General features: G+C 53.7%; 4 protein-coding genes and 1 non-coding gene across 5 annotated transcripts; 3 read left to right on the top strand and 2 right to left on the bottom strand.

Annotated features, from left to right (window-relative positions):
• The first annotated feature begins 18,345 nt into the window (after positions 1-18,345).
• LOC120852317 (beta-lactoglobulin-2-like) lies at positions 18,346-22,576 on the top strand. Its single transcript, XM_040225734.1, is given in 7 exon segments — positions 18,346-18,441; positions 18,952-19,026; positions 19,029-19,117; positions 19,683-19,756; positions 21,397-21,510; positions 22,307-22,411; positions 22,560-22,576. Coding segments are annotated over 7 exon segments (570 nt in total).
• Positions 22,577-37,020: 14,444 nt separating this feature from the next.
• On the top strand, positions 37,021-41,091 carry LOC120852318 (beta-lactoglobulin-1/B). Its single transcript, XM_040225735.1, has 6 exons — positions 37,021-37,116; positions 37,783-37,922; positions 38,780-38,853; positions 39,967-40,077; positions 40,756-40,860; positions 41,075-41,091. The coding sequence occupies exons 1-6, from the start codon at positions 37,021-37,023 to the stop codon at positions 41,089-41,091; spliced, it is 543 nt and encodes a 180-aa protein (XP_040081669.1).
• Positions 41,092-50,434: 9,343 nt separating this feature from the next.
• TRNAS-GGA lies at positions 50,435-50,506 on the bottom strand. Its single transcript has one exon. It is a non-coding gene; the product is annotated as a tRNA-Ser (tRNA).
• Positions 50,507-52,103: 1,597 nt separating this feature from the next.
• On the bottom strand, positions 52,104-54,888 carry GLT6D1 (glycosyltransferase 6 domain containing 1). Its single transcript, XM_040225736.1, has 3 exons — positions 54,770-54,888; positions 53,427-53,564; positions 52,104-52,773 (listed from the first exon to the last, which is right to left on the bottom strand). Exons 1-3 carry the CDS (start codon positions 54,886-54,888, stop codon positions 52,104-52,106), a joined length of 927 nt encoding a protein of 308 aa, XP_040081670.1.
• A 9,370-nt stretch (positions 54,889-64,258) lies between these two features.
• LCN9 (lipocalin 9) lies at positions 64,259-66,514 on the top strand. Its single transcript, XM_040225737.1, has 6 exons — positions 64,259-64,354; positions 64,489-64,625; positions 64,912-64,985; positions 65,199-65,393; positions 65,533-65,634; positions 66,486-66,514. The coding sequence occupies exons 1-6, from the start codon at positions 64,259-64,261 to the stop codon at positions 66,512-66,514; spliced, it is 633 nt and encodes a 210-aa protein (XP_040081671.1).
• Positions 66,515-69,344: the final 2,830 nt, after the last annotated feature.

The following is a 69,344-nucleotide window of genomic DNA, read 5'->3' on the forward strand; positions in this document are numbered from 1 at the left end:
CCGAGGCCCTGAGGGTCCTCGTGTCGCCCGCAGGGTGGAGGAACAGCATCTCTACGGACTTCCTGCCGGGGAAGGGGTACGTGGTCCTGCACTCCCAGGGCAGGATGGACGGGACTTACTTCCACATGGCCATGCTCATCGGAGCGCCAGCGCTTTCTGAGGTCCAGGGGTCTGGCTCGGGGGGTCCTGGTCCCCGACTGAGCGGAGCTTGCCTGCGGGAGAGGGATTTGCAAGCTCTCTCGACAGCTCTTGTCCACCATCTTATGTAACCATTCCCGTTGTCTGGCGCCCACGTCCAACTCAGGCACCCACCTCTTCCGTGGCCCTCTGCCCCGTCCTTCCTCAGTCGGCCTCTGGTCTGGTCATGCCCTGGATCAGGGGGTTCCAAACGTGACCCCCGGGGGCCCTGGGCGATGCTGGGAGATGTCTGTGGTTGCCGTGACCAGGGAGGGAGGTGGTCCAGGCACCTGGTGGGTGGATGCTGTTCCTCACTGTGCACGGGACGAACGGGGTCGGGAAGCCCCGCCCTCGACCTTGGCATGGCAGTGACCCCGGCCCAGCCGCATCCCCATTGTGCAGCTGCGACGCTCTGACAACCAGCTTGCCCGTTTCTCCCAAGGATCTCTGAGCGTCCAGACCGTCCCTCTGTGCACTGCCCCCGTCACGCCTGTCCTTCCAGCACCCCCGATGTGCCCAGCAGGGACAGTCCTTGCCATGTCCTCAGCCTCTGAGCCCACCAGGTCCCAGCGCAGCCAGGCCAGGCTGGGCAGCAAGACCCAGGGAGAGGACGCCGTCTGGGTGCCTCCCGTGACTCAGACCATAGGGCCTCAGCGGCCCCCAGCCCCTGATGTCCCCTCAGCATCCCCACTTCAGACCTGGCCTCCTCGGGACATCTGGGTGGGGAAGGCCCCATCCGTGGGCACCCCAGGGAGAGCGGGTCGGAGTCCTGAGGAGATGTGGCCTGCCTGCTCGGCTGCCCAGACCCACGTCCACCCGTCCCCTGCAGGCCGCTCCCCGGAGGAGAGCCCAGAGGCCCTGAGAACCTTCGAGGAGTTTGTGGAGAGCAAAGGGCTAAACAAGACAGGAATGGTCAGCCCCTCGCATGTGGGTAAGAGTTGGAGCCCCCCCCCCTTTTCCCTCCTGGCTGGGGCCAGAGGCTCGGCCCCGGGGGTGCCCGAGGGCGTGCGTGCCCCGTCAGGCCCGCAGGCAGACGTCCACGGGGCCTCATCTGCTCCTGCAGCTGCCTGTGTTGGAGGAGCACTTAGGACCGGAGCCCACAGGACGTCACCGAGCGCTGCCCGCTCCGGCCCGGGGAGCCACCCGGTCTTCCTGCAGCCAACGCTGCCCCCAGCAGGGGCGGACGCACCCGTTTCTAACCGACGGGCAGGGAGACAGGGACGGTGACACCGTGGTCTTTCCCCTGTAAACCCCAGGGCCCCTCACACCCCCCACCCCAGTTCCCACAGGACAGATCTTGTGTGATTCCACCCACGTGAGGCCCCGCGGAGACTGGACTAGACGGTGGGGCCAGTCACTGGCATGGGGCTGAGTGCTTCATGGGGATTTAGGGTCACTTTGGGAAGATGAGAAAGTTCTGGAGATGACAGTGGTTAGAGACTGCCCAGCAATGGGAATGTGCTGATACCCCTGCGCTGAGCACTGAAGCATGGTTAAGATGGCAACATTTATGTTACTTATGTTTTCCTATAAATTTTTTTTCATATTGCATTGATAATTGCTCTGGAGAAAACTGACATTTTTACACCGGTTTCCTTATGCCAAGTCTCAGGCTCCGTCTTCCTTTTGAGTTGCTGCACGCATGCTCAGTCGTGTCTGACTCTTTACGACCCCCTGGCCTGTAGCCTACCAGACTCCTCTGTCCACGGAATCTTCCAGGACTGGAGTGGGATGTCATTTCCTACTCCAGGGGATCTTCCCAACCCAGGGATCAAACCCACATCTCTTGGGTCTCCTGCACTGGCAAGCACGTTCTTCACCACTAACGCCACCTGGGAAGCCGAGGGTGGCTCCCTGCTCCACCTGGGAAGCCAGGTTGCTAGGCGTTCCCCAAAAGGCTTTGAAAGCTCTCCTGGAAAAGTCCCTGCACTTGCCTATTATGCGCTGCAAGGGTTTTATTATTTTGCTCATATTCCAATGGACTCTTTACCTGCTTTAGGGCTTATAGCTGCTCGTCGCTTACATATGTATGAAAGACACTGTTTCCTAAACTACTTTTATTTGTGTTCTTTTTTCACTCTAGAAATTTATTTGTTTATTTTTCAGTAACTCGGTGTTTGTCTTCTTATGAGTCACCGGATGTCTATCATCCATAGTTGACCTCTAGGTGGTTTTCTCGGGCTTTCTAGACACACAAGCACGTCACCTGCCTGTGGCGGTCGGTTTACTTTCCTCTTCCCAGTTTTTATACTTCTGTTTGTCCCGCTTATCTAATTGCATTAACAACTGGGCTGGTACAATATTAGATAGTGATGGTTTCCATGACAGACTCTTGTTGTTCCTGAAATTTAGGAAATCTGTCTGTATAGGTCACCACATGCGCAGATTGAAAGAAAACTCTATGAGTATTTCATTAGATGCGGAAAAGCATTTGATAAAAAGCTCCACACAACCAGAGTACCAAACCCTTCTGGCAAACTGCAAACAGAACGTCTCCTCAACCTCATGAAGTTTGTTTCTCAGAAACTTGAGTTCATACCACACTTAACTCTGAAACAGTAGATGTGTTCCCACAATTTGGCAATGAGTCTAGAACACCCGTTTCATCTCTGTGGGCTCCATCGTGCTAGTGATTGCTGTCAATGCATTAAGACAAGGAAAAATGAGAGATTTATAGAGACAAGATCAGGTGAGCGTGAAGGGGTAACTACCATTTCTGTGATTTTCTACTTAGAGAAACAGAATGTCAGCCGGGAATCCCTGAACCTAGTGCAAAGTGTTGCCCAGATGGTGGTTGTCCATGATAAAATATTGCCGCCTTGTCAGTAAACAAAGAATGTTGCAGCCATTGAGCCATCATATTACAGCTGCTGGAGGGTGAGCCCTGAGAGAACTCAGGATGGAGGCAGGATGCCCCCCATCTAGCAGTCAGCCACCCTCCCATGGGGCACCCTGAGGAGACTCAGGATGAAAAGGTCAGGACAAGGGCCCCAAATAGGTACACATCAAAAGAATGATTTCAGTGAGCCCAGACTTTGCATCTGCCCATACATAGAAAAGCGCTAAATTCCTTAACTTGATATATCTGGTTTCATTTAGTTTACAGTAATTGTTTGATGTTCCCACTATCTGGTATTCATTATAAAAAAAACTCCTAAATATCCTGGCTCTTCCCCCTCCTTGCTTCTTTGGAATATTTTCTCAGGGTTATCTGAGATGCTGCCTCCTGGGATTAAGTCTTTAGTTTTGTCTGTGAAATAAAGTGCAACTCAGCTTCTTAGTTGTGCTTTTCCCCACCCCCCCCCCGGTTGACATGGTATAGGGGGTTTCTTTTCCAAAACACCAAAATCCAGCTGGATATTTGACAGAAGAACGATGTGAAGTCTACATTAGCAAAAGTAGCAAAGCAGCAAGGAGTAAACCTTAGAGCAAATGTGCAAGACTACGCACACTCTTCACGCCTGTGAGGGAATCTACACAACCTGAGCTACAGGACCCTGGCTGCCACCACAGCAACACCGGTCCCCAAATAAATATACAAGTTTGCCCCAAACACAGGACAATCCCATGGTTTTTTAATGAAAAGTAGCAAGGCATTTTAATATTTGTATGGAAGGATAAATGCATAAGAATGACCAGTCTCTTCTGATAAAGGGAACAGTGAGGGCCGATCAGGTACCAACCTGACGGAGATCTGGTGATGGCAGGTGATGCTATTGGGCATGCTGGGCACGGAGGAGTCCAGGCACAGACGGGTGTGCAGGTGGGGATTTGCTCTGTGATTCTGTTGATAAACCAAGGCAGAGAGGGAAGTGTTTTTCAGTGTATACACACACACACACACACACACACACACACACCGGCACAGGCAACAAAGCATCAGTATTTAGAAGGCATGCATCGGAAATACACATAAATCGCTTTGCCTGGACAGGCTAGCTTGCTGTGGTGAACCGTCCTCGGCTCTCAGAGGTTCATGACAACACGAGTTACGTTTCTCAACTTACAAGATGCAGAAAAAGCAGGACAACACAGTCTCTCGATTAGGACACAGTGGGTCATGAAGGGCTAGTGCTCACAGGACAAACAGGGAACAAGACCCAGGAATATCTGGGGAGAGAGCAGAGCTCACAGAGGCTTCGGATGATGGGGAGGAGCAGTGCCCGAGAGGCCCGGGGATGGATGGGACCCAGGCCCCTGGTGAAGACACAAACGTGTTAAAAGTAAGAATAAATGTGCATTTCTGGTTGAAAAATAAGGGAGGCGATTTCCCTCCCTTCCCTGATCTCCGAGCATTTACCCCCATCTGTCTCTGGGGGGAGTGGGCGTCTCGCTCCAACCTGAAAACCATCTCCCATCCTTGATGTGAGAAGCTTGGTCGTCCTCCACAAAGGCAGTTTGCTAACATGGTCGTTCCCAGGTGAACATGTGACGGGGGCTGCCCGGCCCTCTTGCAGGGGACAAGGTGCCAGGGTGGGTCCCCTGGGGGTGAGAGGCCATGGCTGCAGGGACGCGCTCTGCAGCGGTGGTTTGGCCAGAAGCGGGAACAGCTTGGGAACTTGGAAAACACAAGGTAAGAAGCTTCCGGGCCCTGCGACTGCAGCCTCTCGGCCAGTACTTCCCAGAGATCACACATGGATGATTCCAGGGTTTTTCACTTTGCAAAAACTATGGAAACTCTCGAGCGTGCAGGGAGAGGATGGTGGGGTGAGCCCTTTGGACCCAGCACTCAGCTTTGACAGTGACCAGCACCCCACAACCCTGGCGCTCCTTCCCGCGGGGCCAGACCCAGCCAGCCCTCGCTATCTGACAACTGTAGGAAAGCGCATCTCTCTATGTGGGATCTAAAAAAACATTGCAAATGAACTTCTCGAAAAGACAGAAACAGACTCACAGACTTTGAATACAAACTTACGGTTACCAAAGGGGAAAAGGGGGGGGATAAACTAGGAGTCTGGGATTAGCATACACAAGTTACTGTAGATAGAATAAATAGACAGCAAGGACCCACTCGGTAGCACAGGGAACTATATACACTCAATATTCTGTAATACCCTGTATGGGAAAAGGATCTGACAAAGAATAACTATCTGTATAACTGAATCACTTTGCTGTACACCTGAAGCTAACACAACATTGTAAATCAACTGTGAAAGTGTCAGTCCCTCAGTCGTGTCCAGCTCTCTGTGATCCCATAGACTATAGTTCACCAGGCTCCTCTGTCCACAGAATTCTCCAGGCAAGAATACTGGAGTGGGGAGCCATCCCTTTCTCCAGGGGATCTTCCCCACCCAGGGAACCAACCCAGGTCTCTTGCATTGGCAGGTGGATTCTTTAATCTCTGAGCCACCAGGGAAGTGCCCCCGAAATCAACTATACTTCAATACAATCAAAAATTAAATTAGGAAAAGAAGTATAAGATGTGCCTTTCATGGATGTCACCCCAAGCAGAGCTGTGTGCCATGATCACACTTAACTGACATTCACAACAATTTCTTTCCATTCTTACGATTTCTTTTTATTCTTACATTAAACCGATGAGATAAATTGTCTATTTGTAAGGCCTCCTCAGATAGCCATTTTGTTTTTTTGCATTTCTTTTTCTTGGGGGTAGTCTTGCTCCCTGTCTCCTGTACAATGTCACAAACCTCTGTCCATAGTTCATCAGGCACTCTGTCTATCAGATCTAGGCCCTTAGATCTATTTCTCACTTCCACTGTAGAATCATAAGGGATTTGATTTAGTTCATATCTGAATGGTCTAGTGGTTTTCTCCACTTTCTTCCATTTCAGTCTGAATTTGGTAATAAGGAGTTCATGATCTGAGCCACAGTCAGCTCCTGGTCTTGTTTTTGCTGACTGTATAGAGCTTCTCCATCTTTGGCTGCAAAGAATATAATCAATCTGATTTTGGTGTTGACCATCTGGTGATGTCCATGCGTAGAGTCTTCTCTTGTGTTGTTGGAAGAGGGTGTTTGCTATGACCAGTGCGTTCTCTTGGCAAAACTCTATTAGCCTTTGCCTTGCTTCATTCCGTATTCCGAGGCCAAATTTGCCTTTTATTCCAGGTGTTTCTTGACTTCCTACTTTTGCATTCCAGTCCTCTATAATGAAAAGGATTACATACATGAATCTTTTTTTGGTGTTAGTTCTAAAAGGTCTTGTAAGTCTTCATAGAACTGTTCAACTTCAGCTTCTTCAGCGCTACTGGTCAGGGCATAGACTTGGATTACCGTGATATTGAATGGTTTGCCTTGGAAACAAATAGAGATTATTTCTGTTGTTTTTGAGATTGCCTCCAAGTACTGCATTTTGGACTCTTTTGTTGACTATGAGGGCTACTCCATTTTTTTTTAAGGGATTCCTGCCCGCAGTAGTAGATAAAATGGTCATCTGAGTTAAATGCATCCATTCCAGTCCATTTTAGTTCGCTGATTCCTAGAATGTCGACGTTCACCCTTGCCATCTCCTGTTTGACCACTTCCAATTTGCCTTGATTCATGGACCTAACCTTCCAGGTTCCTGTGCAATATTGCTGTTTACAGCATCGAACCTTGCTTCTATCACCAGTCACATCCACAACTGGGTATTGTTTTTGCTTTGGCTCCATCCCTTCATTCTTTCTGAAGTTATTTCTCCACTGATCTCCAGTAGCATATTGGGCACCTACTGACCTGGGGAGTTCATCTTTCAGTGTCCTATCTTTTTGCCTCTTCATACTGTTCATGGGGTTCTCAAGGCAAGAATGTGTAAGTGGTTTGCCATTCCCTTCTCCAGTGACCACATTCTGTCAGACCTCTCCACCATGACCCGTTTGTCTTGGGTGGCCCTACATGGCATGGCTTAGTTTCATTGAGTTAAACCAGGCTGTGGTCCATGTGATCAGATTGGCTAATTTTCCATGAGTGTGGTTTCAGTCTGTCTGCCCTCTGATGGCCTCTCTCAGTGCCTACTGTCTTACTCGATGTGGGAGTTGGACTATAAAGAAAGCTGAGTGCTGAAGAATTGATGCTTCTGAACTGTGGTGTTGGAGAAGACTCTTGAGAGTCCCTTGGACTACAAGGAGATCCAACCCGTCCATCCTAAGGGAGATCAGTCCTGGGTGTTCATTGGAAGGACTGATGTTGAAGCTGAAACTCCAATACTTTGGCCACCTGATGCGAAGAGCTGACTCATTAGAAAAGACCCTGATGCTGGGAAAGATTGAGGGTGGGAGGAGAAGAGGACGACAGAGGATGAGATGGCTGGATGGCATCACTGACTCAGTCAACATGAATTTGGGTAAACTCCAGGAGCTGGTGATGGACAGGGAGGCCTGGCGTGCTGCGGTCCATGGGGTTGCAAAGAGTCGGACACGACTGAGCAACTGGACTGAACTGATCATCCCCAACTGTTATATACAAGAGAAAATCAAGATGCAGAAATATATATATATGTAATCTTGAGGACTTCCCTGCCGGCCCTGTGGTTAAGACTCTACCTTCCAGTGCAGGGGACACGGGTTCAGTCCCTGGTCAGAGAACTAGATCCCACATGCCACATGGCCAAAAAAATAATAATGCTTAAAAAAAATTTAAGCAAAAAGGAAATATGTATATATATAGTCTGAGGATCACAGAGATACTAAGTGATGTAGCTATGAGGTTAACATGAGGCTGCGGGACGGTTCTTCATAACCCCTCTCCAGTCCACATTCTTGCCTTGCACGCGAATGTGGCAGGCCAGTCCTTGCCAATTGGATCTCGGTGGACCCCGGGGGAACACCATTCTTGAGGGATTCTCCAAGTGATTCCCAGGAGCCCTAAAGGGTGAGAACCACTCCCTAAACAAGGGGGAATGCCAAGATGGACTCACATTTGTTTCAGAGAAAAGAATTGGGTCACATTTGCATTGGAGACTTCCCTCTGGCAACTGAATGCGCGATGGCGAGGGGAGGGGTGTTCAGTCATCTTGCCCATAAACACTTACTGGTGGGTCTAGAATGAGGGAAATGCTGTGGGGAACACAACAGGAAAGGTGGATTTAAGAGATTATTTTGGGGGTGAAGATGTCAAGACCACGTGGCCACAACACACTGACCCCAGGTTTTCCTGCTGCCAAACGCACAGAGCTCTGGGGCACAGAGGTGACGGGCTTCGGGGAGAGAACCAAGGTCAGGATGTCGTGTCCAAGAGGCTGACCCCGGAAATGCTCCTGGCGCTGGTGACCAGCCTGGACCCACAGCCAGAACCCCCTACCCCAATCTGGGGCCTACCAGGAACCATCCAGGCCCAGGACACAAGGGGCCTTCCTGCTCGGCCTGGGATGGAAGAAGGCCTCCTATTGTCCTGGTGGAGGAAACTGCCTGAGGGCCTGAGGATGGGCCAGGGGGGATTCGGGGAACTGTGTGGCCGGGGCCGGCCCGGGCTGGCTGGCCGGCCCGCCCCCTGTATAAGGCCCCGAGCCCGCTGTCTCAGCCCTCCTCTCCCTCCGGAGCTCGGCTGCAGCCATGAAGCACCTCTGCTTGCTCTGGGCCTGGCCCTCACCTGTGGCACCCAGACCTTCGTCATCACCCAGACCATGAAGGGCCTGAGGCTGAGGGTGGCCGGGGGGAGCGAGCTGCAGGGGAGCTGGGCCTCAGAGGCCTGAAGGCACACCCACGGAAGACATGATGTGAGGAAACCCTCTTCAGGGTGCACACGGCTTGTTCCCCAAGACCCAGACGGTCCTAAGCGAGGCTCATGACGTGGACTTTAAATCCACCTGGGTTAACAGAGAAGCGTTACTTCAGGTGCAGGAAATTCCACAGCTCAGTGTCCACTAGAGAGCAGAGGGTCATCCTATGTCACCGTCCCCTTCTTCAGTTAGACCCGGCCTGGCCTGGCAGGGGTGGGACAGAGAGCCCACTGTGCAGCGGGGACCTCCTTTCTGCCCTCTCCAGACCAGGTGGCAGGGACGTGGCACTCCGAGGCTGTGGCAGCCAGCAACATCTCCCTCCTGGAGGCTGAGAGCACGCCCGCCCCCGCTGCTGTGTACATGGATGAGCTGAGGCCCATCCCGAGGGACTGGAGATCCTGGAGATCCTCCTGCAGAAACGATGGGCACCCCTCCCACCCCCAACAAATCACCCTCTCCCCAGGCTTCGGGCCTGCAAGGGCGGGGTTCCTGGCTGGACCCAGTTCCATTGTGGGCGGGACCAGGGCCCCAGGGAGCGGGGATGGAGCTCACAGGTCTCCGTGACTTGGAGCCTTGCCCAGGGCTTCAGGCCTCACTGGATGGCCCGGGGGTCAGTGTGGGGAGATGCCCATGTAGAGGCCACTGGGCAGCCGCAGGCCTGGGTCCTCAGGGCCTGGCAGGTTCCCAGCAGGAACCCTGAATGGGATGAGGGATTATAATGAGTGAAGGCAGCTCAAGTTCAAGCATCTCCATGTTAGGCTGGCACTGCCGGGCAGAGAGGACAGCAGGCATCAGCAGGAAGCTCTCTGCAGGGGAGACGAGAGCCGCGACGCTCAGCATCGACTGACGGCGCCCAGCCCCACGGGCTGCTCCGAGCTCAGACCAGGGAGAGGCCGGGCCGCCTGACTCTGACCTGCCAGCAGCGCTTTGTCCGGGGGCGGGGCACCGCCTGGACTTGGGGGCGCCCGGGCCCGGACACGAGCCTTTCACGCGCTGTTGCCTCCAGCCTCACGCTGGAGCCGGGGCAGCATGACTTCCTCCAAGACCGTCCTCGTGGGTCGGTTCTGACTCATAAAGAGCGGGCCTGCCCCTGCGCACAGGTCTCTCTGCCCCCAGGCCCTTTGCTGGTGATACAGGGACCAGGGGATCGCCCAGGAGAGCACACACAGCATCTTCTTGTTCTGTTGAATTTTCCATGACCGTTTGCAACATCTGGAGCTTTCTGGTGAATTATTATTATTTTTTTTAAGTGGAGACTAAATGTCCAGGGTCAGAGCCTCTTGTCTGCTTGTGGACAACTGTCTTAAAACAGAAACAAAAGGATGCAGGAGAAATTGCTGGTGGCTCTTCCCCTGCAAACAGTCTTGTTTCTCACACTTAGACTCACTGTGGGCCATCCCGACCCTCTTCCGAGTCCAGTCCCTCCCCGTGGCCTGCGTCCTCGGTCTCTACCCTCTCAGCTCCTCCTTCCCACAGGCAAACCCCCCTCCCGCCTTCCTTCAGCTCTTTCTGCCCCGACTCCGAGTGCTCAGCGCGCTGCTCCGCTGTTCAGAGCCCAGGGTCCAGCCCCAGCTCCTCGCGTGCCATCTGCAGCGTCTGCCTCTGCCCTGCCCACCTGGCCTCCTGCCCACCTGGCCTCTCACCTTCAGCGGGGGCCTCTTTGCTGCTGCCTCCGGAGCTGCCCCCTGGTGGCTGTGGGATGAAGGATCCAGTCACCTGCAGGGTACACCCGGCAGCACGGCTGTCACCTTCAACGAGGATGAAAACAACAAACAACAAAGAAGAGAAACTCAACAAACCCAGGCACCTGTGTCCCAGATGTGGGGGTGGGCTGAGGCGTGGAGGGTCTAGCTCACCTGCCAGAAACACCTGGGAGACACACAAGTCAAACATTTCCAGGAACTATCAGTGGCCACAGGTCGACGGGAAGTTATTTAAAAGAATCGTAAGGGACTGATCATCCTATTTGACGGTAACCTAATGTGCTTAAAGCCCCAGATGGATGATTTTCAAGGCAAATATAACCTGATGCAAAGAGACGACTCTTTTGAAAAGACCCTGATGCTGGAAAGATTGAGTGCAGGATGAGAAGAGGGTGACAGAGGATGAGATGGTTGGATGGTGTCATTGACTCAATGGACATGAGTTTGAGCAAACTCTGGGAGGTGGGGGAGGACAGGGAAGCCGGGAGTGCTGTGCTCATGGGGTCATCAACAACAGCAACAACAACAGTAAGTGCCCCAAACAGGTGAGAGCAACTAGAAGAAAAGGAGACAAGTCCCTCATCAAGACAGAGCTCCTACCCCAGCACCCCCACCCCAGAACCCCACCCCAGCACCCCACCATAGCACACCCCAGCACCCCACCCCAGCATCCCCCAGCACCCCACCCCAGCACCCCACCCCAGCATCCCCCAGCACCCCACCCCAGCACCCCACCCCAGCACCCCCAGCACCCCCAGCACCCCACCCAGCACCCCACCCAGCACCCCACCCAGCATCCAGAAGGTGGCATTCTGGGAATCCCTGGTCCTTTAGGGAGCAAGCAGCTCCCGGGATGGGGGGGCAGAGGCAGAGCTTCACATTCTCCTACAGCCCTGGGAAAAGGTCTCCCTCCATCCAAGCCTGATGGGGAAGCATGGTGACGGAAGCTGTAACTCTAATATTTAGTGTTTGCATAGCATGGAGGAGAGTTCTGTGTGACTTACACACGACTGGTCATTTCACATACCTCATTTGCACACTGAGATCCAACAGTGGGCTCTGCCTGGGTCAGCAGCTGACCCAACGTCTGTGTTCCGCCCACCCCGCCTCCTGCTTTTATGGTCAAGACATTCTGTGCATCTACACAAAACCCTAAATGCCTAGCTGTTACCGGAAGTGGGGTCTGACTGCTCACCGCTTCAGAGCCAGTAAAGAGGCCAAGTGGTGGAAAGCAAGACTTGCTTTACTTTGGAGGCTGGCAACCAGGGGAGTGGGGATCAGGGCAGGGGAGGGCAGACTCATGTCCAAAAGCTGACTCCACCCCTCACTGATGACCAGAGGGCTAGAGCTTTTATAGACGGAAGGAGGGGGCTACATGCAGAAATAGCAGTCAGCTCTGACTTGAAATTGGTCACGCGGTGATCTGACCAGCGTCATCTTGCTTAAGTGTAATTAATCTTCAATTCCAGGGTCAATTGGTTCCCACTTCCTTGAGGCCAGTCCTTGGAACTGGGGCAGCTTATGCCATGGCTACAGTCTGGTCATACTGCTTGCACCTGGCGGACGTTTCGGCATCTACAAGACAGCTCCCAGGATACGGCTCAGAATATCATCTACAGCCCTTGAAGAGGAACCAAAGGCCCTTGACTTTGCTTAATGACTGAACTAGTATTATTTTGTCCTGATGAAATGTTCCTGGCTGAAGTTTTCTACAGACAAAAGGCAAGTGGAGGAGATGGCGGGGGGACCACAGGTCCTGTTCCTTCAGAGTTGTCCCTAGCATCCAACAGCCCAGCTAGCCCCCGGGGTTCTGTCAGACCCTGAAGATGCCTCCAATTATGAAGGTCAAGAGCAGCAACGATTTCCGTGTGTGTGATGAGGTCTGTTACAAGCTCTTTCCTTCAGTTCTCTAAAGGGATATGGAGCGATTTCCAGGGAATCCGCCTGCAACGCAGGAGACGTGGGTTCAATCCCTGGGTCGGGAAGATCCCCTGGAGGAGGAATGGCAACCCACTCCAGGATTCTTGCCTGGAGAATCCCATGGACAGAGGAGCCTGGCAGGCTACAGTCCACGGGGTCGCAAAGAATGGGACACGACCGAGCAACTGACCCTTTCACTTTCAGGGACTTCCCTGGTGGTCCAGGGTTAAGACTCCATGTTTCCAATGCAGGGGATGTGGATTTATTCACTGGTCAGGGAACTAAAATCCCACATGTTGTGCAGCAAAAATAAAGTAATAAAATAAAATGTGAGACTACAATAGAAAACAGAAGGCAGCAAGCCATAGGGTCGCAGAGAGCTGGACATGACTGAAGGGTCTTAGCACACACACATGTCACACTGTATTAGCTAACTTTAACATCTGTTCATCCTAATTAGTCTTCTTTTATCAGAATGTTACTAGTTATCCTTATTCATATCTTCAAATATACTTTAGAATTAAATGGTCTGGTAAGAAATATGGTTGATAGTTTGATGTAATTGCACTTACAGCTTGACTTAGGGAGCATTGAAATCTTTTTGGAATGCTCTATCCACAATTATATCTTTCCTTTGCTATGTTTTTTTGTGGAGTTCTCAGGAGTGTAAATATTTTTCATTTTGAGTTTTCATAATAATTATTAAATTTATTATAGGGCTTTCCAAGTGGCCCAGTGGTAAAGAAGCTGCCTGCCAGTGCAAAGAGGTACAAGAGATGTGGGCTTAATCCCTGGATCGAGAAGATCCCCGGGAGTAGGAAATGGCAACCCACTCCAGTATTCTTGCCTGGAGAATCCCATGGAAAGGGGATCCTGGTGGGCTACAGTCCATGGGGCCACAAAGAGGTGGACATGACTGAGTGAATGAGCACGCAGACATTAAATTTGGGGGGACACATGTATACCTGTGGCTAATTCTTGTTGATGTATGGCAAAAGCCATCACAATATTGTAAAGTAATTATCCTCTAATTAAAATAAATATAAAAAATTATTATTAAAATATTTTTGAAATGATCAATCTTGATAGTATCAATATAAATGATTTTATAATTTTTCTCATAATCTACTCATATTGCTATGATGATTTTTATCAATAGATTTGAAAGTGAAAGTGAAGTAGCTCAGTCGTGTCCGACTCTTTGTGACCCCATGGACTGTAGCCTACTAGGCTCCTCTGTCCATGGGATTTTCCAGGCAATAGTACTGGAGTGGATTGCCATTTCTTTCTCCAGGGGATCTTCCCAACCCAGGGATTGAACCCGGGTCTCCCGCATTGTAGACAGATGCTTTACCGTCTGAGCCACCAGGGAAGTCAGTGATGATTTTTATCAATAGATTTACAAATACGAAAACTTCTTACCATCCTAGAATGAATCTCTGTGTATCATCCTTTTAAAGTGTTGCTTTATTCTGTTTGACAATATTTTAGTATTTTTAGATACTAAAAATAAGACATCTGTAAATTTATTGTTAGGGTTTGAAAGTCTTACCTTCATAAAAATGATGAAAATTTCCCCTAATTTTCTAGCATTTCTAACTTACTGCTCCTTAAAGTTGTGCTAAATTTTCTCTGTAAAACTGTCCAGAACTGGTGTGTTTTTTTGGGGGGAATAACTCTTTAATAACTTTTTTCTAGATTTTCTAGAAAATTAGTCCATTAACATTTCACTGTCAGCTTGAGTAATTTGCATTTTTCTAGAAAATTACCTGCTTCGTGGACGTTTTCATTTCTCCCCATGGAGTTAAGCAAACCTTTTCTTTCTAGTGGTTTTGCAGTTTCTTCTCCTTTCGTGGTTACTTTCACAATAGCATTTATTATTTTATGTGTTTTCCTCCTTTTTAAGATTGCTACCTAAAGGTATATCTATTTCATGGATAGTCATGAAGAATTACCACTTGGTCAGATGTAGCGCGCTTCCGTCCGGTTTGCTTGTTTATTTCTGGCTCTGACGGGTCTCTGTTGCTGCACGCCGGCTCTCTCTAGTTGTGGGGTGTGGGGGCTGCTCTTTCATTGCGGTGCGTGGGCTCTCGGCTCATGGGGGTCGGTAGTTGTGGCCCCTGGGCTTAGTTACCCCTTGACCTGTGGAACCTCCCCAACCAGGGGAGGAAGCCGTGTCCCCTGCACTGGCAGGCGGATTCTTAACCACTGGACCCCCAGGGAAGTCTCATCCTTCGCTTTTCTAATTCAGTAGTTCCTGCTTTTATATTTGCCTCTCCTTCCTTCCTCTCTTGTGTTTATTTTGTGTTTACCCCCTAATTTTTCAGCAGTACGGCCAATTAATTCCTTTTCATTCTTCTTGTCTATTAAGATTATTTTTAGGACAAGTTCTCCTGGGAGCACTGCTTTAAAGGGGTCCCTGAGGTTCTGATGGGCTGTGCTCTCCTTTCAGTTCAGTTCAGTTCAGTCACTCAGTCGTGTCCGACTCTTTGCAAGCCCATGAATCGCAGCACGCCAGGCCTCCCTGTCCATCACCATCTCCCGGAGTTCTCTCAGACTCACTTTCATCGAGTCAGTGATGCCATCCAGCCATCTCATCCTCTGTCGTCCCCTTCTCCTCCTGCCCCCAATCCCTCCCAGCATCAGAGTCTTTTCCAATGAGTCAGCTCTTCGCATGAGGTAGCCAAAGTACTGGAGTTTCAGCTTTAGCATCATTCCTTCCAAAGAAATCCCAGGGCTGATCTCCTTCAGAACGGATTGGTTGGACCTCCTTGCAGTCCAAGGGACTCTCAAGAGTCTTCTCCAACACCACAGTTCAAAAGCATCAATTCTTCGGCACTCAGCCTTCTTCATAGTTCAACTCTCACATCCATACATGACCACTGGAAAAACTATAGCCTTGACTAGGCCAACCTTAGTCGGCAAAGTAATGTCTCTGCTTTTGAATACGCTATCTAGGTTGGTCATAACTTTTCTTCCAAGGAGTAAGACCTTTGGATTTTCTCATATTCTTCCACTTTCTCTTTAACTCAAGAGTTGCACTGCAATCTTCATCTTCTTATAGTAAAAGGAACAATAGAATAGTCTGACTTGTGAAGGAGGAGGCTCCGATGTTGATCACCCTAAAATATGAGTTGCAAGGGCAGAAAGTATCCCTTTGCCAGGCTCGTTGTGTGTATCGAGCCCACCTGGTGGGGTAGGGATGCTGGGGGATGACAGGGCACGTGTTCAGGACTCCGAGTCCCACTTTTTGACTGTGTGTGAATATATATTGACACCACCACCTCAAAGCTGTAACCACCGCCTACAGCCCAGGGAGCTGGGGCTCTTTCTTTCCTGCCTCCCTTGGTTGACTAGGAGACTAAGCTACCACTCTGCCTTCACTCAGGGTTTTTGGCAAGTTCCAGATGGAGCCAAAAATTGAGCCAGAGAGACACAAGGACCCATTGTGAGAAATGGCCTGGGGGTCTGCAGAATCTGGCAGGCCTGGGGCCCACCCTGGGCTCAGGAGGATGGCCCCGCGCCAGGCCTTGGGGGTCCCTGGAAGGAGGAAGTGATGCCATGTCCCTGAGCCAGCTTCTGGCTGACCTGGCTCAAGGCCAACCTTGGTCACTAACAACGGTGTGTCTAGGCCAGGTCCTTGGTACTGTGTGTCTCATTCTTGCTGCCTGTGTGGGAGGCAAAAGTGACATTGGACTTGAAAGCACCTTGAAAGTCAGAGGGATCATGAGAAAGAGAAGCCAAATGGCCCACCCGATATGAGTTAAGCAAGCCATCCACACGCCTGTCCATCTGTCCATCCACCTACCTCCCGTCCAATCACCCACTCACTCTCCCTCCCACCCTCCCTCCATCCATCCACCTACAGACTCATCCATCCACAAATCCATCCATCAATCCATCCATCTACGCAGCCACCATCCATCTATCCATCCATCTACACAGCCACCATCCATCTATCCATCCATCTACGCAGCCATGCAACCACCCATCCTCCATTCACTGGTCTCTCCATCTGTCCATCTGCCTGTCCATCCACCCCCCCGTCAGCCTGTCTATCTATCCATCCATCCATCCACTCACACACCCACCCATCCATTCATCCAACCATCCATCCATCTGTCAGTCCTTCTATCCATCCATCCACCCAGCCATTCTCCATTCACTCATTTCTTCATCTGTCCATCTGTCTGTCCATCCATCCCTCCATCTGTCCCTCTGTCCATCCACCCACTCATCTGTTCATCCATCCAGACTGTAAGAATGTGTGTGTTGTTTTAACCCACCACCAGGAAGCTCCCAGGGCTGCAGGAGCAGACGACTGCCTTAGACCAGTGCCTCAGACAGCATACTCCGCCTCTTAGTCTGGGGGCTGGGAGTCTGATGACCACGTGTGGGCCGTGCAGGACCTTCAGAGGCTCTGGCGGAGAATCTGGGCCCGGCCCCTCTCGGCTCCTGGAGGCATCTGTAGGGCGGAGGCCCCTGGTCTGCTTCCACCCTCACGCCCCCGTCTCTTGCATTTGGACTGAGGTCCCAAAGGCCCCTCCCCGCGTAGCTCCAGGAGCCCAGGTGTAGGGGTTCAGGGGGGCAGCTTTCAGCCTCAGCGAGGTGCTCACTGCCCGCCAGGCTCCCAGGGCCTGGAGCGAGCTCCACCTGGGGACTTGGACTCCTGGGTCCTCAACGCCCTCCCTTTCACTTCAGCTGGTCCACCCCACGCCCCACTCTGTGCTCAGGGAGCCCAGCCTGTCTGCATCCCCTGGGGTGCCAGTCCCCTCCAGTCACTTCTCCTGCCCCCACGCGTCCCCCAGGCCTGCCCCCCTGCATAAATCTTCCAGCAGCCTCGCCTGCCTCAGTCTCTGCTTCTCATCTCTGGGACATGCTCTTATTTAGTAGGGCGGTGGGCCCCCCGCTCCAGCGCTTCCTGAAGCAGGCCCTGCTCAAAGAGGGGGCTCGAGACCTTGCAAGATGCCACCATTGTAGAAGAGGTGGAAGAAGGCCTAGGTCCTGGATGGGCTGGGGGTGGGGGTGAAGGAGGCGGCTGCCCACGCTGGGGTCACTGAGAGCCGGCCTGAGAGGGTGGCACTGGAAGGGGGCAAGCTTCCAGTGTGGAGGTTGGGCCAGAGCCATCTGGGCACCCTGTGTGTTCTGACCACGGGAGCTGGCACTGCCCCCTGGAATGTGCCCCTGGACCACTCGAACCTCGACTGGGATGTTGGCCTTTCCCACGGATGATGACTGGGAGCAAGGCGGTGTGTGTGGGGGTCACTTGGGCCACCCGCTCACGGAGCACACATGGGCCAGGCTTGCACACTCAGGCAGCTGTGCAAACCAGGCACACACCCACGGGGACAGCTCACGCAGCGGACCCGTGAGGAGTGCGGGGACGCAAGCCCTTTGTGCGCGCAGATGGCCACTCCCAGGCCATGTCCCTGGGTCCTGGCGGGCACGGGCTCTCTGGTCGCTGGCTGACTCATGGACCCGCCCTCCAGGATACCCTGTCCTCAGTGCTGGCTCTCATTTGCCCGTCACGGTCCAAGAACCTGACCCAGGAAGTGTTTCCGATGCTGGCAGCCAGCCTGGACCCGAAGTCCAGACCCTCCCCGATTAGGGCCTGTCGGGAGCCGTCGCGGCCCAGGACACGGGGGCCCTTCCTGCTCGGCCTCGGATGGAAGGCAGTGACACAGTCCAGAGGGAGGGCCTTGTGCTGTCCTGGAAGACAGCGCCCTTGTGGCCCCAAGGGTGAGTCATGGGTGATTCGGGGCACCTCGAGGCGGGGGTGGGGGGCCCGGCCCGGGCTGGCCGGCTGGCCCTCCTCCTGTATAAGCCCCCAAGCCCGCTGCTTCGGACTTCCCGTCTCTCCTGAGCTCAGACGTGTGACCCTAGCTGCAGCCATGAAGTGCCTCCTGCTCGCCCTGGGCCTGGCCCTCACCTGTGGCGTCCAGGATGCCCACATCCCCCAGACGGTGGAGGACCTGGACATTAGAAAGGTATGGGGTCTGGGGTGGAGGGTGGGCACCAGGGGCTGGAGTCCGGGGCTGAGAGGGGGCAGGAAAGCCTGGACCGCAGAAATCTAACGTGGGACCAGAGGAGGCTGGTCCTGGGGGCGCCACCTGGTCCCGCAGACTTTCGAGGGACTTGTCTCCAACCACCTGGTCCCCAGACTCTCCCATTTGCCCCTCCGTCCCAGGATGGACTCGTCCTCAGAGAGTCCACACCCTGAATGGGGGCTGACTTAGGACAATGAGGAGCCAGGGGGCAGGCAGAGACAGGGGTTGTTCCAAATATTCAAGAACCTCCCCCCTCCCACCCACGTGTCCGCGCACCACAGGTGGTCCCCAGGTGCACCCGGAACCCGCGTGTATCACACTTCCTGCGAACCCTGGCTGTGTAGGAGACAGCCAGGCCCGGCTGGGGTGGGACAGAGGGCCCACTGTGGGGCCGGGGCCCCCTGGGGCCCCCTGCCCGCCCCCGGAGTGTAGCTCAAGGTCCCTCCCCAGGTGGCAGGGACGTGGCACCCGGTGGGCATGGCGGCCAGCGACGTGCTCCTCCTGGAAGCCGAGAGCGGCCCCCGAGAGCGGCCCCCGAGAGCGGCCTCCCGAGAGTATACGTGGAGGAGTTGAAGCCCACCCCCGAGGGGGACCTGGAGATCCTGCTGCAGAAACGGTGGGTGTTCCCCCGCTCAACGTGGAATTCCCCGTCCCCAGAGCTGTGGACCCCCCCGGGGATGGGGTGTAGGTGAGACCAGGGCCCCAGGGACGGGTAATGGGATTCAGAGGTCCCCATCCCCTAGGAGCCTGGCCCAGGGCCATGGGGCAAAAAGGCCATCACACGGAGTGGCCCTAGGGTTGGTGTGGGGAGAGGCCCGTGTGTAGCACGCTGGGCATCAGGGCCTGGGCAGCTGCTGCCAGGAGTCCCGTCTGCCCCAGAGAGGTGGGGTGGAAACTTGAGGAATTCTGAGCCCTCAAGAGCCCAGCATCCTGGAAGCGCTGTGTCCAGGCCCCTTGCGGACGGGGTTAGTGTTGAGCTGCCCTGGGCCCTTGGCCCCCAGCCGCTGGCCTGCTGGGTTCCGGTCAGCTCTGCCTGCCCCGCTGTCCATCTCCTGGGTCGCCTGCGGGGGTCCATGGAGGGCCAGTCCAGGCGCCCGCCTGCCCTGTGGACACGTCCCGGAGCCCAGCTCCTGTCCCGCTACACGAATGACCCCTTCCCCCGCAACCGCCTGGCTTTTCAGGGAAAACCACGAGTGTGTGAAGAAGACCCTCATGGCCCAGAAGACCGAGGACCCTGCTGTCTTCACAGTCGACTGTGAGTGCCCCCAGCCCGGGCCCCGCGTGCCCTCGGGGTAGCCCTGGTCCACACAGAGCCCCGCCTGACGCTCTGAGGTGCTCACCGTCCTGGCATCAGGAGTCGGCTCGAGTCTGTGGCTTAGAGCTGCACGCCAGGCCCTGCCTCCTGACCCCCACTGAGGTCATTCTTGGGGTGACAAGGCCTGAGGCCCCCATGCCCTCCTGCAAAGGAGGCACCGCCTGCTTGGCAAAGGTGGAGGCCAGGGGGCAGGCGTCCTGTACATTGCGGGGTGGGTTCGGTGGGCAGACCCGTGGCCACCTCCCTGTTCACTAACTGGCCTGCCCTCCTTAAAAATCTCCAAAACAAACCAGACCGGTGGGCGGGCGCACTGTGCGTTTGCCTCTCCAATCTGGAACCTGCTTCTGGAACATTCCAGGCCTCACCCCCCAACCCCGGCCCTGGAAGCCTCCCTGGGACGCACCCCTGGGCCCCCAGATCCAGCCCGCCTGCCAGGGCCCAGCTGCCCTCTCTCCGATCCACAGGGCCTCTCGCCTCTGCTGTTTGTCACATCCTCTTTTTCATATATATTTCATTTCATGTATTTATTTATTTTGGGATGCTCCGGGTCTTCCTCGTGGCACGGCCTTTTCTCTAGTTGTGGTGAGCCGGGGCTACTCTCCAGCTGCAGTGCAGAGGCTTCTCTCGTTGCAGAGCACGGGCTCTAGGGCAGGTGGCTTCCATCGTTGCAGCCCATAGGCTCGGTAGTTGCGGCTCTTGGGCTCTAGAGCACAGCTTTATAGTTACAGTGCCGGGCTTAGTTGCTCTGCAGCCTGTGGGATCTCCATGGACCAGGGATCGAACCCGTGTCTCCTGCATTGGCAGGTGGATTCTTTGCCACTGAGTCACCAGGGAAGGACCCCCATCCTCTTTCTGAAAGGCAGTGGGTGTGGTGGGGACCCCCTGCTCCTCGCCTGCAGGACCTCGGGTCTGCTGGGGAAGGTGTCTGGACTCATCATCGTCCTGCTCCCAGTCAAGCCGGGATGAGGACCCCAAGGATGCAGGGTCTCCCCACGCTCCCCCAGGCCCCCCACCTCTGAAAGACAGAGCCATCGCCACCCTTCCTCTTGAAATACTCTCCCTCTGTCTCCACTCTTTGCAGCCTATGTATCACCCCAGACTCAAGTTCCACCCTGAATTATTTGTTGATTGCTCATGGACCCGGGCACCTACCCCCAGGGCGGGGGCCCACCTGGGATTTAGCGCCTGGGGGTGTGGACGAATAACTGACTGAATGGACGCCACGTGCAGGACACGGGAAGCAGTCTGCCCAAGCAGGCGGTAGGCACACAGAGCAGCTTTGCCGTAGCATCAACGTGTCAGAGCTGTCTCCAATCTCGGTCCGAGTGCGGGAGGGGCTGGTCTCAGCCGGATGATGCTGTCGGAAGTGTCCCGGCTGGGGGTCCATCAGACTAGTGCAGACAGCGGTGGGCTTTCTGCACCCGGTAGAGAGGGCGTCCACTCGGTGTCTGGAGACGGTACTGCCTGCCCAGTGGCTGCCGTGGGAAACGGTGCTCCCAGGCGATGCTCTGGGCCCCCCAGACAGGTGCGGTGGAGGGAGTCAGAAGAGATTTCAGGCTCCAGTCCGGCCCCTTTTGCAGATCACGGGGAAAGGAAGATTTCCATGCTGGACACAGACTACAGCAGCTACGTGATCTTCAGCATGGAGGGCCCCACGCCCACCGACGAGGGCAGCGTGATGTGCCAGTGTCTGGGTACGGGGGGACCCTGCAGAGCATGTCCGGAGGAGCTGAGCCTCACCAAGACGGGACCCTTGGTGGAGCTGTGAAGAAGGGGCACTCGAGATCCCCAACCTTCACGGCCCCTGGCGGCAGGAAGGGGAGGGGTCTACCTCGCCGGCCCCCAGGGGACACGCAAACCAAGGTCCCAGCCTTGGCACCAGACGCTGGTGGTCAGATGTAGGTGACACGTAGGGGGCGGAGTGCTTGGGACAAAGTCTGGGACAGGCGAGTGGGCTGAGGCAGAAGGCTCAGTGTCGTCTCTCCACAGGAGGAGGGGCCTCGCTGCCCAGTGGGCAGAACTGGCTAATATTAATCCAGCAGTCTTCTAGGAGGAGATTTTTAATGACTTCAGAACACTTTCAGATATGAAAGCAACTTTAAAGGGCGACCTTCTGGCCGAAGTAAATATAGTGGTGATGCTGCCTTTGCTCCCAAGGGGGCCTTGGGCACCGGGCAGTCGTGGCTCCTGGCCCTAAGTCAACCCGCTCGGGGTGGGGGGGGACCAGGCTAGTGGGGCAGGGGGTAGCGTTTCCTCCCGTGACTGTGCAGACAGACACCCCTGCACCGCCCCAGGGAGGAAGCGAAGAGGAATGGGGCTGAGGGGGTCGGGCAGGGGCCCAAGGCTTGCGGGGCAGGACCAAGCTCCTCGAGCCCCAGCACACTGGTGCCTCCTTCCTGGGCTTGCGCCCGGGTGGAGCCCTCGGGGTCTCTGGGCTCTCGGGGCTCTCGGGGCTGGGGCTGACTCAGGGCCTGACACCCCGCCCCACAGCCAGGACCCCAGAGGTGGACGACGAGGCCATGGAGAAATTCGCCGGGGCCCTGGTGTCGCTGCCGGAGGATGTGCAGATGGTTCTGGACCTGCGCCGGGGGACGGGTGAGCTCGGCAGCCCCTCTTCCCTCCCCAGGCCTCCCAGGAGGAGGGGGTGGGGTGCAGCACCCCGTGGGGGCCCCCTCCTCAGCTCCCTCTGTCCCAGGGCATCCAGTCCCATCCTGACCCCCCCATGACTCTCCCTCCCCTACAGGGCAGTTCCACGTCTAGGTGAGCCCCTGCCGGCGCCTCTGGGGTAAGCTGCCCGCCCTGCCCCACGTCCTGGGCACACACATGGGGTAGGGGCTGTTGGTGGGGCCTGGGATCCCCCATTAGGCCCGGGACCCCCCATGGGAATGGCTAGAAGCTGGGGTCCCTCCTGGCGACTGCAGAGCTGGCTGGCCGTGTGCCCACTCTTGTGGGGTGACCTGTGTCCTGGCCTCACTCACACGCTGACCTCCTCCAGCTCCTTCTGAGCAGAGCTAAGGGCCAAGGTGGAGGCCCAGGAAGTGGGTACCTAAGGGGGAGGCTAGGGGGGTCCTTCTCCTGAGGAGGAGCCATCCTGAAGCCCCAGCCACAGAGAGGCTGGCAAGGGTCTGGCAGGTGCCCCAGGAATCACAGGCGAGCCCCATGTCCATTTCAGGGCCTGGAAGCCTTGGCTCCTCTGGGGACAGACGACGTCACCCAGCCTCCCCCATCAGGGGGACAAGGAGGGACCGGGACCGCAGTCACCCCTCCTGGGACCCAGGCCCCTCCAGGCTCCTCCTGGGGCCTCCTGCTCCGGGCCGCTCCTCCTTCAGCAATAAAGGCGTAAACCTGTGTTCTCCCTTCTGAGTCTTTCCTGGACGACGGGTGGAGGGTGGAGGCGGGGACAGCTCAGAGGGTGACGGCAGGACCGACTGGGAAGGGTGATATCTGCCCCCCCCCCCAGCCCCCAGCGCAGCCTCCTCTGTCCCGGGGGCTGTTGGATGCAATTTTCCTTTACTATTCACCCACCTCTACTATCGCAGGGCTGCAGAAACCTTGTTTGCTGGTAGGGATGTTCACCCTGGAAATCATACATTTTCATTTATGTTTCTTAACAAAATCAATTTCTTGGCCCCTCCTGCCCTCCCCAGAGGTGGGGGTGTTGGAGCTCCAGGGCAGGGAGGGGCTGCAGCCTGCTCTGTGGATGCATCCACAGGGACAGCATCAAAGAGGCAGGGCCACTGTCCCCGCCCTCTTGGAGCTCAGGGCCCCCTCCCCACGGGAGCCATGGCCGGGCTGATCCACGCCCCACAAGAGAGAAATGGGAGCAAGAAACGTTCCACCGTTTCGGCTTCCTAAGCCCCTGCACGGTACTGAGGACGCTTCTTTCTCTCTGCAAGAGGCAGGAGGACAGGGTTGGGCGGACTGTCCAGCCACGTAACCCCCAGCTCTGACGCCCGCTCAGGGCTGGACCAGGCCGCAGGCCATTTGGCTCCACACCACGGCTCTCAGCTGATACCAAACCCCTCCAGAAGGAAAGCTCCCAGGCAGGAAAAGAGGAGGCAGGCCAAGACCCGGCCCCCGGGCGGTGGGAAGGACGGAAGCGCCTTTCTCTGACCGCCCAGGGCAGCAGCCATCCTGGCCAGGTGCTGCCAGGAGCTGCAGGCCAGCCTGCTCGATGTCCTGCCATCACTGCCCCTCGTCTGTCCCCTACCTGTAAAATGGGGTGCGCAGAAGGGGCGACCCCATGGGCCCTGGGTGAGGATGGAGGGAGAAATCAGCCATCCTGCTCCTGGAGCAGCGTCCGCACAGGAAGTGCTCCGTGACCACCAGAGGCCAGCATGGCTGCCCCGCCACCCCTGTCCTGCGACCCCGCCTTCTCCACCATCACCACCACCCAGTGGGGCCTCCATCTCCCCAGACGTCTGGGCCAGCCCAAGACGGTGTGACAGCTCCCCAGTGGGTACCTCCCGCCAGCAACACAGCAGTCCAAGTGACCCCCGACCGTCGAATGGATAAAGAAGCTGTGGTGTGCACACTGCTATGTTTAAAATGGATAACCAGCAAGGACCTACTGCACAGCACCAGGAGCTCCACTCCGTGTTGTGTGGCAGCCCGGATGGGAGGGGAGTTTGGGGGAGAATGGATACTTGTATATGTTCGGCTGACTCCCTTCTCTGTTCACCTGAGACCATAACAGTGTTGTTAATCGGCTATCCCCCAGTACAAAATAAAAGGCTTTGTTTAAAGAAGAAAATGTGGTACATACATACAGTGGGATATTATGCTGCCATAAAAAATAACGAATTAATGCCGTTTACAGCAACATGGCGATGGCACCCCACTCCAGTCCTCTTGCCTGGAAAATCCCCTCGACGGAGCAGCCTGGTGGGCTGCAGTCCATGGGGTCACTGAGAGCTGGACATGACTCAGTGACTTCACTTTCCCTTTTCACTTTCATGCACTGGAGAAGGCAATGGCAACCCACTCCAGTGTTCTTGCCTGGAGAATCCCAGGGACGGCGGAGCCTGGTGGGCTGCCGTCTATGGGGTCGCACAGAGTCGGACACGACTGAAGCGACTTTGCAGCAGTAGCACAGCAACATGGATAGACCTAGAGATGATCATAGTAAGTGAAGTCAGCAGACGACAAACATATGATATCGCTTATTTGCGGAATCTGAAAAAATACGGTACAAATGAACTTATTTACAAGATAGAAATAGAGTCACAGATGTGAAAAAACAAACATAGTTGCCAGGGGGAGAGGGGAGGGATAAACTGGGAGATGGGACTGCTATCTACACTACTATATATAAAACAGATAACTAATAAGGACCTACTGTGCAGCACAGGGACTCTACTCAATACAGTTGCCTGTATGGGAAAAGAATCTTAAAAAGAGTGGGTATATGCACGTGTATAACTGGTTCACTTTGCTGTACAGCAGAAACTAACACAACAGTGTAAATCAACTAAGAATTAATTTAAAACACAAGAAAAACATAGTCAATTGAAAGCAAGCAGAGCCAACTCTGGCAGAGTTTAATAGGAAACTTTCCCAAAAGACCACGGGTGGCCAGACTTTCAATCTGGACAAGATGGTGTGAACCTGTCTCCCCGCTGGTATTTCTCAAAGTAGTGTAAGTGCTATGTCCAACTCTTTGCCACCTCTCCAGGCTCCTCTGTCCATGGGGTTCTCCAGTCAAGAATACTGGAGTGGGTCGCCATTCCCTTCTCCAGGGGATCTTCCCAGCCCAGGAATTGAACCTGGGTCTCCCACGTTGCAGGCAGTGTGTACTGTCTGAGCCACCGGGGAAGCACTCATCTCTCTCTGCTTCTCCCCAGATGTGTACACACCCAACATCAGAGCTTCCAAGCACAAGAAGCAAAGCTGATGAGCTGAGAGGAGAGAGAACAGACCTATGATTCGAACTGGGGCTGAACATCCCCGCCCCTTCGAGCAAGTGACCGAGGGGACAGAGTAAAACCAAACAGTCAGTGACAATCTGCACTGCGCGACCAACTAGCAGGGTCTGCCTGGCTCATACAGAACACTCCACCCAATGCCAGGACACACCTCTTCCCTGCACCATGGACCAGTCACCAAGATAGCCCATACTCCAGACCCTACAAGTGAAGGGCCCTGTCCTCCAAGGCTGCCCCCAGACCCCACTGCAGATGCCAATTGGAGCTGTTACCGGCACTCTGACCACTCCACTCCGGGCCGAAGATGAAGGTTCCAGTGACCCCCTCCTCGGGTTCGATTAATCTGCTAGAGCAGCTCACAGAGCTCTGAGGAACATTTTACTCACTCGATCACTGGCGATTTATAAAGATTATACCTAAGGAAGAGCCAGGTGGGAGAGCTGTGTAGGGCAAGGAACGGGAAGGGTTGAGAAACGTCCGTGCCAGGCGTATCACTCTCCTCGAGTTCCCACGTGTTCACCAACCTTGTGAATACAATACACCTCAGCAACCTTGACCGCTCACCCTGTCCTTTGGGTTTATTCTTTGTGTGTGCGTGCGTGCTCAGCGGTGTCCGACTCTGTGCAACCCCGAGGACTGTAGCCCACCAGGCTCCTCTGTCCATGGAATTCTCCAGGCAAGAATACTGGAGAGGGTTGCCATGCCCTTCTCCAGGGGATCTTCCCAAACCAGGGATCGAGCCCACATCTCTTGCATCTCTTACGTTGGTAGGCAGAATCTTTAGCACTGAGCCACCTGGGAAGCTAAAGAAAACTACACCAGGACACGAATAGCAAATTATTCAAAACCAGCAACAGAGAAAACAATCAGGGGAAAAAAAGGAACAAAGTTAAGGATGGCAGCACTTTTAAGAATGATTTTTGCTGGAAATTGTCGTGTTATACACTCCATTAGGTTAAAGAAAGCCCCTTCTGTTTCTATTTAAATAAAAGGTTTTGTTTTGGCTTTTTGCTTTTAACCAAGAATTGCTGTTAAACTCTGACCAACATGTTTTCTGCTTTGAGATAACTAAATTGTTTTTCTTTAACCTACTGAGGTTGTAAATTGCATTAATACGTTTTATAACATCAGATGATCCTTGCATTGCAGGGGAAAAAACAGTCACGATGGATTGTTATCCAGTGGCGATTTTATTTTCTACTCATGCCCTGGGGTACATTTTCCACTTACATTCTAGGCAAGCTTTCTTATACTGTTGTGTCTTTTCTTTCTAAACACCAGCTGATCAAACTCAAATGAGATGCATTTACCTTCCAGGTGACAGAGCTCGAGTCAAACATATTAGAAATAATATCATATGGATGTCAATTTAAAGAAGTGCCATATTCTTTACTACCAGCCTCTGGTTCTTTCCACAGAAGGAATTACTACAGGAGCTATTAAACTAAAGAACCTCCACTGCTATATAAACCTGCCGTAGTAATTAAAATAATTATCCTTGTAATAATTGCATTATTCAGTTCAGTTCAGTTCAATCGTTCAGTCATATCCGACTCTTTGCAACCCCATGGACAGCAGCACACCAGGCCTCCCTGTCCATCACCAGCTCTCGGAGTTTACCCAAGCTCATGTCCATCGAGTCGGTGATGCCATCCAGCCATCTCATCCTCTGTCTTCCCCTTCTCCTCCCACCTTCAATCTTTCCCAGCATCAGGGTCTTTTCTAATGAGTCAGTTCTTTGCATCAGGTGGCCAAAGTATTGGAGTTTCAGCTTCAGCATCAGTCCTTCCAATGACCACTCAGGACTGATCTCCTTTAGGATGGACTAGTTGGATCTCCTTGCAGTCCAAGGGACGCTCATGAGTCTTCTCCAACACCACAGTTCAAAAGCATCAATTCTTCAGCGCTCAGCTTTCTTCACAGTCCAACTCTCACATCCATACATGACTACTGGAAAAACCATAGCTTAACTAGACAGACCTTTGTTGACAAAGTATTGTCTCTGCTTTTTAATATGCTGTCTAAGTTGGTCATAACTTTGCATCCAAGGAGTAAGTGTCTTTTAATTTTATGGCTGCAGTTGCCATCTGCAGTGATTTTAGAGCCCCCCAAAATAAAATCTGCCACTGTTTCCACTGTTTCCCCATCTATTTCCCATGAAGTGATGGGACCAGATGCCATGATCTTAGTTTCCTGAATGTTGAGCTTTAAGCCAACTTTTTCACTCTCCTCTTTCACTTTCATCAAGAGGCTTTTTAGTTCTTCTTCACTTTCTGCCATAAGGGTGGTGTTATCTGCATATCTGAGATTATTGATATTTCTCCTGGCAATCTTGATTCCAGCTTGTGCTTCTTCCAGCCCAGCGTTTCTCATGATGTACTCTGCATAGAAGTTAAATAAGCAGGGTGACAATATATAGCCTTGACGTACTCTTTTTCCTATTTGGAACCAATCTTTTGTTCCATGTCCAGTTCTAACTGTTGCTTCCTGACCTGCATACAGATTTCTCAAGAGGCAGGTCAGGAGGTCTGGTATTCCCATCTCTTTCAGAATTTTCCACAGTTTATTGTGATCCACACAGTCAAAGGCTTTGGCATAGTCAATAAAGCAGGAGTAGATGTTTTTCTGGAACTCTCTTGCTTTTTCCATGATCCAGCAGATGTTGGCAATTTGATCTCTGGCTCCTCTGCCTTTTCTAAAACCAGATTGAACATCAGGAAGTTCACGGTTCACGTACTGCTTTTTTACTTTTAAATAATTTTGCTCTGGAGAATGGCTTAGAAAACAGCTGTTTCCCAGAATTTAACACATCGTTCAACCAGACATATTCTTAGCAAGCACTCAAGACTTTCCGTGAAGCGGGTGTATTTGTAAATTCTGGTCACACAGAGCTGATTCACAAGCACATCTCTTGCTCTGTGGCACCAGTCTTTTCCCCAAGTCTCCCTTCTGAGCTTCGTGGTACCCTTTGCTGCATTTCCCAAGGAGAAGGCGGAGACTCTGGTTTCAGAATGTGTGTTTCCCTGAAAGAGGCGCCGAGCAGACCTTGCGTTAGGCTGTCTCATCTGAGACGCCCATCCTGCTCTCGGCCGTGTTTCTGGACGTAGGGCCATAGACCCCACAGGGTAGACTGGGGGGGTTTGGACCTGGGCCTACGTTTGATCCCAGGAGCGGTAGAAAAGTCAGAGAAACATATTTTGCAGTCTTTTTTTAAAAAAATCTTTATTATTAGCATTACTAAACCAAACTCGGATCCTCTCACTCACACGCAGTAAAGCCACTCTCCTGATGCCAGGGTCATGGTGAAGAAAAGGGCAATGCTTACTGTAGGTGCCAAGCAAGGAGTCCAAGCCACTAGTGCTCAGAAGACCCAAACTCCCTGAAGGCTTTCAGGGAAGGGTTTGTCAAAGAGAGAAGTGGGCTACAGGCTATGTGGGCTACAGGGTATCTGATCAGCTTGTGGACATTCTTATCGGTTAACGTTGAGGTCATCGCGAGTCACCATGGTCAGCCTTCTAGTTCCACCTGATCTGGGGTCCGCCCGGTCTGTGGGCAGCATATAGTTACCCTCTTCCACCTGGTGGTGGGGCGGGGCGGGGGCTCTCAGTATCTGCAGAAAAACTCACAGGACATGGCTCAGGATACTCTCGGTAGCCCTTGTTTAGTCGCTAAGTCCTGTCACTCTTTTGTGACCCTGCGGACTGTAGCCCTGCAGGCTCCCCTGTCCATGGGATTCTCCAGGCAAGAACACTGGAGTGGGCTGGCGTAGCCCTTGAGGAGGAATTAAATGTCGGGGACTTTGCTTAATGGCTAAGCTATTACTGTATTTAGTTGTTTGACTGTTTCCCTTTCTTCTGTATTTTCTCACTTCTTTGATTAAATGTACTCTTTGGAAGTGCGGGAAAGCTTAGAAGGCTAAATTACAGACAAGAGCAGGCGGAGGACATGGGGATGGGGGAAGCCTATTTTGGGGAGGCCCCATGGGGGCCAGCTCAGTTTCATTAGGACATGGGCGAGGGCGTTGACTCCTCCCTGCCCCAGGACACGGTTGACCATATTTTTCCTGATGTATTTGAACTGCAATCCTATAAACAAACCTTCATCAAAACTCAATCATGCGTCCTCCTAACTCATTCACTCCTGCGTCTATTCCTTCCGCAAACACAGACCCTGCTGGGAGATGAATGAGCTCATAGCCCTGACCTGGAGCAACTCTATCTCATCTCCCTTGTTCTATGTGTTTTCTCTCAGCAGCCCCACCGTGCTTTTAAGAAATTAGGAGACGAAGAAGGAACGATGACTCTCTAAGTCACTCAGTCTAGTCCCAACTTGTTAGGTCCAATCCAAACCATGTGTGTTGAGGCACGTGCATTTTGGTGACCTTCAGGAGGCCATTCTGAGAATTAGCACAGTTGCCCAGGAAGCAGTCACTGTTTTGGATGCTTCCATTAAGCAAGGCTCAGAACCGAGTCATCTGCAAACACTCAGGTTTCGCAGTTCAGATAACACACCTGTCTCATCTGCGCCCTCTTGACTACTTCTTCCGTCACACTCAGGACCAGGACCTCACCTGCTGCTTAGCTGCTCAGGCTTCAGCGTGCGCAGCACCACCCGGCGCTTTGTCATCAACAAGGATCCTGAGCCCCGACGCTTGTGTACGGAATCTCAGTCTTGCTGTGGGCCCGGTCACGGCTCGTTAGCTCCAAACTCCCCTCATGCACATTGCTGCTGGAAGTCAGACCCAGAGAGACAAGGGCAATGACCTCTTAATTCCTGATTGTGTTTTTAATATTTCATCTAATGTATCTTAAATATCTTTACTAAGATAATCTTCTCAAAAATCTCCAACAGCTGCTTATTGTCTAGTGAATTAAGCAAAATGTTTATCTGACTTTCTGAGATTTCCAAAAATGTAAACCGAGTTAAAATTTTAATTTGTTCACTCCTAATCTACACAAAGGGCTTTCTTGGCGGCTCAGAGGTTAAAGCGTCTGCCTCCAATGCAGGAGGCCTGGGTTCGATCCCTGGGTCGGGGAGATCCCCTGGAGAAGGAAATGGTAACCCACTCCAGTATTCTTGCCTGGAGAATCCCATGGACGGAGAAGCGTGGTAGGCTACAGTCCACAGGGTCACAAAGAGTCGGACACGACTGAGCGACTTCACTTTCACTTTCAATCTACACAAAACATATACACGGTTATCTCATGTTTCTTTAATACACATTATCCTTTTTGCCTCTAGCTTTGCTCGTTCTATTCCTTCTTGTTAAGTTCTTGTCCGTGCTGCAAGTCTGTCTCAAATGTTTCCTCTTCCTTAAAAGGAATGTCCTGCCTACGCTTTCTTCTAGGAGTTTTAGCTTCAGGTGTACATTTAGGTCTTTAATCCATCTTGAGTTTATTTTTGTATACAGTGTTAGAAAGTAGTCTGGTTGGATTCTTTTACATGCAGCTGAAGAGTTTTCCTTATGAACAAAGCTAGTGGAGGTGATGGAATTCCAGTTGAGCTGTTTCAAATCGTGAAAGATGATGCTGTGAAAGTGCTGCGCTCAATATGCCACACATTTGGAAAACTCAGCAGTGGCCACAGGACTGGAAAGGGTCAGTTTTCATTCCAATCCCAAAGAAAGATAATGCCAGAGAATGCTCAAACTGCTTCACGATTGTACTCATCTCACACGCTAGTAAAGTAATGCTTAAAATTATCCAAGCCAAGCTTCAGCAATATGTGAACCATGAACTTCCATATGTTCAAGCTGGTTTTAGAAAAGGCAGAGGAACCAGAGATCAAATTGCCAACATCCGCTGGATCATCAAAAAAGCAAGAGAATTCCAGAGAAACATCTATTTCTGCTTTATTGACTATGCCAAAGCCTTTGACTGTGTGGATCACAATAAACTGTGGAAAATTCTGAAAGAGATGGGAATACCAGACCACCTGACCTGCCTCTTGAGAAATCTGTATGCAGGTCAGGAAGCAACAGTTAGAACTGGACATGGAACAACAGACTGGTTCCAAATAGGAAAAAGAGTACATCAAGGCTGTATATTGTCACCCTACTTATTTAACTTATATGCAGCGTACATCATGAGAAATGCTGAGCTAGAAGAAGCACAAGCTGGAATCAAGATTGCCAGGAGAGATATCAATAAGCTCAGATGTACAGATGACACCACCCTTATGGCAGAAAGTGAAGAGGAACTAAAAAGCCTCTTGTTGAAAGTGAAAGAGGAGAGTGAAAAAGTTGGCTTAAAGCTCAACATTCAGGAAACTAAGATCATGGTATCTGGTCCCATCACTTCATGGCAAATAGATGGGGAAAAGTGGAAACAGTGGCTGACTTTATTTTTTTTTTTTTTTTGGTCCAAAATCACTGCAGATGGTGATTGCAGCCATGAAATTAAAAGATGCTTACTCCTTGGAAGGAAAGTTATGACCAACTTAGACAGCATATTAAAAAGCAGAGACATTACTTTGTCAACAAAGGTCCGTCTAGTCAAGGCTATGGGTTTTCCAGTAGTCATGTATGGATGTGAGAGTTGGACTATAAAGAAAGCTGAATGCCAAAGAATTGATGCTTTTGAACTGTGGTGTTGGAGAAGACTCATGAGAGTCCCTTAGACTGCAAGGAGATCCAACCAGTCTATCCTAAAGGAGATCAGTCCTGAGTGGTCATTGGAAGGACTGATGCTGAAGCTGAAACTCCAATACTTTGGCCACCTGATGCAAAGAACTGACTCATTAGAAAAGACCCGGATGCTGGGAAAGATTGAGGGCAGGAGAAGAAGGGGAAGACAGAGGATGAGATGGTTGGATGGCATCACCGACTCAATGGACATGAATTTGGGTAAACTCCGGGAGTTGGTGATGGACAGGGAGGCCTGGCATGCTGCGGTTCATGGGGTCACAAAGAATCGGGCACAACTGAGTGACTGAACTGAACAGAAGAGTTTTCCCAGCACTGTTTATTGAAGAGACTGTCCTCCTCGTTGTGTATTCTTGCCTCCTTTGTTGTTGATTAATCAGCCATCATAGTTGAGTTCATTTTTGGACTCTATTCTGTTACATTGATCTCTGTGTCTGTTTTCATGTCAGTACCATACTGTTTTGGTGACTGTAGCTTTGAGCTATAGTCTGAAGTCATAAAGCCTGATACCTCCAGCTCTGTTCTTCTTTCTCAAGATTATGTTCTGCTGTTTGGGTCTTTAGTGTCTCCACACAATTTTTAGAACTGTGAATTAGAATAGTTCTGTGAAAAATAATGCTGGCATTTTGATAAGGATCGCGTTGAATCTGTAAAGCTACAGATATAGTCCCTGGGTAGTATAGTCACGTTAACAATATTAACTCTTCAAATCTGTGGGCATGATATATTTTCCCCCTCTATATCATCTTCAATTTCTTCTATCAGTTTCTTTCATTGCAGTTTTCTGAGTACAGGTCTTATACCTCCTTGGTTAGAGTCATTCCACAGTATTTTATTCCTTCCGATACAATTGTGAATGAGATAATTTCCTTAGTTTCCCTTTCTGATAGCTCATTGTTAGCGTATAGAAAAGCAACAGATTTCTATGTATTAATTTTATATCCTGCTACTTTACTGAATTTACTTATTAGCTTTTTGGTGACATCTTAAGGATTTTCTTAAGAAAATGTCATGGTATGGTAGGACAAGGTGTCATGTCATCTGCAAACTGTGGCACTTTTACGTCTTCCTTTCCAACCTGGATTTCTTTTATTTCTTTTTGTCTGAGTACTGTGACTAGGATTCCCAATGCTATATTGAATAAAAGTGGAAAGAGTGGACATCCTTATCTTATTTTTCTGATCTTAGAGGAAATGCTTTCAGTTTTTCACCATTACTTATAATGGTTACTGTGGGCTTATCATATGTGGCCTTTATTATATGGAGGTCTATTCCCTCTACACCCACTTTGTTGAGAGTTTTTATCATAAAAGTATGTTGAATTTTGTCAAAAGTTTTTCCTGCATCTATTGAGATGATTTTTATTCTTCAATTCATTAATGATTTTTATTCTTCGATTTGTTAATGATTTCCATTCTTCAATTTGTTAATGTGGTATATCACATTGATTGATTTGCAGATATCTTTGTATCCTTGGGATAAATCTCACTTAATCATGAGCTTTCAATGTATTTTTGAATTCACTTTGCTAATATTCTGTTGGGTATTTTTGCATCTCTATTCATCAATGATATTGACCTAAAATTTTCTTTTTCTTTTTTTTTTTTTTGGTAAAGTTTTTGTCTGGTTTTAGTATCAGAGTGATGCTGGCCTCATAGAGAGAGTTTAGAAGCATTTCCTCCTCTTTGATTTTTTGGAATAGTTTGAGTAGGATAGGTATTAACTGTTCTTTAAATGTTTGGGGACTTCCCTGGTGAGCCGGTGGTTGAGAATCCGCCTTCCAATGCAGGGGATGCGGGTTTGATCCCTGGTCAGGGAACCATTAATAAGATCCCACATGCTGCAGGGCAACAAGCCCCCAAGCTGCAACTACTGAGCTGCAACCACTGCAGTGCCCACGGGCCACGACCAGAGAAAGCCCACATACAGCAGGGAAGACCCAGCACAACCGAAAAAAGGAGTTTGGTGGAATACAGCTGTGAAGACATCTGGTGCTGGACTCCTGCTTGAGGGAATTTTTTTAAATTATTGATTCAATTTCATTACTGGTAACTGGTCTGTTCATATTTTCTATTTCTTCCTGGCTCAGTCTTGGGAGATTGTACATGTCTAGGAATGTGTCCGTTTCTTCTAGGTTGTCCATTTTACTGGACATGCATGGGGGCACACAGCACCGACCAGTGAGACTCATGCCTGCTTCCTAGGGCTAGGGCTGGGGCCCCAAGCAGCACAGCATCCTAGAGTGTGTGAAAGCCCACTGACCCTGCCCAGCCCCACAGTTTCATTCTGAGAAGTGATTTCTTGCTTCTGCACTTACAGGCCCAGGACCTGACCTGCTTCTGAAGAGCAGGGGTTTTGGCAGGACGGCAGGAGATGCTGAGAGCCGACGGGGGTCCAGGTCCCCTCCCAGGTCCCCCTGTCTGGGGCAGCACTTGGAAAAGATTGCCCCAGTCTCCCTCCCACAGTGGTCAGTCCCAGCTGCCCCAGGCCAGAGGTGCTTTATTTCCGTCTCTCTCTCTGGATTCTCTGGAAGCTGAAGGTTCCTGGAAGTTATGAAGAGCTTCGCCCTGAAGGGCATGGTTTGTGGTCACGGTTCACAGGAACTTGGGAGACCCTGCAGCTCGGACGTCCCGAGGTTGGTGGCGCCCTGATTTCCTAAGCTCGCTGGGGAATGGGGCGCTTGTTTCTCCCTGGCTGATCTCCCTCCACCCTGCATCACCCAGTTCTGAGAGCAGAGCGGTGCTGGGGGGCACAGCCTCTCATATCTGACACCAGTGTCCAAACCACCCGTGCTGGTGTTCGGGGGGCTACCTATGGGGAAGGGCTCCTCACTGCAGGGGTGCCCCCCATCCCCTCTGAGATCAGAAGTCCCAGTCTGGACGTTGAACAGGCCGAGCTCCCTCCAGAGGTTCCAGGGAGGGATCCTTGCCCCCCCGCCGCCACCTCCAGCTCCTGGTGCCGCACCCTTGAGCCCAATCTCGTAGACGCCTCAGTCCAGTCTCTGCCTCCATGTTCACACGCCTTCTCCCCATGTCCCCTCCGTGTCCCCATTTTCTCTCCAAGGACACCAGACATTAGATTAGCCCCCGTTCCAGCCTCACCTGAACAGCTCACATCTGTAAAGACCTAGATTCCAAACAAGATTCCAACCTGAAGTTCCCGGTGGATGTGAGTTCTGGGGCAACACCCTTCAACCCCATCACAGCTTGCTGTTCATCGCAAACATGGAACGTGGGGTTTATCGTAAAACCCAGGTTCTTCATGAAACACCGAGCTTCGAGGCTTGTTGCAAGAATTAAAGGTGCTAATACAGATCAGGGCAAGGACTGAAGCTGGCCAAGCCTCCTCTTTCCATCACAGGAAAGGGGGGTCTGGGGGCGGCTGGGGGTCTGCTCCCGAGCATGAGCTCTTTCCTGCTACAGTCACCAACAGTCTCTCCGGGAAGGAAACCAGAGGCCAGAGAGCAAGCCAGAGCTAGTTTAGGAGACCCCTGAACCTCCACCCAAGATGCTGACCAGGCCAGCGGGCCCCCTGGAAAGACCCTACAGTTCAGGGGGGAAGAGGGGCTGACCCGCCAGGTCCCCGCTATCGGGAGATCCCCCCACCTTGCTCCCGTTCCCCTACCCCAATACGCCCACCCACCCCTGTGATGAGCGGTTTAGTCACTTAGAATGTCGACTGAAGGCTTTTGCACCCCCTTTGCCAGAGGCACAGGGCACCCACAGCCCGCTGGGTACCGACGCCCATGTGGATTCAGCCAGGAGGCCTGTCCTGCGCCCTCCCTGCTCGGGCCCCCTCTGTACTCAGCGACACACCCAGCGCCGGCATTCCCGCCGCTCCTGAGGTCTGCAGGCAGCTCGCTGTAGCCTGAGCGGTGCGGAGGGAAGTGTCCTGGGAGGTTTCAAAGGTGGGAGGTGGGAGGTGGGAGGTGGGGCCCTGTGGGCCTCCCATCCCGCGTGCCTGCACGGGGCCCTAGTGCTACTCAGCCGTGCCCCCGCGCAGGGGGCAGGTCACCTTCCCGTCCTGGGGGCTATTATGACTGTTGCCATTCTCATGGCCATTTTTGCTGCCCTAACTGGGCAGCAGGTGCTTGCAGAGCCCTTGATACTGACCAGGTCCCCCCTCGGAGCTCGACCTGGACCCCATGTCACCCTCGCCCCAGCCTGCAGAGGGTGGGGTGACTGCAGAGCTCCCTTCACCCAAGGCCACGGTCACATGGTTTGGAGGAGCCGGTGCCCGAGGCAGAAGCCACCCTCCAGGACACACCTGTCCCCAGTGCTGGCTCGACCTGTCCTTGTCTAAGAGGCTGACCCCGGAAGTGTTCCTGGCACTGGCAGCCGGCCTGGACCCAGAGTCCAGACACCCACCTGTGCCCCCACTCCTGGGGGCTACCAGGAACCGTCTAGGCCCAGAGGGGGCCTTCCTGCTTGGCCTCGGATGGAAGAAGGCCTCCTATTGTCCTCGTAGAGGAAGCCACCCCGGAGCCCGAGGATGAGCCAAGTGGGATTCCAGGAACCACGTGGCTGGGGGCCCGGCCGGGGCTGGCTAGCCGGCACTCCTCCTGTATAAGGCCCCGAGCCTGCTGTCTCAGCCCTCCACTCCCTGCAGAGCTCAGAAGCACGACCCCAGCTGCAGCCATGAAGTGCCTCCTGCTTGCCCTGGGCCTGGCCCTTGCCTGTGGCGTCCAGGCCATCATCGTCACCCAGACCATGAAAGGCCTGGACATCCAGAAGGTTCGAGGGTGGCCGGGTGGGTGGTGAGTTGCAGGGCAGGCAGGGGAGCTGGGCCTCAGAGACCAAGAGAGGCTGTGACGTCGGGTTTCCATCAGTCAGCTAGGGCCGCCTGACAAATCCCCACTGGGGCAGCTTCAACCGGGCGTTCACTGTCTTGCATTCTGGAGGCTGGAAGCCCAAGATCCAGGTGTCGGCCAGGCTGGCTTCTCCTGCGGCTGCTCTCCGGGGGGCAGACGGCCGTTTTCTCCATGTCCTCTGCGCGCCCTGATTTCCTCTTCCTGTGAGGCCACCAGGCCTGCTCGAAACACGCCTGCCTGTGCAGCCTCACATGACCTTTGTCATCTCTTTAAAGGCCGTGTCTCCAGAGTCATGTGTTGAGGTTCTGGGGGTTAGTGGGACACAGTTCAGCCCCTAAAAGAGTCTCTCTGCCCCTCAAATTTTCCCCACCTCCAGCCACGTCTCCCCAATATCCAAATGTTGCCACGTGTGTGGGGGCTCATCTGGGTCCCTCTTTGGGCCCAGAGTGAGTCTGGGGAGAGCATTCCCCAGGGTGTAGAGTTGGGGAGAGCATCTCAGGGCTGCCCAGGCCGGGGTGGGACAGAGAGCCCACTGTGGGGCTGGGGGCCCCTTCCCGCCCCCGGAGTGCAACTCAAGGTCCCTCTCCAGGTGGCGGGGACTTGGTACTCCTTGGCTATGGCGGCCAGCGACATCTCCCTGCTGGACGCCCAGAGTGCCCCCCTGAGAGTGTACGTGGAGGAGCTGAAGCCCACCCCCGAGGGCGACCTGGAAATCCTGCTGCAGAAATGGTGGGTGTCCCTCCCCAACATGGAACTCCCACTCCCCAGGGCTGTGGACCCCCCGGGGGTGGGGTGCAGGAGGGACCAGGGCCCCAGGGCTGGGGAAAAGGGCTCGGAGTTTCCTGGTACCCCTGGAGCTCCACCCAAGGCTGCCCACCCAGGACTTTTTCTTTTTTTTTTTTTAACTTTTATTAATTTGATGCTTCAGAACATCATCAAACAAATGAACATAAAACATCATTTTTGTTAACTTGGAAGAAGAGATAAAATCCACTGAAGTGGAAATGGATAGGAAAGATACATACAATGAGGCAGGTATTCTCAATTCCCTGTTAGTTTGAGGATTACAAATGCATTTGAGCAACAGAGAGACATTTTCATCATTTCTAGTTTGAACACCTCAATATCTAAAATGAACAAGATGTCCTGGAAACGAAGCAGTGTGGGGAGAGGCCCGTGTGAAGGCTGCTGGGCGGCAGCAGACCTGGGTCCTCGGGGCTCAGACAGTTCCCACTACCAGCCCTGTCCCCCCTCAGACGGGGGTCAGGGTGCAGGAGAGAGCTGGGTGGGTGCAGGGGGCAGAGATGGGGACCTGAACCCCAGGGCTGCCTTTTGGGGGTGCCTGCGGTCAAGGCTCTCCCCGACCTTTTCTCTCTGGTTTCATCTGACTTCTCCTGGCCCATCCACCCGGTCCCCTGTGGCCTGAGAGGTGACAGTGAGTGCAGCCGAGGCTGGTTGGCCAGCTGGCCCCTATGCCCAAGCCACCCCCCTCCAGCCCCTCCTGGGGCCAGCTTCTGCCCCTGGCCCTCAGTTCATCCTGATGAAAATGGTCCATGCCCATGGCTCAGAAAGCAGCTGTCTTTCAGGGAGAACGGCGAGTGTGTTCAGAAGAAGATCATTGCAGAAAAAACCAAGATCTCTGCGGTGTTCAAGATCGATGGTGAGTGCCGGGTCCCTGGGGGACACCCACCACCCCCGCCCCCAGGGACTGTGGGCAGGTTCAGGGGGCTGGCGTCGGGCCCTGGGATGCTAAGGGGCTGGTGGTGATAAAGACACTGCTGTGACACCCGCTTCATTGGCCTCCTCACCACCTGCCCGGGGCCTTGGGGCCAGTGGCCGTGGGCAGGTCCCGGCTGGGTGGGTCTGACCCCCCAGGGTGACACCTGAGCTCTCTTTGCTGGGGGGCGGGCGGTGCTCTGGGTCCTCAGGCTGAGCTCAGGAGGCACCTGTGCCCTCCCAGGGGTAACCAAGAGCCGTTGCCCGCTCCAGGGGTCCAGGTGTCCCATGACCCCAGCCCACCCCATGGCTCCTTCCTCTCCTGGAGACAAACTCTGTCCTTCCTCGCTCATTCACTTGTTTGTCCTAAATCCGAGATGAGAAAGCTTCGAGGGGGCGGTTAGGGTTCCATCAGGGCCTGCCCTTCCGCCGGGCAGCCTGGGCCACATCTGCCCTTGGCCCCCTCAGGACTCACTCTGACTAGAGGCCTTGCACTGACTGATGCAAGGGTGCCCAGCCCAGGGTCTCCGGCGCCATCCAGCTGCACTGGGTTTGGGTGCTGGTCCTGCCCCCAAGCTGCCCGGACACCGCAGGGCAGCCGGGGCCGCCCGCTGGCCTCGGTCAGGGCGAGCCCCAGCAGCCCCCGCTCAGGGCTGCCCCCCCCACAATGCCCCCGTCCTCAGGACGCACCCCCCCTTCCCTTGCTGGGCAGTGTCTAGCCCCACCTGAGATCAGGGGGAAGCCCTATTTCTTGACCACTCCGGTCCCTGGGGGAGGGGGGCCTCAGACTGAGTGGTGAGTGTTCCCAAGTCCAGGAGGTGGTGGAGGGTCCCTGGCGGATCCGGAGTTGACGATGAGGGCTTCCTGGGCCCCATACGCCTGGCAGTGGCAGCAGGGAAGAGGTCGCACCATTTCGGGGGTGGGGGATGCCAGAGGCGCTCCCCTCCCCATCTTCGCCGGGTGGTGACCCCAAGGGAGCCCCGCTGGTCGTGGCGGGCGCTGACCAGCAACCCCCTCGTGTTGGAACTCACTTTCCTCCCACCTTGATCACTTCCAGCCTTGAACGAGAACAAAGTCCTTGTGCTGGACACCGACTACAAAAAGTACCTGCTTTTCTGCATGGAGAACAGTGCTGAGCCCGAGCAAAGCCTGGCCTGCCAGTGCCTTGGTGGGTGCCGACCCTGGCTGCCCAGGGAGACCAGCTGTGTGGTCCTTGCTGCAACAGGGGGTGGGGGTGGGAGCAGGGAGCTTGATCCCCAGGAGGAGGAGGGGTGGGAGGTCCCCGAGTCCCACCAGGAGAGAGTGGCAACATACCGGGAGCCAGTCTGCTGTGGGCCTGTGGGTGGCTGGGGACAGGGGCCAGACACACAGGCTGGGAGACGGGTGGGCTGCAGAACTATGACTGGTGTGACCATCACGATGGAGCCGGCGGTCACTGTGAATCTAACAGCCTTTGTTACCGGGGAGTTTCAATTATTTCCCCAAATAAGAACTCAGGCACAAAGCCATCTGTCAACTATCACATCCTGAAAACAAACGGCAGGTGACATTTTCTGTGCCGTAGCAGTCCCACTGGGCGTTTTCAGGGCCCCTGTGCCAGGCAGGCGCGGGCATCGGCGAGTGGAGGCTCCTGGCCGTGTCAGCCGGCCCAAGAGGAGGAGGGGACCTGGACAGCCAGAGCTGGGGGGGCAGACTTTCCCCCTGTGACCCTGCAGACCCACTGCACTGCCCTGGGAGGAAGGGAAGGGAACTGGGCCAAGGGGTAAGGGCAGGTGCACTGCAGGGCGAGGGCAGACCTGCAGACCACCCTGGGGAGCAGGGACTGACCCCCGGCCCGGCCCCACAGTCAGGACCCCGGAGGTGGACAACGAGGCCCTGGAGAAATTCGACAAAGCCCTCAAGGCCCTGCCCATGCACATCCGGCTCGCCTTCAACCCGACCCAGCTGGAGGGTGAGCACCCAGGCCCCGCCCCGCCCCCGGGGCAGGAGGCCACCCATCCCAGGACAACCTCCTCCCATGGTGACCCCCAGCTCCCCAGGCCTCCCGAGAGGAGGGGGTGGGGTGCAGCACCCCGTGGGGACCCCCTCCCCACCCCCTGCCAGGCCCCTCTTCCCAAGGTGTCCAGTCCCATCCTGACCCCCCCACCACTCTCCCTCCCCCACAGGGCAGTGCCACATCTAGGTGAGCCCCTGCCGGCGCCTCTGGGGTAAGCTGCCCGCCCTGCCCCACGTCCTGGGCACACACATGGGGTAGGGGGTCTTGGTGGGGCCTGGGATCCCCCATTAGGCCCTGGGGTACCCCTGTGAGAATGGCTGGAAGCTGGGGTCCCTCCTGGCGACTGCAGAGCTGGCTGGCCCTGTGCCCACTCTTGTGGGGTGACCTGTATCCTGGCCTCACTCACACGCTGACCTCCTCCAGCTCCTTCCGGGCAGAGCTAAGGGCCAAGGTGGAGGCCCAGGAAGTGGGTACCTAAGGGGGAGGCTAGGGGGGTCCTTCTCCCGAGGAGGGGCTGTCCTGAACCCCCAGCCACAGAGAGGCTGACAAGGGTCTGGCAGGTGCCCCAGGAATCACAGGGGGGTCCCATGTCCATTTCAGGGCCCGGGAGCCTTGGCCCCTCTGGGGACAGACGACGTTACCCCCACCTCCCCCATCAAGGGGACCAGGAGGGACCAGGACCGCAGTCACCCCTCCTGGGACCCAGGCCCCTCCAGGCTCCTCCTGGGGCCTCCTGCTCGGGGCCGCTCCTCCTTCAGCAATAAAGGCGTAAACCTGTGCTCTCCCTTCTGAGTCTTTCCTGGACGACGGGCAGCGGGTGGAGAAGGCCCAGGACAGGGTGGGGAGTGGTCTGGTTCAGAGGATGACAGTGGGGCTGGGATCCAGGGCGTCTGCATCACAGTCTTGTGACATCTGGGGGCCCACACACATCACTGCGGCTCTTTGAAACTTTCAGGAACCAGGCAGGGACTTGGCAGAGACATCTGCCAGTTAACTTGGAGTGTTCAGTCAACACCCAAACTCGACAAAGGACAGAAAGTGGAAAATGGCTGTCTCTTAGTCTAATAAATATTGATATGAAAACTCAAGTTGCTCATGGATCAAATTATGCCCTTTTATGAATCCAGCCACTACTGTCGGTATCAAACTTCATGTACCCAAAACGCACTGATCTTTTCTGTGCTAAAATGAAATAAAGAGATTTCCCCAAGATAGAGGAGCTGGGCAAAAGAGGTCATGGTTGGAAGGAGACTTGTTCTGCACACACAGGAAGGAGATCCAACCAGTCCATCCTAAAGGAGATCAGTCCCGGGTGTTCATTGGAGGGACTGATGTTGAAGCTGAAACTCCAATGCTTTGGCCACCTGATGTGAAGAGCTGACTCATTTGAAAAGACCCTGATGCTGGGAAAGATTGAGGGCAGGAGGAGAAGGGGACAACAGAGGATGAGATGGTTCGATGGCATCACCAACACAATGGACATGGGTTTGGGTGGACTCCGGGAGTTGGTGATGGACAGGGAGGCCTGGCGTGCTGCGGTTCATGGGGTCGAAAAGAGTCGGACACGACTGAGTGACTGAACTGAACTGAACTGAATGGAAAAGAGGTATACAGCAACGTGGGGATTTTTTAGATAATAAGAATAATTTACACATAACATAGTGTATACTCATATTTATATGCATACCTGAATGCTCAGTCACTCAGTCGTATCTGACTCTGTGACCCATGGACCATAGCCCTCCAGGTTCCTTCTGTCCACAGAATTCCCCAGGCAAGAATACTGGAGTGGGTAGCCGTTTCCTCCTCCAGGGGATCCTCCCGAACCAGGGATTGAACCGGCATCTCCTGCACTGACAGGTGGATTCTTTACCACTGCGCCACCAGGGAAGCCCGTGTTACTCTCTATGTTCCACTTAATTACCAAAGCTGCTCCAAGAAAAAGCCCCTACGCCTGTGAGCTTCCCGGCCTGCAGAGGGTGGTGGGGGTAGACTGTGACCTGGGAACACCCTCCCGCTTCAGGACTCCCGGGCCACGTGACCCACACTCCTGCAGACAGCCGGGTAGTTCTGCTTTTCACGGCTCATTATCTTAAAAAAAACTGAGGTCTATTTTGTGACTTCACTGCCGTTAACTTCTGAACATTCAGAGCGATGGACAGCCTCCGCCCCAGGCCTCAGGGGCTTCAGGGAGCCAGCCTTCACCCACGAGTCACCAGACACACGGGGGTGGCCCCACCTCCAGGGTGCTCACAGTCTTCCCATCGTCCTGATCAAAGAGCGAGATCAATGACTTCTTAGGAGCAAGCAGACACCCACAGGACCCTGAGGTTCACCAGACTGAGCTGGTCCTTTTGAACCTAAAGACACACAGCTCTTGAAGGTTTTCTCGCCTTGAATCTGGATTTAACGCCTATTTGCCCCTCAAGAGGGAAGACACTTCTGCATGTCCCCAGGATAGCCGCTCAGTGGCATCCGAGGTCACTTAGTATTATCTGACCGCACCCTGGAATTAATCGGTCCAAACTGGACAAAAGCCTTGGTGGGAAGTTTCATCCCAGAGGCTCAACCATCCTGCTTCTACCACCCTGCATCTTTTTTTCTTTTATGTGTATGGTTTTTTTTTTTTTTTTTCATTTTTTGGCTGTGCTGGCTGTTCGTTGCAGTTCAGCGCGCAGGCTTTCTCTCTAGTTGCAGTATGAGACCTTCACTTATCACGGAGCACAGTCTCTAGAATGCATGAGCTCAATAGCTGTGTCGTGCAGGCTTAGATGTGGGATCTTTGTTCCCTGAGCAGGGATCAAACCCGCATCCCCTAGACTGGAAGGCAGATTCTTAACCACTGGACCACCAGGGAAGTCCCCTGCCTGCTGGCATCTTAACCTAGCAAGCTGCAAATGTAGGAAGACCCAGAGCCTCTGTACCTGTCACAGGTGGATCGGGTTAGCATCTTCCGTCAGTCACCTGCAGTGGGGCAAGCCCGCTCTCCAGGACATGCCAGCCCCACGTTAACCAGACGCGTCAGCTGTAGCCCTTTCTGGCTTAGCCTCTGATGCCTTAGCCTCGTGACTGTCTGGGTCTGCTAAGGCTGGGCAAACACAGTGACCGCCACCTGTGAGCCATGTGGGTGGGGTGCCCAGCTCAGAATCTCACGGGTGCCTCTGACTTGCATGAGCAGGGACAGATTGAAGAGAGAGGAGGGGGAGGGAGGAAGGAAGGGAGGGGGTCTGGGGAGCACCCCTGCCCATCCACGCCTGGATGAAAGCCCCTACTCCCCCTACTTTCCAGATCTAGCTGTTTCCGGCCTGGGGCCCCTCCCTTTGGCCTTCAGAGAGGCCATTCTTTAGCGATGTATTCGTTGTTTCAGCAGAGTTCTTTAAATTTTCAGCTTGTGCATCTTTTTCAGAAAGGATTTAAGCCTTGGGTGTTGCTTCCTATTAAAGAGCCCAGCAGATCCACTGGCTGAGCTCGATCCACGGCCGTGCTCACAGGGGAAGGTCTGAGCACTTGGCCCTGAGACTGGACCCCAAGAGCCAAGACTGGGGGCTCTGGGTGCCACGTGGCCAGGGAGCCTCACCCGCCCTGTGCCCACACCCCTGCAGGTGGGAGGTCGCTGTCTGACCAACCAGCTGGCCACCAGCCACGCACACCTGCTCTCCCCAGCTGACCCACAAGACTTGCTCGCTCTCTCCACGCCATCTGGACCCGAGACGAGGACACGGAGCTCGTCTTGCCCTGGACATGAACGTGTTCCCTGCGGCTCTCGGGGCCTCCCAAGGGACAGGCCAGAGGTCAGAAGCAGAGGGACACGTGGTTCAAAGTCGAAGGCTGAACTTCAGAACCTCCGAAGCTTTATGAGTAGGGGCCAGCGGGAAACGCACACACAACCCACTCCTGCGGGGTGGCCACGACCCCCACCCCGGCCCCGTGCCCCTGCAGCCAGGGAGCCCTGGTAGGGGCTGTTTCCAGCCCCGGTGAGTCAGCTGGGGAGACCGATCTCGAGGGCCAGGGTCTGTGCTGAACGCAAGGATGTACCGCGGATGACAGTCACAGCCATAGACGCCACGCGGCCGCCCTGCAGCCCCCGAGTCTGTTGGCACATGGCCCCTCCCGCCGTAAGAAACTGAAGCCCCCCTGGGGAGGGGGCACAGAGCGGGCAGCCTAAGGTCAGCTCAAAGCCCAGGTGACTGGGCACAGCAAGGCCCCAGCCCCCACCCTGAGACCTGGAACTGCCAGCCAAGCACAGAGTGGGGGCCAAAGCCCCTCCTGCCCCGTGCCAGCACCCCATGGGCCAGCCCCCTTCTCTGGCTGGGAGACCTCCAAAGCCCAGGGGTCCGAGAACCTGGGGGATGCAGGAACCCCAGAACCTAGGCCAGCACCATGCCAGGAGGGTGACTCCAGGTAAGATCTCTTGTCTTTCCCAGAGGAGAGGGGGTGAGCAAAGGCCTGAAGGTCACCGTCCATCCCACAGGGCCCCGAGGCCAGTCCCAAGGCCCTGGTGAGTAGCCCACCTCTCCTGTCTGGGTCCTGCAGGGGGGCAGGGTGGGAAGCAGGGGCCGCCATGCCCACGGCTGGCCCTAAGGGCAGGAATAGACGTCCTCAGGGTGGCGTCTCGCGGTCCACGGGGCAGGGTCAGAGGAGCGAGCCGGCTAGGCACCTGCTGAGGGTCCCCGCAGTCCAGGAAGGCGGCCCTGGGCTCCTGTGCTCCGTCAGCCCCACTACAGCAGGCTCATCGCCTACAGCCATGGCCAGGATGCAGCGGGACCACCAGCCTGGGGGTGCTCCAGGGTAGGTGCCGGCTGCCCCGGGTGGGGGCTGAAGGACAACATCTTGCAGCCCGCTGCCCTGCGCAGGACAAGGCAGCCACGCACATGGACGCCGTGGAGTCCTGTCGGGCTTAGAAGGTGGAAGCGCCTCGGAGGGAAGACGGGACCCTGGGGACGGAGCTGGGTGTGGGCTGTGCTGGGCAGGGGCCAGGCTGAGCCAAAGACTGGCCAGGTAGGGGGGACCCTCCGGGGTCCTCACCAGAGGGGCCCAGGCCTGATGTAACCTTCCAAGGAGGCCTGATGTACTCCGGGGTGGCCTGGCGGGGCCCGCCCCGACAGACTCTATGCTGGCTGTACGGAGAGAAGTCCTGCTTTAGAGGCAACGCTCAGGCAAGGGGACAGGGCCGCAGCCATGGCAGCAACCACAGGGCCTGGCAGGGAGCCAAGAGGAGGACTCTCATCTGAGAAAAGCCCCCAGTTCCCCGCCTCCAAGTACTGGCCCTTCTGAATTCAGCCAGCACAACGCCGGGGACCTCGAGTGGCCGGGGCAGTATCCGGAATACATCTCCAGGTTCCAGCTGCAGGAAGCCCCCGCCTTCAACCTGGACGGTGAGTGCTGCCCTCCAGCCACCTCCCCTGCGCTCCCAAGAGCAGGGACAGGAGGAAGTGGTGGTCCTCTCCCACTAGCAGAACCAGAACAGCTGGAAACATAGCCTGCCTCTACTGGGCACCAATACGAATCTCTTATCTGCCACACCTCACGAAGGCCCTGAAACATGGTGGGTGGGCAGATATCCATGTCCACCCTGCAGGTTTGGACTCCGAGGCTCAGAGAGATTCAGAAACAAGGCCAAGGTCACACAGTGGGAGGAGGAATGGGAGACAGCCTCTCCCCTGCACCCCTCCCCTGCACATCATTTAGTCAAGCAACAAGCAGGAGGGCCAGCCCCACTTTGGGAGTTCAGGATGCAAGTAGAACAAGACAGAACATTCCTCGGCCCTTGTGCGGGTTACCCGCGGCCACTGAGGCTCAGCCTCTAATTTATTGGAGACAAGGCTGCAGGGAAGGGGGACCCCAGAGCAGGGGAGCTCGGCCAGGTAGGCTGCCTGGAGGAGGGAGCGTGCAGGTGCAGGTAGGAAGGGGAGAGCCAAGCAGTAGGTGGGGTCGTGGGGTCTTGTGGGTTATCTCGGGGCAGGGGGCCGTGGCCGGACCTGGTGCTGGACACCAGAAGACAAGGTGGTCGAGTTGGCTGTGTGCCCTGTGCTTGATTGATGGGTGGTCTTCGGAATGAACGGACGGAGGCCCTAGAGTCTGACCTCGTTCTCGACCCTCCACAGCCCTGTGCTTCCCACAGGAAGCCTAGCTCAGCCCCCACATCCCAGATCTTCCTGCTGGGCCCCTCCTGCCCACTGTCCTTGTCCCCCTCCCCTCCCCCACACCTGGGCTGGCCGAGGGGCTTTCTGAACCCCTCTGAACCCCCAGGAACCCCCCCAACCCCGAGCCCACCCCTCCCTCACCGTGGGCCACCAGGTCCTGCCAACCGACAGCTCAGAAGCCGCAGCCTCTCCCAGCCTGGCCCACAGGCTTGAAAACACTCTGGGTGTTGGGAGGGGCGGCAGGCAGCCCCCAAGTCCCCACCGAAGTGGACACAGTGTTGCTGTCTGGCGAATGGAGCCACCGTCTGGTCCTTCAAGTGACCCTGGGCAGGGCAGGGCTGGCACTGGCCATCCGGCCTGCAATTCTGTCGGGCTCCAGACTCCAGGAGCCCGCGCCCCATCCACCCAGCCCAGAGGGGTGCTGAGTGACCACAGTGGCAGCCCAGGCTCCTAGAAGAGTCAGGTGAACCCAGGCCCGTGCACCTGCCAGAGAAGGGAACCGAGACCGCCTCGCCCTCCCCTCTCCAAGCACTCGGACAGAATGTCCCTCCTCACCCCAGGTGAGCCAGTGGCCACCCGTCTGCAAGGCTGGCTCCTAGGAAATGGGGTCAGGGCCTCTGCACTAACCGCCTGGAAATGCCAGAGGCAGGTGTGACCAGAAATGCCAGAGGCGGGCGTGACCTCAGACATGCCCTCAGCAGCAGCAAGGCCTCCCAGGAGGCCACACCTCAGAAGGCTGGCTCCCACCAAGGTCACTGCGATTCGACGGCACCGCGGCAGGGACTCCGCCGGCCACCTGTGCGGACCCGACCTGCCTTTCATGCAAGGGGTGGGGTGGTGAACAGATGCTCAGAGCGTGGTAGCTTTCTTGTGGACCAGCAACCCAGTAAGAAAAAGACAGGCAGCACGTTAAAATCATGTTAAAAAAATTCTCACACTGGGACATTGAGAAAAATGACCTGAATAAATACAAGCATGATATTCTTGCAAAATCTTCAAGGTCATAAATATTTAATAAGTTAAAGCTAACGTATACAGTTCAAGCAATTTAATCAATATTTCAGTGGGATATTTCCCTTGAATTGTATACCTGAATCTAAAAGCCACATGAAGGAATAAACATTTTGAAATATTTTAGATAGAAGAGTAATGCAAGTTAATCTGCCATTCTATCATAACTAATAGGAAACTAAAATGACTGAAAATGTGTGGCTTTAGCTGGGAGACAGGAAGAAGGATCAGTAAAACTGGATATAAAGTCAATAAATGAACACAAGTCAGTACAGTAACTTAATATGTTATACAAATGGCCCATCTTAAAAAGCATTATTTGTTCAACAAGTGTGTGTGTGTGTGCGCGCTCTCACGCTTGACTCCGTCACTCAGTGGTGTCTGACTCTTTGCCATCCCGTGGACTACTGTAGCCCGCCAGGCGCCTCTGGGATTTTCCAGGCAAAAATACTGGAGCACATTGCCATTTCCTACTCCAGGAGATCTTCCTGGCCCAGGGATCCAACCCTCACCTCCCGCTTCTCCTACACTGGCAGGCAGACGCCATTCAACAAGAAGTGTGGGAGAAATGACCAAAATATCTAGAGGGAAGAAAAAAAATAAGGTTATATATCTAACTCTGCACATTATCTTAAAATTAATTCTGAATGAAAAGAAATGTTGAAAGCTCTATATTATCTATAACTAATGAATGAGATACCTACCCTATGGATACAAATATCAATATAATTATGAAAACAAACTTTGGAGCCCCAAAATCACCATCGACAAAACTGAAACAGGAATGATAACTTGAAATGAGTATTTTCAGCACGTTTGACCAAGGGTTTACATCACATTACAAACTCACTGAAAGCAGAAAAGGAACACGATGTTAGAAAAATGAGCCAGATAGAAATTGGTCATTTGTACACGCATGAATCGAATGACTGAGTCACCTCGGTCGTGTCCAACTCTTTGAGACCCCATGGATTCCAGCCCACCAGGCTCCTCTGTCCACAGGATTCTCCAGGTAAGAATACTAGAGTGGGATGCCATTCCCTCCTCCAGGTCAAATGGCTCATAACTATAGTTTAAAATGAGGTTTGATAGCAGTCCCTAGTGGTCCAGTGGCTAAGGCACCAAGCTTCCTGCAGAGGGCTTGGGCTCGATCCCTGGTTGGGGAAATGAGACCCCCAAATATGCCTTGAGGTATGACCAAAAAATTTTTTTTTTATTTTTAAAATAAAGCAAGTATAGCTTAAAAACTAAAAAAAAAAAAAAAAAAAAAAGGCTTTGATGTCCCAAGCAATCCAAGGAAAAGATTCTATGTTTGCTTATCAAATTAGCAAAATTTTTTAAAAATTTAACTCAACACCCACTATGTGGGGAAGCATACTTTTGCTAGGGGGATGGAAATGGAAAATGTCATTCAGGGGTGACCTGTTTGCATGAGTCCTTCAAACAAGTTTGTTCTTGAACCTGGAAATTCTAGGCGTTAAAAATCTTTCATTACCAAGGAATTTACAGTGCTTTCATATTGATCCCACAATATCTTTCAAGGTAGAAGTTTAGAACCCTTCTCAGTAAACCCCCTTTGGAGAAGGCAATGGCACCCCACTCCAGTACTCTTGCCTGGAAAATCCCATGGACGGAGGAGCCTGGTAAGCTGCAGTCCATGGGGTCGTGAAGAGTCAGACACGACTGAGCAACTTCACTTTCACTTTTCATTTTCATGCATTGGAGAAGGAAATGGCAATCCACTCCAGTATTCTTGCCTGGAGAATCCCAGGGACGGGGGAGCCTGATGGGCTGCCGTTTATGGGGTCAACGACACGACTGAAGTAACTTAGCAGCAGCAGCAGCAGTAAACCCCTTAGCCTTCTCCATAAATTGTTAGGGGGAAAAAAAAGTTAGTTTTTGTCTGTTTGTTGGTTTCAGCCCAGTAGCTAAATCGCACCCTCCCCTCTCTAGGTATGACCTAGGAGAGCTGATAGTGATCTTTGTGAGGTAGGGCTTATGGCTAATGGAATATCATACTCTGTTTTGAAATAATTTTATAGATTTCTTTTTAATCAAGAGCTGCTCTGTGATATAAGGATGAATCACTGAAAACAGCATCGTGATTTAGCCAAAGGCAACAACTGAGAGAGAGCAGTAGTGGGAGCTTGTCGTTGTTGTTATTGTTGAGCTGCTAAGTCATTTCCAGGTCTTTTCGAACTGTGGACGGTAGCCCGCCAGGCTCCTCTGTCCATGGGATTCTCCAGCCAAGAATGCTAGAGTGGGTTACCATGCTCTCCTTCCGGGGATCTTTCCCACCCAGGGATCGAACTTGCATCTCCTGCACTGGCAGGCGGACTCTTTACCACTGCACCACCAGGAAGCCGTATGGGGTCCTCCCGACCCAGGGATCGAACCCGGGTCTCCTGCATTCCAGGCAGACGCTTTAACCTCTGAGCCACCAGGGAAGCCCATAGGATGAGCTACACCTTGACAAGTGTGTTCTTTAGGGAAACCTTCCTGATGAGTGGCGTCCGGGAGGGAGTGGTGGACATAACAGGAGCAGGGACAGGGCTTCTCGCTCCAGGGCTGAACATCAGCGAGTGTGCTCCTCACGCCGCCTACCTTTCCATGGCCTCTGGCTTCCTCTCCAAGAAGTGAGTGTCAATCTTCTGACAGCTTTAGTGTTTCAATTGTGACGACATTTGGATCGCGCACTGTATTACATTGCCGCAGACCGGGGGCTTAAAGAACAGAAGAGCCCTTCTCCCAGCTCTGAGGGCTGGACGTCCGAGGTGGAGGAGGCCTCTCTCCCGGGTGTGTCCTCACTTCACCTTCCCTCTGTCCTGGGCACATCAGTGCCCCAATCCCCTTCCAGTAGGGTCACTGGTCCTATTGGATGAAGACCCTCCCTGGGGACCTCATTTTGCCTCAGTCATCTCTGTAAAGGCCTTTTCTCTGGATCAGTTATGGTCTGAGGTCCTGGAGACTAGGACTCCATGTAAGAATTTGGGGGAGAACAATACTGGCCTTCACACTGACGCAGCCTGCGTCCTCTCCCAGGAAAGACGGTTCATTAAGAAGAATGCCTGTGGGGACGCCCCTGGCCATCTGGAGGTCAAGACTGCACTTCCCATGAAGAAGGTGCAGGTTTAATCCCTGGTTGGGAGCCTAAAATCCCACGTGCCTCGCAGTGCAGCCAAGAGAAGGAGGAAGACAGCTGCCTCCTATGATATGGGATTCTCCGGCCCTCACACTCACTGCCAAGAACAAACCTCTGCTAGCCATGTCAGCCCCCCTCCCCGCCACCCATGGGGGCTGGTTTCCCATCCTGAGCCTCATGACGCTCCGAGCTGCCCACGTTGAGCCCTTTCGAACGCGCAAAGGGAGCTCCACAGAGTCGCATCTCCCCGCTGCCCTGCAGCTGCCCGAGGACTTGGGCCAGTGGTACCCTCCCCACACCTGGCAGACATCTGCCTCCACCCCTGCGCTCAGCCCCTGGCTTCTCAAAAATAAGTAAAATGCCTAGAGATTTTAGAAATGAATTTGACACTTCTCTGTGTGAACAATAAAAGAAAGGCATGTATTTGGTAGGAAGTCTCTAGTTCACGCATGTCCAGTCACAAGCTAGATAAGGTGAGATGGTTCCAGGTGTTTAAACACAGAAATGTGCCTCCCCAGCCTGAGAAGCAACCCCCTGATGGACTCGCGAGCCATGAACGTTTCATTTTCTCCTCCACACGTCGTCCTTTGCCCTTCTGTGTCCATGTATATATATATATATTTTTTTTTTTCTTAACTCCATTAAGAAGAATTCATTTTATGCCTCCAATTATGTCCAGGTTATCTACAATGTATAGATATTAACATCACCATGTGTTAAACATTCAATAAACAACCTTTTATTCTTTATCCTGCAGTGGCCAAATTGGATGGCTCAAAATTAGAGGGAGAAAAATGCCTTGTGGGTGAGTATAAACATCTGTATCTCTCAAACCTGGGACGTATGAAGAGATCCCACCTTCCGGGGGAACCATTGCTGGCAGGGCCTGTGGTCCCGGGGAGTCAGTGTCTCCTTTTGGACTGCTGGGCCACCTTGATGTACTGCACCTGGGGCGGCGGGTAGAAGTCGGCATCCCAGTTGTACTCTGGGGATAAGAGCTTGGCGGGCTTCCGGAGGAAAAAGTATTTGTTGAGGTGTTTTTCGTAGGTGCTGTTCAACCTGAATCTGAGGTCGTGGATGATGCCATTCAGGTACTCCTCCACGAGGTTCAGGACCTCCAGGGGCGTGCCGCCCACAAATGCACCATCATAGTAGAAATCGCCCTGGCCAAACGGGATGCAAGCTGCCGACTTGGGCCTCCTCTCATAGGGGTAACTCGCACGGTCCTTGAAGTACCACCAGGCATGGAGCTGAGCCACCAACTCGCCCAGGACCTCCACACCCACGTTGTTATGGAAAATCTGGGTGACGGTCATGCTGAAAAGGAAGTCGACCTCATCTTGGATGTCCCAGATGATGTGCCTGGCCAAGCTCTTCATGCGCACGAGGTCGACGTTGTCCTGCCAGCTGTCCTCGGTGACGATGAACACTTTGAACTGTCGGAGGGGCCCCCACTTGATCTGGGGCAGCTTGACAAAGGTGTCCACCATAATGTAGAAAATCACTCTGTAGCCATTCAGGAAGTACTTATTCGCCGAGTGCAAGAACGGCTCCAGGTACTGATCTGCAAGCCTGCGAAACACAGCGCAGAGGAGGACGTTCGCCTCCCTAAACGTTTTTGGAAGGGTGTCACCAAACACTATCCACGTGGGAGGCGTCAAGTCGACGCTGCAGAATTCCCAGGGAGGAGGGCAGGAGGTCAGGTCTGCATTTCAGCTGCAGTGGTTACGAAAGAGGGAGGTAGTGGGCTGGGGAGTCTGAGAAAAGCCTCTGAAGTTTTGGAATGACTGTTGGAAAAAGAGTGTGAGAGCTAACTGGATATTAGTGGGAAGACAGCCAAGTGCTATTAATGATCCAGCTAAGGGAGGAGAAGGACTTCACAGGGGGCTCCCGCGGTAAAGAATCTGCCTGCAATGCGGGAGACTCAGGTTCGATACCTAGTCGGGAAGATTTTCCGGAGAAGGAAATGGCAACCCACTCCAGTATTCTTGCCTGGGAAATCCTGTGTGCTACAGTCCACGGGGTCGCAAAGACTCAGGCGGGACTTGGTGACTGAACAAGAATAACAACAAGGAAGGAGAGAAAAACAATGTCCTGTTTTGCACAGGCCATCCACAAACAGTGGCTACAGAGGCCAGTGAGTGGCCCTTTGGAGGCGGGAGGTCCATGGATAGTGGTGTGCGTTTTTCTGAAATAAAGTGTGGCACAGGCGTGGCGACCCCTACCTGCCAGAAACGAAGACGGCCAAGCCCGTTGTGAGATTCTGCTTTCTGTAGTGTTTCTCCAGCACCTTTCTGCTGAAAGTGCCTTCCCAGACAACGGGAGCAAGCCAGCTCGTGGTCGTGATCACATCGGGGCGTTTTCTGCTGAACAAAACAGAAACCAGTGGAACGGGTACCTTCACAATGACAGCAGCAGAGGCTGCACCAGTGAGAACGGGTAACGCTTATTGAGTCCCTTTTTGCGTGCCGGACACCGTGGCTCCTGTGGTCTGGGCCATGAGCATGTCGTGGAAAAAATTTTTTCAATTCTTAAAGAGGCATAATGTAAACAAAAATTTAAATATCTGCCTTGTTTGACTTAATGACTCTTTTGGGAATTTACCCCACAGATGAACGCAGATGAACACAGATGAACAATGTCAGAATGTATATTAATATATACAAAGTTAGTCACTGGAGTGTTCCTGGCAAGAGCCGCAGCTAAACAATATAAAACCAGGAGGGAATTGTGTAATAGATGATGACAGGTAATCAGGAAGCAAGATACCCCAGAATCACAACAGGGGACAGGACTCTTCCCCGAGAGCTGAGGCCAAAATCAGGAGAAGCCGTTCACAGAAGTTTCAATAAATCAGGAAGCTTCCAACAAGCGGAGCAGGTCAGCATGAACTCCAGTGACTGGGAACCTCCCAGGATGGCTGTAATTTGGTGATTGGGGAAAAAGAAAAAACCTAATTACTGCAGATTGAATTCCTGTGTGTCTTTGTCTGTGTGCATGTGTGCAAGTGTGTGTGCCTGTGTGCATGTATGCATGGGGGGGTGTGTGTGTGTGTGTGTTCACATGCAGACATTTTCATCTTTACCTGGGGTTGAACCAGTCTGAGAGCTGAAGTTCTTCTTCTTGATTTTTCCTGAATGTGAAAGGAAAACCAAGTTATTATGAGTCAAGCATTCATTCAACAATTATCTGCGGAGCCCTTGAAGTGTGGCAGGTGCTGTTAGGCGCTGGTCCAACAGCAGTGGACCTGCAGCCCTGGCCCCCACCCCACCCCCCGGGCACCTGGGGCAGAGGGATGGCTCTAAAGAAGCCCCAGGGGTCGGTGCCAAGGGGAGCCGCAGAGCTTGGGGTGTAGTGCTGAACGCGGCACGTCCAGCCCCGATTCGGGACCAGGGACAGCCACCTGCAGAGGAGACATCTTCCTGGGTTTGGAAGGGAGAGATGTGCAGGGGAGGGCGGCCAGGGAGGAAGGCAGGGAGGAGCGTGTGGTTGGGGAAAGGACTGAGGAAAACCAGCAGCAGGTTAGAGCTGTGTCCAGACGAAAGGCAGCCCCTCGCCCGCTGCCTACTGGAGGCGCCCTCCCCGCGCCTCCGGGTCTGCTGCCTGGGGAAACACGTGGTGCAGGACCAGCCTCCGGCGTCCTGCCTCTTCCTGGATCAGCACCAGAGTGCTTGCACCTATACCCATGGTACGCAGAAGCTGATGCACTGACAGAGGGCAGAGGAGAAAAAGTCGCTCAGTCGTGTCCAACTCTTGCAACCCCATGGACTATAGCAGGCAGGCTCCCCTGTCCATCACCAACACCCGGAGCTTGCTCAAACTCACGTCCATCCAATCGGTGATGCCATCCAATCATCTCATCCTCTGTCATCCCCTTCTCCTCCTGTCTTTAATATTTCCCGGCATCTGGGTCTTTTCCAGTGAGTCAGCTCTTCACATCAGGTGGCCAAAATATTGGAGCTTCAGCTTCAGCATCAGTCCTTCTAGTGACTATTCAGGGTTGATTTCCTTTAGGATGGACTGGTTGGATCTCCTTGCAGTCCAAGGGACTCTCAAGAGTCTTCTCCAGCACCGAAGTTAGAAGATATCAATTCTTCGACGCTAAGCCCTCTTTGATGACTTCCCTGGCGGCTCAGATGGTAAAGTGTCTGCCTATAATGCGGGAGACCCGGGTTCGATCCCTGGGTCGGGAAGATCTCCTGGAGAAGGAAATGGCAACCTGCTCCGGTATTCTTGCCTGGAAAATCCCATGGGTGGAGGAGCCTGGTGGGCTACAGTCCGTGGGGTCACAAAGAGTCGGGCACGACTGAGCAACTTCACGTTCATGTTCACGAAGCCTTCTTTGGCTTCCCAGTTAGCGCTAGTGGTAAACAACCCACCTGCCAGTTCAAAAGACAGAAGAGATGCAGGTTTGATCCCTGGATTTGGAAGATCCCCTGAAGAGCACAGCAACCCACTCCGGTATTCTTGCCTGGAGAATCCCATGGACAGAGGAGCCTGGCGAGCTACTGTCCACTGGGGTCACAAAGATTCGGACATGATTGAAATGACTGAGCATGCACAAGCCTTCTTTATGGTCCAACTCTCACATCTGTACTCACACGGCACACACAAGCTAGTTGACACGTAGGTGTGCATGCGTTCAAAACATTTCGGAGCCAATAAGCAAAAAAATCCATAGCAGTTGATAGCAGTTGCCTCCAAGAAGGTCCATGTTTGGCTTCCTCTTCCTCCTGGTTCTTCCGTCATAGGAGCCTCCTGGCTCCTGACCACTCCGCCCTCCAGTCTGTAGAATCTTCACACAATGAAGATTCTTGCTGGCAGAGAAGCCTCTTCCCGAGGGGGGTCTGCCTGGCAACTGCAGGACTGCCATTCATTGTGAGCTTAAGAGAAGCAGCACACGTTTTTGTGTAACTATGTTCCACGTGTCGTGTGGGGAATCACGGCCAAAAATGGTTCCCTGTTAGAAATTTGAATGCAACTGAGCATTCTGTGTTTTTATTTGCTAAATTTGTCAGCCCTCCCAGTAAACGATTGATCCTTCAGATCAATGGGAAAAATCATTTATGTTTTGAATTTGAACACAGACCTGTTGCAAAATTTAGATGACAAAATTATTTTAGAATTCAGATCCATTTATGTGCTCTCTTTTTAGCCATATGATGACCAAACACCTACTACGCATCAGGCATCATTTTACAGTTGTGGGAACATGACGAAATCCACACTGTGGACAGGTGTGCGTTCCTTTCTGCAGACGAGGGCCCATCAGTATGGCCCCAAAGATGTGGTCCTAACACCCAGTCCTCTCCTGGAGGGAAAATGCCACCGAAAGACATACAAGGCGTGATGCTGAAGCTGGGGTTAATTTTTTCTGCCTTGATTTTGCATTATTAATTTATTTTTCTTTACTTCCCTTCCTTTTATTCATTTTTATGTTGGAATAGAGTTGATTAACAGTGTTCTGTTAGTTTCAGGCACACAGCAAAGTGATTCAATTAGACACATACTTGTATCTATTCTTTTTCAAATTCTTTTCCTTTGTGGATTATTACAGAATATTGAGCAGAGTTCCCTGTGCTCTACAGTAGACCTTTGTTGGTCGCCTATTTTATATGTGTACATGTCAGCTCCAGTCTCCCAATCTGTCCTTCCTCCCCGACCCTTCCTCCCTGCTGCTGCTGCTGCTAAGTCGCTTCAGTCATGTCCAACTCCTAGCGACCCCAGGGACTGCAGCCCACCAGGCTCCCCCGTCCATGGGATTTTCCAGGCAAGAGTACTGGACTGGGGTGCCATTGCCTTCTCCTTCCTCCCTGGTAACCATAAATTTGTTCTCTAAGTCTGTGAATCTGTTTCCATTTTGCAAGTAAGTTCATTTGTTTTTTGTTTTTTTAGATTCACCATATAAGTGATAGCACATGATATTTGCCATTCTATGTCTGACTTTCTTCATTCAGTATGATAATCCCCGGTTCCATCCATGTTGCTGCAAATGGCATTATTTTGTTTTCTTTTTCCCAGGTGAGTAATGTTCCTTTGGAGAAGGAAATGGCAACCCACTCCACTTTCCTGCCTGGAAAATCCCACGGACAGAGGAGCCTGGTGGGCTGCAGTCCAAAGTGTCACAAAGAGTCAGACAAGACTGAAAAGTAAGCACTCACGTAGTCTTCCTTTGTATACATGCACCGTACCTTCTTTATCCATTCATCTGTTGATAGACATTGAGTCCCCTCCTTTTAAAATGAACTTTATTTTTAGAGCAGTTTCACAGCAAACGTTGTGAAGATGGTCCCTGCACGCCCCTGCACTCGGCCCCCGCATCACCGACAGCTTGGATTTGTAGCGGGCGTCCGTTGCTGTTGGTGAAGCCAGTGAAGTGAAAGTCGCTCAGTCGTATCCGACTCTTTGCAACCCCACAGACTGTACAGTCCATGGGATTCTCCAGGCCAGAGTACTGGAGTGGGGAGCCTATTCCTTCTCCAGGGGATCTTCCCGACCCAGGAATCGAACCGGTGTCTCCTGCATTGCAGGCGGATTCTTTACCAGCTGAGCCACCAGGGAAGCCCTGTGAAGCCAGGGGGACCCCATTAGGACCTCAACTCCTCTCTTCCGTCAGATTCCCTCAGCTTGTCCCCAGAGCCCTTCTTCTGTCGCCAGGATCCTCTCCTGACCCACCTGACGCATGTCTGCTTGGGGTCCTCTCGGCTGCGTTTCGCAGACCATGTCACGCCCTGTCCCACCTAACGGACCTTGACCACCCAGCTGAGGCTGTGTTTCCAGACCCCTCCGCAGCCAAGTGACTCTTTTGCTTCCCTGTCAAGTGGCTTCCCGGGTGGCTCAGATGGTAAAGCATCTGCCTGCAAGGTGGGAGACCCAGGTTCGATCCCTGGGTTGGGAAGATCCTCTGGAAAGGGAAATGGCAACCCACTCCAGTACTCCTGCCTGGAAAATTCCATGGACAGAGGAGCCTGGTCCATGGGGTTTGCAAAGAGTCGGACACGACTGAGTGACTTCACTTAAAATCCACCCTGTAACCTTTATAGGGAATCGCTATGGCAGCCCACGCGTTCCGCCTCCTGGGGGCAATGTCTCCGCCAATTACTCGGGATTCTTATGAACGGGGTGTTGGCTCTTCTCTGCCATCTGTGTGCTTGTGGATTCAGTCCTTTATTTATATCAGTGTGCACTCAGGAAGATCGGCTTTATGCTCTGGGATATAACGCAATACAACGTTCTTGTCTTGCTCAAATTCTTCCCACTTTATCTGCTGGAAGGTCTTTCACTGGCTCCTGTGTCCCTCTGCTCCAGGCTCATCCTGTATACGTTCTGCCCCCCATCCCAGAAACAGCCACGTCTCCAAGGAAGCCTGGCTTGGGGTTTTGCTTTGTTTTGTAGAATAATATTAGAAACCAAGGTCTGGGGCTGGGAGTGCTTGCTGCTCCTGTGGGCTCCTCGTTTCTAGGTCCTCTCAGCTGGGCAAAAGGAAGGCATGTATGTAGCTGTACCAACTGGCACAGAGGCATGTATCTGGAAATACTTCCCCAGGTAACTCTCCCCTGCTCCACGAAGCTACACACGAGTGCAGACTGGTGTCTCCAGCTTTAATGCATCACCGCAGGGATCACCTAACTGTCCCCCGATTACCCACGCACTGTCACTCACCATCCACTCACTCAACTGTTCCATCCCCGGACGCACGCACGCTGGCATCAGAGCTGCCATCCTGCCCTCCTGTGAGGAAATGATGTTATCCACTAGAGACAGTCCCCTGCATGGCTATCTTCTCTTTATATTTACAGACTCTAAAGAGCTGAGCCGACTCATTGGAAAAGATCCTGATGTTGGGAAAGATTGATGGCAGGCAGATAAGGGGGCAACCAAGGATAAGATGCTTGGATGGCATCACCAACGCAATGGACATGAATTTAGGCAGATTCCAGGAGTTGGTGAAGGACGGGGAAGCCTGGCATGCTGCAGTCCATGGGGTCACAAAGAATCAGACATGACTGAGCAACCGAGCAACCACAAACTCCAGACTCCACTGGTTTCCAAGATAACTTCTCTCAGCACCTTCCTCAGCCCTCAGGGAGCTTGCTTCTGGCATGTTTGAAACAGTTCGATGACTTTGGTCACATACAGAAATCCTTCCTGGGATTCCCTCGACTTCCTAAATGAGAGTTGAATTTGTCTAGGTTAAAATTCACTCTTTGTACTAGAAAATTCTACGGGTTTTGAAAAAGGTACTGTGCCACAGGTCCACCATAAGCCGTTCCACTGCCCCCAAATCTTCAGTGCTTATCCAGCCACTCCTCCCCAAACCCCCAAACCCCGATCCCTTTACTGTCTCTGCAGTTTCGCCTTTTCCAGAATTTCATGTGGTTGGAATCATACAGTAGGTCATCTTTTCAGATTGGCTTCTGGCTTCTTTCCCTTACCAATGTGTACTGACATTTCCTCTGTATCTTTTCCTGGCTTGATAGCTTGTTTCTTTTTGTCGTTGACTCATATTCATTTATCTGGATGCATCGCAGTTTATTTACCCATTCATCTACTGCAGGACATCTTGATTGCTTCCAGATTTTAAACATTGTGAATAAAGCTGCTATAAAATCTTATGTGGGCTGTTTGTGAACATACACTTTCAAATTACTTGGATTAATGATACTGAAGAACACCAAAGCTGGATCACCGGAAAGACCATATTTAGCTTTGTGAGAAACCATCACGCTGTCTTCAAAGTGGCTACACCAGACAGCTCCGCTAATAGATGTGTCGTTATTGTCTTAATTTGCAATTGAAAGTGAAAGTCGCTCAGTCGTGTCCGACTCTGTGTGACCCCATAGACTAAACAGTCCACGGAATTCTCCAGGCCAGAATACCGGAGTGGGTAGCCGTTCCCTTCTCCAGGGGATCTGCCCGGCCCAGGGATTGAACCAGGGTCTCCTGCACTGCAGGCGGGTTCTTCACCCGCTGAGCTGCCAGGGAAGCTGAATTGTCTAATGACAAATGCTGTCCGGCATCTTTTCAGATGCCTACTTGCTGTCTTTATGTCTTCTTGGGTGAGATGTCTGTCCAGATTTTGCCCATTTAATAAAGTTTTTCTTTTCCTTATTGAGTTTTAAGAGTTCTTTGCATATTTTGGATACAAGCCTTTTTTTTTTTATCAGATCTGCGTTTTGCAAAGGTTTTGTTTTTCAAGACATTGTCTCTCATGGTAAGACTGCTTTTCAAATGGCGTCTGGGGAGTTTGCACTGCTCATGAAGGAGCCCATGAGACATGGGCACAAATGAAGGCGGAGTTTGCATTTTTCTCCATGAGAAACTGAGCTGGGCACAGGTGCATCCCTGGCTCACACAGGCTGCCAGGGCAAGTCACCGCTCTCTTGTTTATGTCAGAACAAGATGGAACTTTGGGGCCATTTGTAGTTTGTCTGAAATAGCAACTCGGTGCTATGACTTCATTTTAGTTTTCCTTGGTGACCTTAATTATGAAAAATAGGCTATCCCAGGGACTTCCCTGGTGGTCCAGTAGCTAAGACTCTGTGGTTCCAGTTCAGGGGGCCTGGGTTTGATCCCAGGTCAGGGAACTGGATCCCACTTGCCCCAATTAAGGATTTGCATGTCACAGCTAAATATCCGGCATGCCACAGTGAAGATTGAAGACCCTGAGCGCTGCAACTAAGACCCAGCGTGACCAAATAAATAGACAGTCTCTAAAGTTATCCCCAACACTCAGTTCTGTTTGGTCTGCCTTCTCCCCCTGGGACCTTCTCCCCCTGTTACCGTGGCTCCTTGAGCACCTAGGACAGAGCCTGGGGCCCAGACAGGGCCTGATCACTGCGTGTTGGATGTTTAAAAATGAAAGAATGAAAGGACACTTTGCTTGGTCCCACAGAGAGGGGAAGTAACATCTGATTCATTTCGAAAGTGTTATTAACACCTTTGGACAAAACTCGGGGGGTTTCGAGCAGCTCTGCCAAGCACTGCAGGCATCAATTCACCGAGATTTTCTATTTACCTGGAATAATGATCAAACAACAGGAGCAGTGAAAGACCCAGAATCAACAACAGCATTTTCCTTTTACAGTTCATTATCTCCTAGAGGAGAAGGAGAGAGAAGTCCGTTTTAAACAGAGTTGAAAACTCCTGCCACCTCCCCATGACGGACTCGTGGACTCATTCAGACACACTGGGGCGCCAACCCAGGCGTCTGGTCCCAGGATGCTCAGCCCTGGGGAGAGGGCAGGGAGACGGGGACACTTCTGCTCCACTAGGGTCTCCTGGGGGTGCTGGCCACTCCTCTGGGGACTGAGTGCCGTCTTGGAGACCCCTGGGCCTTATCAATGTCCACCTTGGCTTCGCAGAAGACATGTGACAGCGTCTCCACTCGAGAGCAGCGACAGCAAAACGAGGCTGTGACAAGGATGGAGTCCACCCCCAAGGTCAACATTTTCCTCTTTCTCCCCCAGCGATAGTAAGATGCACCATTTGCCCCAAGACTACAGCAGGCTAAGAGCACGTGAGCCTTCTCCAGGCAGACGCTGGGACGGGGATTACAACCTAAACGAAGGCGTCAGGTGCTAACATGGAGACTTGGGCTCTGGCCAACGCCGGGGCTAATGTCCCGTGTTCTGCGCGGGGTCGCTGTGCGCATGTCTGCAGGGCCATGGGCTATGCTCTGAGCAGAGTGGAGACACTGATACTTCACTGCCAGCACCCGGCTGGCCAGCACGCAGCCTGATCCTGCATGGACCAGGAGAGTAGCCGCGTGTGGCCGTCAAGCACGTGAAATGTGGCTGGTCTGAGCTGGGATGTGCTGCAAGTGCCCGAAAGAGACTAGGCCTTAAAGACAAAGGAAAGAACTGTGTCTCATCAGAAGATTTATAGCAATTACATGGATTCGCTGAGCTAAGCACAAATGTCTGACGAAACATACTCTACCTATTTCTTTTCGTCTCCTACTTTGAAAGCCAGCAAAGGCTGGTCACGTCATACTCCAGCTGGACACCGGCCAGGCTTCCACTGCCCTACAAGGGGGCACTGCGTCCCCCACCCCCGGCCCCGTGAACCCAAGTGTATTAGCAATGCCACGGGGCAGGTACCACGGCGGGGGAGTCTCCAGCAGAGTGTCTCAGCAACAACACTCCCGAGGCAGGTGACAAGGCAGCTCACCGGCTTGGATGCTTCTCAAGCGTCTCTCTTTGGGCCTCTCTTTGTAGAGTCCCAAGCCAGACACCCAGGTGGGCTCGCGTGGCGTTGAGCCTTCTGTGGGTGGTGATGTCAGCACCCCCTTTGATGATGTAAGCCCCAGAAAGTCGGGGTCACAATGATGCCTCTGCCGCCCAGGGCTCCTCATGGTTGCCGGACAACAGGACTTTGTCCTGCTTGAAAAACTAAAGGGTATTTTTTTTTTAATATCTATTTATTTAGTTGCGTCGGGTCTTACTTGTGGCACGCTAGATCTTCGTTGCACCATGTGGAGTCTTTCTCTGTGGTGCATGGACTGCTCAGCTGCGTCGCACGGGCTCAGTGGTTGCAGTGCACCCGCTCAGCTGCTCCAGGGCAGGTGGGATCTTAGCTCCCCAGCCAGGGATCAAACCCACGTCCCCTGCCTCGCAAGGCAGGCTCTGACCGTGGGACCATCAGGGGAGTTTCTTATTCTAAATTCTCTTTTGCATCTTACTTCCTCTGCCATCCCTCCCTGCTCCCTAGAGGCTGACCTTACAGGGAGGAGTTTTAAGTAGTTTGTGCACGGTTGTGACAGAGAAGGGTGGCCCTCTCCTCCGCCATTTCCAGGCCGTGGACTCCCCAAGGAGAGCAAACCCTTTCTTCTGCTTTTCAGCATATTTTTTAAGTACATCTTTCTGATTATAGAAATAACACGTTTCAAGTTATAAGATCTGTCAGATGCGTTAAAGCATCTGGGGTGTGGGATGGGGACGTGTGTGCACAAATACGTGTGTGTGCGTGGGTATGCTTTGACACACGTGCATGTTTGCATGTATGTACTTGCGTGTCCATGTCTGTCATCGTTCCTGGAGCCGATCATCCAAAGCTGTTTTTCCGTGGGAAGGTGACCCCGGCAGGCACGGGGGTGAGGGTGGTGGGGACAGGCTGTGGACGCTCCTCTCCCGGGCTCAAGAATCCAGCCCCTTCCAGCAGCCCTGGAGGGCCCTTCAAGCAGGCGTCACCCTAGACAGAGTCACGGGGCCCCAGCGCCAAAGCACTGAGCGCCCTGCTTGTCCCGTGGGGTCGTAGACGCCCTGACCCCGGGAGGCATGTCAGAGCTGTGCTGTGGCCTCAGCCGTCCTCCATGACAGAGCCTGTGACCTTCCAACCAGATCCCAGGGGCTGCCGGTGTGCAGAGAGCACTTCTGTGAAAAAGTGCCTCCCGGCCCGGCCTCCAGGAATCTGGCTCGCGGACCAGAGGCACCTCCTGAGACTGGGTGCTTCACTCTAACCCTAGAGCCTGGACATAGGTGCTCAATAAAAAACAAAATTCTATCAACACATAAACCGTGTCTGTTCTCTAAAATAGGACTTAGCGTCTGATGCCCTAGTTGGTCCAGCTCAGCCTGCACCCTGACCACCAGCCCGCCTTGTGCCCGGATGCACCAGGGGAGTGAGGACCTGTCCATCAAAGCTTAGGACCGTGACCTGCACGTGTGGCTGCCAGGACCTCTCAGTGCTCTGAAATCAGAGCACCCAGGCCAGGCTGGGCTGGAAGGGGTGCCGTCCTCTGCCACTTGCATCCAAAGGCTCGGATAGGCCCCGGTGCCACCCGCCTGTATGGCTGGTGGGGCTTCAGGCCAAGACACCAGCCTGTCCCCACTTCCCTTTACGACTTCAGACCCAGCCAGAGCCCCATCTGGGCAGCAGCCAGAGCCAGCCATCGCCTGCGGAGGACGGGGGCGGCCGCAGCGGCTTTTGGCCAAGTTCCCGGTAAGCAGAGGCCTGTGCAGAGGATGCAGAAGAGCTGGGGCCGGAAACCACAGCACAGGGAGGTGGATAAAGGCTGCGGGCAGCAGGCAGGCCGGGTGCCCACCCACCGGAGGGCATGGCGCTGCTTCTGCTGAGCCTGGGGCTGGGCCTGGTCTGCGCCCAGGATTTCAACCCCCGGCGCATCGTGCAGAGGAACTATGATATTTCCAAGGTGGGGCTGCGGTTCGGGCCCTCCCCGGGGGTCTGGATGCTGGGTGGGAGCCGCATGTCCAGGGCTGGGCCCCGGGAGGGAGCAGGCACCAAGAAGTGAGGACGCCCGCACCCACCACGGCCTCTGCCCTCCAGGTCTCTGGGACCTGGTACTCCATCTCCATGGCTGCAAGTGACAGGAAGCGGATAGAGGAGGGCGGAGACCTGAGGATCTTCATGGAGGGCATTCAAGTCATAGAGGACGGTGGTCTCAAGCTCAGTTTCCACTTCATGTGAGTGTAGTCCCCATCCTCCGGAATTGGGGAGCATGGAGGCCCCTGCCCACCCTGCCCCGCTGCGGTCTCACCCCCACCTGCATCCATGTGGATCGGTGTCTGACCAAGCTGGGGGTGAGGGGGCACTGTATGTGGGGCAGGGGGCACCGGGTGGGGGGCAGCAGAGTGCTGAGGCTGGGGCAGGGGTTCAGGGGACGCGGTGACGGGGTGGGGAGGGGTGAGGGGCGCTGGTCACACGCGGTTGGGTAGGGTTGCGCTGTGAGCATCACCCACTGGGCTCCAGGTTGCATGCAGAGTGCACGACCGTGGCCATGGTCTGCGGCAAAACAGGCAAGAGCGGGGAATACACCATCAACTGTAAGTGGACCCTTGTCTGACAGCCCCACTCCAGGTGAGCCCCGATTTAGGAGTTTATGGGACCCCCTGACAGCTGACCCCAAAGCAAGAGGGGTGGGCCTGGCCTGTAAAGGGCGGCGGGAGGGCCAGCGGGGGCGCGCGCATGGGGAGCTCTAGAGCATCGGGGCCCCCACCGGCCCCTGCACGCTCGAGAGTCCGTGGCGCGGGGCCCAGGGGCTGCAGGCTCTGAGCAGAGCTTCTGCGCAGACCTGGGGGAGAACAGCCTGCGGATCCTGGAGGCCGACTACCAGCGTTACGTCATCTGGCACATGCAGAGCTCCAGGAACGGGACGGCCTCGCAAGTGCTGGCGCTCTACGGTACGGCGGCCCGGGGCCCCTCCGCGCTGCCCGCGGCCCGTCCCCGGGGAGGTGCGGGGCTGGCCAGGCCTTGAGGTGCCCGCAGCCCGTGGCATCATAGGGTAGAGGCCCACCTCTTCCAGGTGCTCCACACCTGCCACCCCTTCCCCTCGCCTCCCCTCCCCACACGACCCCAAACTTCTGTCCACAGGACGGTTCCCAGAGCTGAAATCCAGCTTCCTGGACAGATTCGACAAAGCCTGCAAATCACACGGACTTGGCCCAGAAAAGATCATCCCCTTCAGCAACCAGGGTAGGCGTCACTGCCTTCCATGCCAGCAGCCTGGGCTGGCAAGGCACTCAAGGGGATAGGGGGTGGGGATGGGAGCCCAGGGCCTGGGGTGGGGCAGGGACCTCAGACAGTCCCTGTCTGAGAACCTGACTGTCTTCTCAGATCCCTGTTACACGAGGTCGAGGCACCCATCCAGGCCTTCTGGTGCGTGAGCTCAGCTGGGGGCTGGCCGGGTGGCAGAAGAAGCCGGAGGGACTGTGGGGGTCCCCTCTCCAAGCCCATCCCTCACCCTGCATGCGGGGTTCATCCTGCCCCCAAAATAGGGAGCCTCCTGGGGTGGTGGGGGCTCGGCAAACATGCCTGCTTCCAGGTCTGGGGTGGCTGTAATGCTGGACTGCAAACCGGGCCCCAAAAAGCAGCAGTTCATCTTCTTGCAGTTCTGGAGCCCAGAGGCTGAAATCCAGGTGTGAGCAAGGCTGAGCTCCCTCTGGAGGCTCCAAGGGAGGGTCCCTCCTGCCTCTCCCAGTTCCCTGGGCCCGTGGCCACATTACGCAGTCTCAGCTCCTGGTCACACTGCTCGTCCTCTGGGTCCGTGTCTCTCTCCTTCGGTCTCTTTTGAGGACATGTTGTTGGAGCACGGACTACCGGCCTTCTCCAGGACAACCTCATCTCAAGATCCTCACCCTCATCCCCTCTGCATAGAGCTCTTCCCTAAACAAGATCCCGTTCCCAGGTTCCGGACACTGAGATCTGAGGGCAGATGTATTGTTGGGGTTGGCGGGACTGTCCACCACACAAAGGCTCCTTCTCCAGCTGACCTCCCCTCTCAGGATCCAGCCTGGCCCCTGTAAGCTCACCCCCTCTTCCTGCAGGGACTGGCCCGCTAGAGCATCTCTTCTGAGAAGCAGGGACCTGCAGGCCCCTCTGATGAGGGTCTGCGAGGTTTGGAAGGGAGGGGTCCCCAAGCTCGTCCACCAGGCCATGCGCCTCTCTACTCCCTTCCCTCTCATACCAGTGACCCTGCCCTCACCCCACCTCTTGGCGAGTTCACTGGGGGACACTGAGCATCCCACAGTTGCTTCGTGGCTTAGAAGTTGACTGTCCACTGGGCATCCACCCAAGAGACATTGAGATCATGTCCACACCACGACCTCTGGGCACCTCTGCCCAGCATCCCCCAACTGTGACAGCCCGGGGCTCCCTGCAGGCCAGCAGCCGAACAAAGTGTGGTCGAGCCTCACACCAGAGACCACGCAGACGATGGGCCTCCAGGGAGTCAGGTCGAGTGAAAGCAGCCCACCTCCAAGGCTTGGTCTCCCGGTGACAAAATCGCAGCCATCTCAGGGGGCAGCAGCGGGAGGGGCCCTGGAGGAGGGCAGGGCTCTCACGGGGCCGGAGGCTCTGGGCAGCTGCGGACACGGGTGCCGGGCAGGAAGGACAGAGCATCTGCAAGGGTGGGTGGTACCCACCCCAGCATGGGTGGGGGCAGCGTGCTGCCCCGTGGCCCTGCAGGAGGTCGGCATCAGGAGAGTGGACGAGGGGGACTGGGTGCTCTCTGCATTTGTTCTCACACCTGCCTGTGAATCTCCAGTGCTCGCAAAATAAAAGGTTAAAGAGAGAGAGTTGGTCCTTCCTTCCCAGAAAATGCTACTAGGCTCCTTCCCTTCCCAGGGCCTGGGGCGCTTCAAGCCAGCCCTGGCCTCACCGAGGCCCAGCCCTTGCCACCCCAAGGGCCCCTGCCCCCATCCCAGGGTTCCCTCCGCCTCCCCAGCCTGCCCTCTGAATAGGGACCAGACTACCCCCGTGTGCTTGCCAAACCCCTACCTGCCTGCAGTGCAGCTCAAGGCCGGGTTGAGGGGGGCACCCTCCCAGGGTGAGGAGGAGTCGGCCCCATCCCTCCCTCTGCAGGGGAGCACAGCCTGCTGCCCTGGAAACCTCGCGGATGGGGGCCAGGGCTGCGTGGAGGACCAGGAAACCCACCCCGCCCAGCACCACTGTCTGTTCAGTCGCTGAGTCAGCTGCCCTGGGAACGGGACCCAGGCGGAGGGGATAGAGAGCTTTGAGTCACTTCCTAAGGAGCCAAATGCAGGACAAGGAGACTCCATCTGGATGGCCTGGAGCCTGGGGCAGCCCACACTCTCACGAGCCCGGCCTCCGGCTCCCTATCTGGAACCCCACTCCAGCCTGTTGGACCATGGCAGGGGACACGCAGGAAGCTGCCCACGCAGCTGGGGCCTGCGGGTGTGGAAAGCTGGTGTCTAGGGAGAACTGGGGCAGCCCAGAGGGACGCTTGGGTCGGGGCTCATGACTCTGGACCACAGGGAAGCAGCATCTGCTCCAGAAGGAGGCTCAGAGGGGAGCTGAGCCCACGGCAGGGTGTCCCCAAGCTGCTGGCTGTCTGAGCCAGGCTCTGGAGCTCTGTGTGGGACTGGGGCTGCCCACTGCCCACCGCAGACCCAGAGACCCCCAGGTGGAAGGAAACAGGTGCAGCGGGCAGCGAAGTTGGAGCCCACAGTCCACGGTCAGAGCTCAGGGGTGAATATCCGGAGGAAACTCTAACTTGAAAAGATACACGCACCCCAGCGTTCACCGTCTCACTCTTTACAGCAGCCAACGCACGGAGGCGACGGAGGAGACCTAAATGTCCACCTGCGGGTGGATGGATACACAAGACGCACACACAGGCAAGGGGATACTTATTTAGCCATTAAAAAGAATGACACAATGCCATTTGCAGCGAGATGGATGGACCTAGAGATTACCACACTAAGTGTAGTAAGAAAAAGATAAATGTCATATAATATCTCTCGTGGAATCTAAAAAAATAAACGAACTTATTTACAAAAGAGAAACAGACTCACAGACACAGAAAACAAACTTGTGGTTACCGACGGGGAAAGTGGGGTACATAATTTAGCAGTTTGGGATTAAAATATACACACAACTATACATGTTGCTGCTCAGTGACTAAGTTGTGTCCAATTCTTTGTGACTCCACGGTCTGTAGTCCACCAGGCTCCTCTGTCCATGGGGAATTCTGGGCAAGAACATTGGATTGGGTTGCCATTTCCTTCTCCAGCAACTTTATATAACAGACATGGGTTCGATCCCTGGGTTGGGAAGATCCCCTGGAGGAGGGCGTGGCAACCCACTCCAGCATTCTTGCCTGGAGAATCTCAAGGACAGAAGAGTCTGGTGGGCTACGGTCCATGGGGTCACAAAGAGTCAGACACGACTGACTTATATTTGCTGTATACAGATAATAACTAGGACCTACTGTATAGCAGAGGAAACTATATTCAATACTTTATAAAAACCTATAATGAAAAAAACTGAAAAATAAATATGTAACTGAATCAGGTTGCTGTCCACCTGAAACACTATAAATACACTATACTGCAATTTAAAATAAAACTAAGTAAGTTAATTGAAGACGGTTCAGTTCAGTCACTCAGTCGTGTCCGACTCTTTGCAACCCCATGGACGGCAGCGCACCAGGCTTCCCTGTCCATCACCATCTCCTGGAGCTTGCTCAAACTCATGTCCATTGAATCAGTGATGCCATCCAGCCATCTCATCCTCTGTCGTCCCCTTGAACAGTATGAAGAGGCTTGAGGACAATAGGCTCCGGTTGCCCCAGAGCGCCAGTGGGGTCTTAAACAGGAATGTTCTTCTCAGCATCTACATTCATTCTACCTGTTACGATGTGAAAAATTTTGTTTTCAAGAGAG

Source organism: Oryx dammah, unplaced genomic scaffold, assembly GCF_014754425.2.
Source record: "Oryx dammah isolate SB20612 unplaced genomic scaffold, SCBI_Odam_1.1 HiC_scaffold_25, whole genome shotgun sequence".
NCBI classification, from domain to species: Eukaryota; Metazoa; Chordata; class Mammalia; order Artiodactyla; family Bovidae; genus Oryx; species Oryx dammah.

Bases quoted from the DNA above. Each gene is read 5' to 3' on its own strand.
- LOC120852318 (XM_040225735.1), top strand. From the start codon at position 37,021: ATGAAGTGCCTCCTGCTTGCCCTGGGCCTGGCCCTTGCCTGTGGCGTC. The intron at 37,923-38,779 runs GTGGGTGTCCCT...GCTGTCTTTCAG, and splicing joins GAAATCCTGCTGCAGAAATG to GGAGAACGGCGAGTGTGTTC. The intron at 38,854-39,966 runs GTGAGTGCCGGG...GATCACTTCCAG, and splicing joins TGCGGTGTTCAAGATCGATG to CCTTGAACGAGAACAAAGTC.
- GLT6D1 (XM_040225736.1), bottom strand. From the start codon at position 54,888: ATGGGTATAGGTGCAAGCACTCTGGTGCTGATCCAGGAAGAGGCAGGA. The intron at 53,565-54,769 runs GTAGGCAGCGGG...TTTGTTCAGCAG, and splicing joins GCGCGGGGAGGGCGCCTCCA to AAAACGCCCCGATGTGATCA. The intron at 52,774-53,426 runs GTAGGGGTCGCC...TGTGTTTCGCAG, and splicing joins GCCGTCTTCGTTTCTGGCAG to GCTTGCAGATCAGTACCTGG.
- LCN9 (XM_040225737.1), top strand. From the start codon at position 64,259: ATGGCGCTGCTTCTGCTGAGCCTGGGGCTGGGCCTGGTCTGCGCCCAG. The intron at 64,626-64,911 runs GTGAGTGTAGTC...ACTGGGCTCCAG, and splicing joins AAGCTCAGTTTCCACTTCAT to GTTGCATGCAGAGTGCACGA. The intron at 65,635-66,485 runs GTAGGCGTCACT...CTCTTCCTGCAG, and splicing joins CATCCCCTTCAGCAACCAGG to GGACTGGCCCGCTAGAGCAT.